The sequence below is a fragment of the Lethenteron reissneri genome, chromosome 19 (genome assembly GCF_015708825.2).
Source record: "Lethenteron reissneri isolate LAM-NWPU_2019-01 chromosome 19, ASM1570882v1, whole genome shotgun sequence".
NCBI classification, from domain to species: Eukaryota; Metazoa; Chordata; class Hyperoartia; order Petromyzontiformes; family Petromyzontidae; genus Lethenteron; species Lethenteron reissneri.
Window position 1 is genome coordinate 13,056,404 of NC_083797.1, and position 72,089 is coordinate 13,128,492.

General features: G+C 44.8%; 2 protein-coding genes and 2 pseudogenes across 5 annotated transcripts; 1 reads left to right on the forward strand and 3 right to left on the reverse strand.

Annotated features, from left to right (window-relative positions):
* LOC133344291 (galactosylgalactosylxylosylprotein 3-beta-glucuronosyltransferase 2-like) overlaps positions 1–2,829 on the forward strand; it is a 15,036-nt pseudogene extending 12,207 nt beyond the window's left edge.
* A 6,714-nt stretch (positions 2,830–9,543) lies between these two features.
* LOC133344042 (uncharacterized) lies at positions 9,544–11,778 on the reverse strand (annotated as a pseudogene).
* Positions 11,779–17,974: 6,196 nt separating this feature from the next.
* Positions 17,975–52,404, reverse strand: LOC133344293 (stromal membrane-associated protein 1-like). Of its 4 annotated transcripts, none has more exons than XM_061554387.1 (11): positions 52,059–52,404; positions 45,554–45,687; positions 44,435–44,520; positions 43,112–43,190; positions 40,311–40,355; positions 38,883–38,951; positions 37,038–37,134; positions 29,751–29,872; positions 23,415–23,583; positions 22,305–22,741; positions 17,975–21,404 (listed from the first exon to the last, which is right to left on the reverse strand). In XM_061554387.1, exons 1-11 carry the CDS (start codon positions 52,174–52,176, stop codon positions 21,267–21,269), a joined length of 1,494 nt encoding a protein of 497 aa, XP_061410371.1. In that variant the 5' UTR covers positions 52,177–52,404; the 3' UTR covers positions 17,975–21,266. The 4 variants fall into 4 exon arrangements, with proteins under 4 accessions (XP_061410371.1, XP_061410370.1, XP_061410373.1 ...); XM_061554386.1 differs by having other exon boundaries at positions 37,038–37,137; XM_061554389.1 differs by lacking the exon at positions 40,311–40,355.
* A 5,501-nt stretch (positions 52,405–57,905) lies between these two features.
* Positions 57,906–65,661, reverse strand: LOC133344294 (chymotrypsin-like elastase family member 2A). The gene is made up of 8 exons (XM_061554390.1): positions 65,519–65,661; positions 64,814–64,908; positions 63,646–63,743; positions 63,230–63,358; positions 62,274–62,410; positions 61,787–61,929; positions 59,998–60,150; positions 57,906–59,412 (listed from the first exon to the last, which is right to left on the reverse strand). Exons 1-8 carry the CDS (start codon positions 65,556–65,558, stop codon positions 59,308–59,310), a joined length of 900 nt encoding a protein of 299 aa, XP_061410374.1. The 5' UTR covers positions 65,559–65,661; the 3' UTR covers positions 57,906–59,307.
* Positions 65,662–72,089: the final 6,428 nt, after the last annotated feature.

Genomic DNA, 72,089 nt, shown 5'->3' on the forward strand with positions numbered 1-72,089 from the left:
CACAAACAATACAAATCAGTGAGCAAACATGGTATGCATGGCAAGTGTCAGGACAAGTATTGCATGGAACATAAATTATCGTCTTATAAATAGAGCAATATGTACTACTCACAAGAGAATAAAAAAAAAACAAATATTCATGGTAAGAGAGCATCTTGCTATGCAACATATAACGAATGGCATCTTGTCAAAGAACAATGAAATTACCAACCCACCGTCAGCCTATCAATTGTTGAAACTGAGATTAAGTATTCTGATGACTATTTACGAGATTGTCCAATGAGGCTGTCCTTGTCTCTTGAGCTCTCATCTGGTTGAACAAAATGCACTTGAATTTTGAATATTGCAACATGCTCATATGATCAGGGAGAAGCATTAGAACAAGCAAAGAACATGTTGGGTTTGTAAAGCATCTAAATGCAAAAGTAGTGCCTTGCCAGCACTGCTTCATTCAGTGAGACTGTGAGAAAAAATGCATACTAAACAATATCACAGCAACAGCCTGCATGGACCATATTTCAACTACTTGTTTTACCAGGTAAAGCACACTGAACCTATATAATCTTCGCATTATCAAATATGGTGGCACTCTTGCTTGCATGGCACATGTAGTGACTGTTACCGTGTGAGAAAATAAATGACAAATATGAAGGAGAGTATAAACTATAAAAACAATAAACTATTTTAATTTGACCAGGTAAGGCCCACTGTGCCTATATAGCTCTGATCAGAAACGACCTGGCCACAAATGTTAGTTCAAAGAAGTGGCTTATCATGTGGAAATTTATAGCAGCCAAATACTTTAAATGCATGTTTGTAAATGTGGATGGAAAAACTGGACTCGGAGGAAAATGCACGCGACCATGGGGAGAACATGCAACTTCAAATGTACAGGCGTCAGGGTCGCGAAAGAACTCACGACCTCCTGTATACCAGGCGAGGTAGTTAACATCTCGCCACCGTGGTGCCTCACATTCCATATACATTTATTATCCCGGACATCCTCGCTGAGTCTCAATACATTTTATTCAGGGGGTCCTGCACTGGGACATTTGATCAATTACATTTTTAACAACCTTTCTCTTCAAGTATATGCACACTGCTTGCAGTGTAACAGTCGGGGCACTGCACTTGCGATCCAGAGTTCGATCTCCTGGCGCGGCAGTTTAAACAATGGGGCAAAGGGTGTCTTAAATCCGCACTCTCCTCCCGCTCCATTCTGTGTTCACCCAACAGTGTAAATGTGTACATCATGGTAGTCAGCAAGCAGGCCGCATTTGGTGCGGTGTATGTATGCTGAACTTCAATCTCACCGTATGTAGCCAAGCGTGATAATTGGAGGTGCTAATCGGGTCTAGTGTGGGTACGTCCACCTAGTCCAAGACATCTGGCCAGCATGGCAGAGTAGGCTAAGATGACCCAAGCAAGGAGCTCTCCTTGTATCGGAGGCCCTTCTGCCATCAGTGGTGTAAGCGAGCAATAGCTCTCTGTTGCCGTTTGCCTGCAGAGGAGGGGGCAATGCAATCGAGGTGCGTGCCCTTGCGGTTCGTCGAGCTCCGAGCGTGTGTCCTTGCGAGCTTTGTTTGCCTGCACCGGTTCACGGGGGTTCACATCACTTCATTTATTGAGGCACGACGAGGTCGCGAGGTCCCGCACTCTGTCGCCCTCATCCTCCCCGCATTTTGCGTTTTCCAATTTCTCTCTCGGGATTGGGCGAATGAATTTCTCTTGCCAATTTTCGCAAACAAGTGCCGCGTCTCTGAAGGTGGTGATTTGGCCAGAACGTCAATGTGCATTCTAACACAATGACTTTATCAGCAAGCGACACTGGCGTTTGCAATTGAAGATACATCTGAAGAACTATACTGTATATATACACCTTTATTGAACAATGTGGCAACCTTCAGGATTGAAATACTCTGTCTAAATATGTGTAATCAATTTTTTGCACGATTTTTGTTTTCATAATACGTTAATTTTTAAGACTCAAGTCGAAGTAGAAAGTGTCTTCTGGCTCAAATTTATGGTGGGACTGTGCTTAAATTTTCAATCGTTTAGCATCAACTTACCATGTCATCATCAATTTCATCATCTTCGATATCGCCATCACCACCACCATCGCTATCACCATCACCATAATCATCATCGTCCCTCCGTAGTTGTTGATATGAGCATCACTAGGGGAGTCTGCACCACTCAGTTTGAACTCAACAGTGCCCAATGGATGGGCTTTAGGAATATATAAAATTTAGCTGCCCCAGTACTGCCGCCAAAAGAGAAGAGGACCTCCAAAGGTTAATCCCGTTCAAATCTTAAACTCTGTCCGGTGCAGTTAAAGTCTATAAAAAAAAACATTGGCTTCTTCCTATTCTTGATACTGTATGAATACCTTTGACTGTTTGCGTTAGAGATTTCAAGCTATTTATATAGGCTATGCATGTGTCACTTGTTACCCAGGACACTTTTGTCATTGAGATATTCCATCTCGAGGGATTAACCATGTAATATTTATTCTTTTTTATTCACTCTCACCCACCGTGTCAGTCTATCCATCTGCTCGTTCACCTGCTCTGCGTCTGTCGTCATCCTCTCTCCATCTCTCCGCAGGTGCTCGTGTGGCATACGCGCACCGAGAAGGTGAATCTGGCCAACGAGCCAAGCGGCCAGGGCGACAGCGTGGAGGTGGAGGTGTGAGCAGCTGCCGCCCTCCCGTGTTTGCAGTGGACATCACCCACGTTGCCCGTGTCTGCACAGTGAGCCCGCACTCCTCGTTGCTATTTCAGTTTACCGAGGACGCCAGGACTTTTCAGTTCAGTTCCTCAAGAAGCTCCCAGCACATGCGAGCGGCATTTCTGGCATCGTGCTGAACAACTCGCAGTACGACTCGAAAACACACGTATTTTTTGGACAATCGCCGATTATATTACAAGTATGCTATTGTCAAGAGGTATTGGACACATCCATTGGAGTGGCGCTCAGACAATGGCAGCCAAGAGAAGCACCTAAAGCCAAATGAGGTTGATGATAATACTATTATAGCCAACCATGGAGGTTGTCTATTGTAATAATATAATAATTTCAACTTGTAATGCACCACATAGTATTTGTTCACTCTCATAGAGAGAGAACGACTCAAAGGGGCGAAGGACCACAGATGAGCAAGAAGGCTGCCACGCGGTGAGCTGGCTCTAAGAATTCTCCAAGCTCTGTGGTCCTCTATAAATGAAGGTGTTATCAACCAATTAATGCACGTTTACATATGGGAGGAAACCGGAGCAAATGAAGAAAACCCATTCGTGGCGAGGGGAAAACACTATCTAATTCAGATGGAGTCGGTGGAGTCCACATTTTTGCTGTACTGCATTCTCGTGGTTGAGCCAGCGAATAGCACCTCCTCAATGACTGCGAGAAGGGAGTTTCACAACATTTGTGCAGTGATCCACCAAACCTCGCCTCCATAGTGCTGGATTATAGGCATGCACCACCGTCACCTGGCTGTCCAACAGCTGAGAAACCTGGCAAAAGGAAAGAAGTGATAACGACTTCTTAGCCTCCAACTTACTTATGCTGTGGAGATACAGCTTTCTGAATGGAGTCAGCAGAACCTTGCATCATGTATCAGAACCGATTAAGTCACATGTTGAGTGTTTTACCAAGCAGAACTTGTTCGGGCTTGTCAATCAGAAATTTTACCTAATAGGAAGTACCTGGCGTTGCCCGGGCGAAAAAGACACACACACACATATCGACTTAGACACATTCAGACATCGACACACACACACAAACACATCGACTTACACACAATAACCGCCATTCGCCGCCTAAGTGGCGGTGACGTCACCACGATGCTTGTGCCAGGCTATGTACACCTTGAGGCCACGTGAAGTGTCGAACGCCCGCTGGCAGGAGGTCAAGGAGCAGACCCAGGTGCCATGGACTGAGACGACTGGCTGATGCACCACCTGTGCCCCCGACTGTGCCAACTTGCTGTGCTTTAGCCACCCGGCGCTCCGCTAGTTGTTGTGAGCGTCGCTCCTCCGCCCTCCGTTGTTGTTGGAGGGCAAATGCCTCCAACTACCCAGAGGCGTCTTTCACGAGCTTCCTCCACAGAGGCTGATCTTGACACCGCTGGTACCAGTCATCGGCAAGTCCACTCAGCTCCACATCCTCCTGCACCACATCACTCCATCTCTCCTCCAACCCATGCTGCACCCATTTAGCCCCCTCTATCTGGCCGAACAAGGCATGTGGTGACTGGGGATGCGGGCTACATGACCCAGCCAACGCAGCCTTGCCTGCCGGAGGAGCGCACCGATGGGACTTTGCCCAGATCTTTCAAGAATTTGTGAGCTCCTCACACAATCCAGCCTGGTTAAACCCAGGATGGATCGTAGGCAGGCCAGCCTAAATGTTTCCAATCGGTGAAGATGCTCCATTAGGGGGGCCCACGTTTCGCAAGCATAGAGAAGGGAGGGAATGACCGCGGCCAAGAAGACTTGAAGCTTCGTGCGGAGCGACAGACCAGGTAGCTTCCACAAAGCGTTATGCAACCGATGAAAATATAATTCCGCTCAACTGATTCTGAGTGAGACCTCTCTCTCCACTCTCTCCACAACTGCCCCATAACCGATTGGGAGTTGTGGGGGTGGAGTGCCTGATGGTACAAAATACCCAGGCAGGTGCTTAGTTTTGGTGGGGCTGATGGTAAGGCCCCACCTCTTAGCGGCATGCTCCAGTTTCAGCAGCAGTGCCTCCAACTCCTCCTCTGAGTGAGCAGCAATTACCAAATCATCGGCATACATAACGTGGTTGACCAATAGGGAGCCATCCCTTGACCGCACCCGGGCATCGATCAGCCTCCCATTGTATCTGTACCAGATGGAAATTCCTCTGGTACAGCCATCAAAGGCTTCACGAACGACGTGGTCGAAAAAGATATTAAATAATGTGGGAGCCAGAGGACATCCCTGTCGCACCCCAAGGTGAACAGGGAATGGCTCCGACTCCTGGCCACATACTTTTATCCCGGGCCTGCTCACCATCATGAAGGTCCTTAATGATCGTGAGCAGAGGGTCAGGGACACCCCGAAAGCACGAAGAACAACCCACAGCCCAGGTCTACTGATGGTATCATAGGCCTTGACCAGGTCAATAAAGCAGATATGTAATTCTTGTTGGAACTCCTTACATCTCTGCTGTAGCAAACGGAAAGAAAATATGGCATCTGTAAAACCACATTGGGGCTCCGCAAGCCTCTCCTCAGCGTGCCTGGCAAGGCGATGTTGAATAATTCTTGCCAGGACCTTTCCCGGCACACTGAGGAGTGAGATGCCCCTGTAGTTGTTACAGTCTGTGTGGTCCCCCTTCTTAAAGAGGGGGACCACAAGGGCATCCTTCCAATCCTGCGGAACCCGTCCAGTGTTCCAAACTGTTGTTATGATGTCATGTAGGGCAGTCTGTGCACATACGCCACCCTCCCTCAGCATTTCGCTTGGGAGATCATCTCTGCCCAGTGCCTTTCCTGGTCTCAGACTCTGGATCGCCTTTAGTACTTCCTCAACAGATGACACCTCAGCCAGCCACTCACAGGGGGTGACTTCTTCCTCCAATATTTGGGGCACCGCAGCCTCAGCAGGGTCATCCCCACTTTTTCCCACGAGGTTTTCCATGTCGAGAGATTTCCCCTCCCCAGGACTACACAGACATGCTCAGCAAATCTGCAAACCTCTTCCTGGGGGTCGCAGATTGGATCACCATTTTTTCCCCTAATGACGGTAATAGATGTGGTGCTGCAGGTTACTTTGTTGATGGAGATAAATAGGGATTTGTGATCACGGGCCATTGAGGCAGACTCCATCTCCTCAGCAACCCGCTACCACCACCCATCCTTGCAGCGCCTCACGGTTCTCCGAACCTCCGAGCGAAGGCTGCGGTAAGCCTGCTCATTCTCTGACGTGGGATGCTATAGACGATTATAGTGGGCCTGTCGCTTTTTCTCAGCCATCCTGAACACCTTCTCTGTTAGCCAGGGTATCTGGGGAGGTCTGGACCACGTACCCAAAGCAGCCATTGCAGCTGCCTGAGTCACAGTCCTAAACTTCGCCCATTTACCCTCGACATCTGGAGGAGTGGGGGACGATGCCAACCCCAGGCGCAAGCGATGATGTAATTCTTGCTTGCCACTTTCATCAGCTAGCTGAGACCAGGCCACCTTAGGTTTGAATGGGGTCCTGGGTGTACACCCACCACCAGAGTGGAAGAATGGCAGGCAAATCTTACAGATGACAAGTTATGGTTAGAGGGCAGATCAGCTCCTCGGTAGGTACTGGTGTCAAGGACATGGGCCCGCATCCGCTGTTCCATCACTATGTAGTCCAGCAGATGTTCTTGCTTGGAGCCGGCATGCATCCATGATGTTGTGTGGATGCGTCGATGCCAGAACAGCGTGTTGGTAATTACAAGCCTATGGGCTGCACAAAAATCTAGTAGCCTCCTACCGTTGTTATTGAGCTGATCTAGCCCATGCCTTCCAATCACTCCAGACCAGGTGACCAACTCGGGAATTTAAGTCACCCAACAAGATGACTCTATCCCGAGGGGCCACTTTACCTAGCACCTGTGACAGGAGGTCACAAAAGGCATCTGACTCATCGGCCTTGCCTGCATCCCTCCACGGATGTTTGTCATCGGTGTGGGCATAAAAAACTACGACCACCACTCCTCGCCTCCGGTTGATGGGAAGGCAAGCACAAAGTAGCCTGGGGCTTACAGCTTCCCACACCTCACCGCCATGCTCCCACGCCCCCTTTATTCTTTTGTTCAGAAGAAGAGCCACCCCCTGTTGTTTGGTAGTCTCCTGCCCCGAGTAGAGGACTGTCCACCCCTCATGGTGGCAGGAGCCATAGCCGGTCCACCGGACCTCCTGAATACCACAAAGATCCAGGCGGTACCATTCCAGCTCCCGACAGAGGAGTGGCAGCCTCTCCTCCGCAGTGAGCTTTCGAACATTTCACGTGGCCATTGGTAGTGGCTTTTTGTGTTTTTTTTAGGAGCCCCGAGGGTAAAGATTAAATCTCCTGGCTCCGCCAAATGGGGTTTGGCCAGGAGACGTCATAGACACCTGTTCCCTCGGGCCCTGGTAATTTATTGAAGGTTGAGGGGTTACCAGCCCCTCGCACCCATCCAGAGCCCCCATTTAGCCGCTGTGGTGGTTACAAATGCACTGAGGGAAAAGGCCAATCGGAATTGCCCCCCCCCCCACAGCACTGTCCACGACAACGTTGCCCGTCCGTCACCACGAGGAGGTAGGGGGTTGTTTTGCCACACACACACATGGACTCAAACACACACATCGACTCACACACGCACACACATAGCGTCTGACACACACACACACACGGACTTACACACACAGACATTGACTTACACACACATATTTGAACTTTTCTATTTACTAACTCAGTTAGTAAAGATTCGTTTTCTATATACGTAATGTTAGGGAAAAAACAATGAAGAGGGAAAATGAAAACAATTGTTAATGCACCTTTGAGGATCAGCACACTGTAATCAAAGGTGAAGGTCATACTTAACTTATATGATATACCTTTGCCTTGTAATGAATGCTATGATTCATAAGTAAATGGTTAATGGTATAAAAAGATCGAAGTATTTGTACTGTAGTCTTTATTACTGTTGTTTTTAATAGTACTGTAGTAAGGCGCTTGAGGAAGCACAGACGGTCTATTATTTGTAATAGATAAATCGCGTAAATGAGAAGGTAGGTAGGGCAGGTCATGGCCATGGCGAAATAAAAACAGCGCACGGGCGATGCCGCAAACAACCGCTGGCAGCCAGACCGCCGATAGGACACTTGGCAGGCATGGAGGCAGGCAGGAGACTTGGGGATGGAGCGATGAGATGTGGGACGACGAGGAAGCCGCGCTGCATGAGCGCCATCACCAACAGTCGCCGGCAGCCAGGCCGCTAAAATGGTGGCCGGCAGGCGTGGGTGCAGGAAGGAGATCCGGGAAGGAAAGCGATATGAAGGCCGCACAGGGCAGCAAGGTGTGGGCGCGGCTCAGTGAGCACCCGCCGACAGCCGAACTGCCCCCCAGCAGGCATGGGGTAAAGCAGCACACGTGGGAGCGGAGTCGCGCTCCCAACCAAAGCAAGAGTCTCTCCAAAGTAGTGAAACACAAAACAGGGCCTCTCCAAAACAAAGAAACTGCCACTTATTGCTGAGCCGCACCCTGCTATCAAAGAGCCTCTTTGTAAACAATGTTTCTGCTCTTGCCTGCTGGCGCAAAGTAATGTAAATATTTATCATTGCCTACACGAGAGCATCCGACATAAAGATGACAATGAGAAAAGCACGGAGTTGACAAATTAAGTCCCACCACTTTTAAAGATTGTCCTTGCGCCTTGTTAATCGACATTGCAAAGCTGATCTGGATGGGGAGAAAGACGTCTTCACCTTTTGAATTGCCTGTAATGATTGTAGCTTCGATAACATTTGAATGTAATTCTTTGACAATTAACCTTATGCCATTGTATAGTCTAGGTGGGTCCAAGTTTCTCAATAGAAAGACAGGTGCCCCAATTTTTAGTAGATAGTTGTGTGGAGGAACACCCAGGAGCAGCAGAGATTTCAAGAATTCAACTCGATAGTGAACAATTTGATCATGGTCCAACACCGAGTCAATAAATTTGTAGGACTTGCTCTCTCCAGGTAATTTGTGCAACAGCATGGAATTGATTCTGTGAACAGCATCATATCTTGGAGCCAAAATGGCCATCTCCCGTAGCCAGATAACATCTTGAAAGTGTTGTTGCATGTTTGGGTACACTTTTTCCTCCAGTTCCTGTTCCGAAGTGGAAAGGATGCCTTTAGACATGGTGATAAGTCTATCTGTGCCATCAGCAACAATACTGCTATTTCCAATGTCAAGAAGAGCTTCAGCAAAGTTCCCTGCCTCTTGGTCTCCATGGAGATATACACGCATGTTTGTAGTTAGTCTCAGTTTTAGCACGTGCCTCCAGAGGAATGATGACTTGATGCAGGAATTTAACTCATCAGCTTTGGTTCCTCGAAGTAGAACAGGTAATGTTTGTTCGAAGTCACCAGCCATGAGAAAAGTTACACCACCCATAATCCTGGAATTGTCGCGGAGGTCCTGCAAAGTTGTGTTGGCAGCCTCAAATGCTCCCTTGTGGGACAAGGTGCATTCATCCCACACTATTAATTCACATTTTCTTGGTTCTTTCGGTAAAGTCACGTAGAAGGGAAGTAATAAAATAATAAAAATATTATGTTATTATATTATTTTATTATATTATTAATATTTTATTATGTTTTATTTTTATTATTTTATTACTTCCCATCTACGTGACTTTACCGAAAGAACCAAGAAGATGAATCCCTGCAGTCACGAAAGCTTTAAATCGAAATTTATTAATTCACACTTAAGCAGGACCTGTGCAAGGGCAGTCCCCTTTAAAATATTGCAAACAGGGTTTTCTTATCGAGATAGATCAAATGGAAGCTTAAATGTGGAATGGGCAGTTCTTCCTCCAGTAAGCAGAGTTGCCGCAATCCCCGATGATGCCACAGCCCTCCTTAGCAAGGAGCAGGTTGAGAACAAAGGTCTTCCCAGTACCACCAGGTGCATCAAGGGAAAATATGCCTCCATTTTTAGTCTCAATGTCTTCCAATATTTTCTTGTAGGCTTCTCTTTGTGCATCCATCAGCTTTGGCTCATTTTCCTCAATAAATTTAAGAAGCTCTAATCCATCATAGGATATTTCACCGAGGATCTCTTGAGCAAGGGCATGCAGGTTGTTCCCGTAGGGTGTTGGTAGTCCGATAGACGTGAGGTCTTTTTCACCAATGGAGTGAAGTTTGTCCTCAAGGAGGATGAGGGCCTGGTTAAAAATGACATCAGAAAAGGTAACGTCGAGGTTTGGATTTTCTCGTTGAGCTCTGTGGAGGATGTCCTCACTCATGCCCTCTTTGTATTTTTTGCCAGAGTCCCATGGGGTTAGATGGGCTACAAACTTGAATAATTATGCAGAAGAGCAATCTCAGTTGAGGTCTTCGAAAGATTTGGGCCCTTTGACAACATGAAGAAGCATTCAGAGAAAATAGCACTCCTGATTGTTGGAATGAACTGTATCAACTTTTCCTAAGGCATCAGATTCACCGTCACCAGCACGTCGCTTCCCTTGTTTTTTAGCAGTCCATGTATAGTAGGAGGGAACTTCATGTTAGAGCAGGTTGGCAGCAAATGGGTCACTTTTGGCACAACCAAAGAACGCCATCAGGGTAGTATCTTTTGGAGCCAGGGCTTGTTGTTGGGAATTTCCTTTGGTGAAGTAGATACGTTGACCATTTTCGAGGTGAACTGCCAAATGGACGATTGTGGGGGAACACTCATGGATGGGGAAGCCAACAATTCTCCAAATGGCCTCATTGCTGCTGATGTATCTTCCTTGAACAAAAAGTTTATCCTCATCCACACTTTGCCCCTCTTTTTGTAAGGCAAAGACAGCCATGTCAGAGCCTTTGTTGATGTATTTGCAAACATATTAGATGGCTTTCACAGATTTAGACTTAAACTTTCGTGACTGCAGGATGTCATATTATTGGTTCTTTCGGTAATGTCACGTAGATAGAAAACAAGCAAAAACATTTTCAAGCAAAAAACCCACGACGTTTCGATTGCAACACAAGCGGTCTTCTCCACCTGAAGAAAACCGCTTGTGTTGCGATCGAAACGTCGTGGGTTGTTGCTTTTAATTTAGATTTTTTTTTTCTATCTACGTGACATAACCGAAAGAAACAAGAGTATAGGCTTTCACAGAATTGCAGAATTACACTTTAATGTGGGCCTCGCAGATCTTGCACAGAAGAGGGCAGTATGGAGCGATCCACTGGTTGTCAACCTTCATTTCAGAGTTAGTGCCAGGTCTGAGCGTTGTTTCAAATCCACCATCCTCAGTATTTCTGCGACGATATAAAGGATAGCCATGATGCCCTGACTGAGTAACTTTCAAGAAGTTTCGTAGATACTTATTGGTGCACTTGTGGTCTTGCATACATGGCGAATTTGGATTTAACTCCCCACATGGGCCATGGACCATTTCCTTGCAGACCACATCAAATAGAGCAGGGTCTTCATGGGGGTCAGGTCGCTCAGCACTGATAAATGTGTCAATGTCACTTGCATACACTTTTTTCCCTCATCCATAGCAAAATGTGAGCATGAGGTAGACCACGTTTTTGCCACTCAATGGTGTGCAAGTTACATCTTGTCTTTGCATACACGTCGCCTTCCTTAGTCGTAATAAGCTTCATGAGTTCATCAACTTTGAGTTTAAAGACCCTTGCAATGATGTCATGTCTGTCTGTTGGCTTTTGGTTTTGATAAAGCTCAACCTGGATCTCCTTCTTTTTAGGATTGCAAGTGTAGGTGACAAAGAGATCGGGCCTGCCATATTGCCTGATGTACGTCATGGCATCCTGAGTCTTCTAATGCATGTATCTTGGTCCACCTGTGAAGGATGAAGGCAAAATAACTAATCTCCCTACATTCTGAGCGTTTGAATCTCCGTCAGTATTGATAGAGTCCCTGAGACGAGCATACCTGTCTACACACAGGCGTTTTTATTCAGTTGAATGTAAAGAAGGTGCTCACTCTCAATTTTGGCATACTAATCAACAACATACTGGTGAAAGAGGTTGGCGCACCGTAATATGTGGTTTCCTCCTTCTCTGTCCATGATCATGAAGGAATATAAGTCTTTAGAGGAGACAGTTTTGTGAGGATGTCTTTGTCCTGTAGCTTTGATAATTTGAGGAATCTGGACATGGTACCCATCTTGGCCTTGCCACAGTGTAATGGGGTATTGTAGGGCATCATATGCTCTGTTTGTCTCAGGAATTCGTTTGATGATGTTGTCTTGGTATCGAAGCACAATGTCTCTCTTACCATGTTCCTCACCCACCATGAGAACAAACTCATAATGGTTCGTGGCGTAAAGTCCTGCTCACAATCGGAAAATTTCTGAGGCAAAAGACACAATGGCTGTACTTTGTTGTCGTAGCGAAATGAAATAGAGCAGTGAGTATGCAGGGGAAGAAAGCGTGTTACATAGTGTATATCTGCTGTAATGAAACATCTTGTTTATAAAATTTGCGGAGAGCGGAAGTGAAAAATAAATTTAAACAAAGTAATAATAGTTTGTGACTTAAAGTCCTGCTCGCAACAGGAAAGTTTGTGGGAAAAAAGATGCATTGGCTGGACTTTGTTGTCTTAAGCAAATTAAATGTAACAGCTAGTACGCAGGTAAAAAAACATGTTACATTGTGTATATTTACTGTCATAAAACATTGGTTAATGTGTACACTGTATTATGAAAAACAGTACTAGAAATTAGAGAAATAACATAGATGTATGTTTGAAGGGAGCTGGAAATTCGTGTGTATTACCTCACTCAGTGTCCACACAAAAGAGAAATGGCCCCTCACCCCCACCGAACGCGTGTGAGTTGGTATGTTCGAGTGTGCTAGCTAATTAATAACCGAAAACAGCACTAAATCGCTAATTAAACTACCTGAAAGGTGAAGGACGCAGAATCAGAATAGTGCTGGCTCAGCACGGGGCTTATGGCATGGTACTTGGCTACTATTTTTGTATGTAAACCCCACGGTTTGCGAGCCAAATCCTTCACAAGTTTGGGCCACACACACAGACAGACAAACAATGACATGTATAGGTTAAAAAGAAGACTAGCGGGAAGTAATAAGCTATTGTGAAAGCCCGGTGGCCCGTTTTTCTGTCCATTTCTCCAACAACAAAATTATGAGAGGCTTGCAGAAGTCCAAAAAGTAATAGAAAGTCGGGGGTAAATAGTTGATATAAAAGGTTTCCGAAAATTGTCGACTCCCCCTTTAAAAAAAAATTGTACCCACGCGTAGGTATATATACGTACACACCCTACATAAAACAAAGTAAGTAGTATTTATTGACTCTGTAGTTGTATCTACTGACTGTACAGTAGTATCTACTGAGCGAATAGTAGCTACTGACTGTATAGTAGAATATACTGACTGTAGCAACTACTGACCGTAGTAGTATCTACTGGCCCTACAGTACTATCTACTGACTGTAGTAGTAACTGCTGACCATAGTAGTATCTACCGACTCGATAGTAGCAACTACTAACTCTATAGTAGTGTAATGACAGTGTGGAGTGATAGCTTACTAATGGACGGGCTAATGATGATTAATGAGACAAGCATTAACAGGGTCACGTGAGGGGGGGCATGGAATCCAATGGCTGGAAAGTGAAATAAGGGCAGTGATCGGCAGGGCCAGGTGCGGTGAGGAGAATTCAGGAATAAGGGCGTGGCCAGACCGGGTGAGGATAAGTAGCAGCGCAAGCGGAGACTTGGGGCTGCTTGGTGTGGGGAACTGCCGTCGTCGTCGCCTTGGATCGGGTCATCTCAATTGTCTGCAAGTTGTCTTGAGACTGGAAGCTATGTTGTCTCAGAATAGAGTTGTGTCGATACCCAAGTGTACGGAGTCACTCACGGTTACGTGTTGAGTTGTCATTAGACTTTATTCTTAATAAATATGTTGTATCGTAGACGGAGGTACTCGGAGACGGAGGTTGAGTTAGGGGCTTCCGCCAGGGTTTATTAACACTTATCACTATCCCTGGTTCCCTCTTTACCCCTTCCACTATCCCCGTTCCTCCAGTGACCCCGCTTACGTTACGGGGTCTCCCTTATATACCCTCGGAGGGGTGATGTCACGTGCACTGCCCAGCGCGTGCGACCCCACGTCCCGTGAGGTCACCGCACCGGACAGCGCACACGACGCCACCACTCTCCTCTACTCCTCTACAAATATACAGAAGACAAGATGGCGTGGTATATAATGACGATAGTAGTAACTACTAACTCTATAGCAGTATCTACTGACTGTATAGTAATTTAGTGTGTTATTATTGAGGCACACACAATATTTTTTTAGGCAACGCGTTTAATAAACGACTACACTAATCACTGAGTTCTACAGTTAAATGTGGCTATACTGTTAATTGACTTCACTGTGTGTGTGAGTTTGCTGAACAAACGGGCCAGCCAGCATATACGCTGCCTGACCCAGGATCCTAAGCTAAGACTCCCCGCGAATGAGGAGCGAAGAGCGATGACCGAAGACCGACGGCCCCTTGAGTTGATCCCCACGAACGAGCCACAAATCCCCGAACGCGATCCCCATTTATCCCTTGGCCCTGGCCCCTCCCCTTGCTGTATCAAGGATGGTGCCCTAGCTTCCGGCCACGTGTCCTTAACTCGTGCAATCGGACACCGCTTCCGGTCACTTGCCCTTAGCTAGTCCAATCGAGGCCCGCTTCCGGTCACATGACCTTAGCTCGTCCAATCGGGGCACCCGGCGCTCCTCCAGCACTGTGGCTGGCGCGACCCACTGAGACATCTGTGTCTCTACACTTACAGTAGTGGCTGTATTCACGACACTACACTAGCGTCTACTGACTGTATAGCAGTATCTACTGATTGTAGTAGTATTTACTGACCGTAGTGGTAAGTACTGACTGTTTTACTATCTACTAAATCTATATAGCAGTATCTACCAACTCTATAGCAGTATTGACTATCACTGCAGCAGTGCATACCGACTGTGGTGGTACCTGCTATCACTACAGCAGTGCATACTGACTGGTGGAACCTGCTATCACTGTAGCTGTGCATACCGACTGTGGTGGAACCTGCTATCACAAACGTAATCATTGAGGGTTAAATGTACGGATCAATGAGGAGAACATCTCCAGGAGTACTGTGTTGACAATTCCAAGCATAAGAGTTCGAATATTAGTGTTATGTTTTTGGTTAGAAATAAAAATTGCTTAACACAGAAGTGTCTGAGTGGTGCCTTTCTAAGTTCATGCATAATAATCTTAATTATGAGAACTGTATCCTGCGGTGAGATTAGAATTTGGAGACCTGACATGAACACACTAAGACATAAGCAGTAAATGTTAAAGCGAGAATCATTGTATTATCCAGATTGATAATACAACCCTAGACAACGAAGCAGAACCTAATTATCATAACTGCATATATTAGTATAATTGCATTCATTTGCGAAACTTAATACAATTACAACTTCATGATTAGCATAATTGATGTGCTTAATTACACAAATTAGCATAAATTCGGATAATTATGCATTTTTCCATTTTCGTTAAATTTTTATTATTTTTATTAATTCTTCAAGACCCGACATATACAACACCCCCCACCATCCCCCTGCTCGCTCTACAATAATACTATCTGAGCGCTATAATATTAGTATCTACCGACCCTATAGTAGTAAGTGCACACACTGGAGTGGGGGCAAGAAGAGGTTTCCCCTTTTTTCTGGCAAAAAAAGAGGGGAAAGCCTATTCTCATATTTTGGTACTACCAAAGGCGGTCCCATGATGTAACTGCTCACCCCGAGCTCTCATTACTCTGATAATGCTTGTCTTTGAGCTGTACGCCTTTTGGCCTCCTCTGGTCTAACACCGTTTTTAGACTAGGCTCAAAAGAAAGCTGTCTCTGGTGTGGACCAATCAGTTTCAAAGACAACGCAGGAGCGTCTCCTCGGCAGAGAGATGCGGGAGCCGCTGCCTCTTGCGGGGCCGCCGAGGCCGGATGCACGCCCAGTGCCTCATCCCTCATCCTCCGAGCCCGAAGCGGCCCCGGCCTCAGAGCTCAAGCTCTGGCAGGACCAGGGTGAGCCGAACCCTGCTGCTGAGCCAGGCGAGACCAAGGCTCCCCAGGGCACCAGGCCGCAGTGCTGGGACTCCACCAAGACCATTGTCACCCCCTAACCCCTCACACACTCATTCCCTTCCCTCACACATTCACCACTCGGGTCGCCTCCTCGCTCGCTATTCACAGCGAGCGAGGAGGAGGCCTGTTTGTTGCCAGAACCCTAACCCTATTCTAATATTTTGGTACTGGCAAAGGAAGTCCCATGATGTAACTGTGTTATTTTAATATTTCTACCCCGTCCGAGCAGAATATCCAGAAATGGTACAGTTCTGTCAGCTCCACTTCCATGATGAACTGGTACCGCCCACGGAGTTTCGCAACATGTGTGATCCACCAACCACTCGTCTCCAGTCCTGGATTATAAGCGCGAGACACCACCGCCTGGATGCACACCAATACGATGTATTTGATTTTGTTTGTTGCCTTATCCATGTTGTTCCTCTTTCTGTCTTCATGTAATTCTGAGCATGCATCTCACCATGCTTTCAAAGCCTTTCAGCTTTTGTTCAATTTTATTGTGAATGTCAATGTTTCTGATCCACTGATTAAATCGGTTCTTCATTCGGCACATTACTAAGTTGCTTTTCATAATTTCAGACCTAAAAAAACACGACAATCTGCTCTCGTTTGCCTTTAATAAATGAAATGTAATCATTTCAACTTGTAACATGCAGGCGCTGATTTCCCAAGCTCAGGTATACTGCCTCCTACCGTCGTATTATATAAACTACTAGCGGGAAGTACCTGGCGTTGCCCGGGTCAAAAAAATATTTCAAACCTACTCTTAAAAATCTAACAGCAGTGCATACTGTGGTGGTACCTGCTATGATTACAGCAGTGCATACCGACTGTGGTGGTACCTGCTATCAATACAGTAGTACATCCCGACTCTATAGCACAAAGTACTCACCTGACAGAGTGGTGAGGCCGAGTCCCATGCAGAGCCTCCGGCCTCGCCTAGATTGTCCAACCGGCTGATGTGGCACCTTTGGAGACTGGGGCGAGGCTGCTACCCCTGACCCCCCCCCCTCCCCAGCCACGATCTCCCCGGCCGCTCTGCAGTAATATGTACAGCCTATAGTAGCATGTCCCGACTGTATAGTAGTAACTGCACGCATCGGGGTGGGGGGGACATCACACAGTGAAGAATTGACCTGAGCGTTTAGTGTATTTTTATAGCACTTTTAACGCTAAAGAAAATGTCCCCCTCACTCCCACCGAAGGCGTGCGACTTGGCATTGGCCGTCCTCCCCACCAAAGGCGCGTGAGTTGGTATGGCCGTGTACGAGTCATAAATAAATAAAGCGCACAGAAATTGCATAAAAACGCTAAACTAATTTAAAGTTGACGGATGTGAAAAAGGAATAGCGCTTGCTCACGGCGGGGCTTACAGCGTGGTACCTGGCTATTTTTATTTTACGTAAATCCCACCATTGGAGACGCAAATCCTTCGCAAGCGCACACACAATCAATGACACAAACCCAAAGACAAATTTTGACTTGTATATATAGATGTAACACGATTTTTGTCCCTGGGTAGTATTATTTTTTAATTGGTTGTGCCAAAAAAGTATATAAAATGGCTATCATTCCCCACAAACTTTGTTTTGTGACCAGGACTTTGTGAAGGAATTACAGAAATGCACACGTTTTCACATTGAAAATAAGTACATTTCAAAATATCACAGTCCTGGTCACAAAAGCAAAGTTTGTGGGTAAAAATAGCCATTTTCTGTACTTTTGAGGCATAAGCAATTAGAAAATAACACTTACTACCCAGGGAATTTGTTTTTGTTACAGTGAATTATTACACTGCAACTGGGTACGATTCAGCATTTCCATCTCTGAACGATCCACCAATTCAATCTCCCAAGTCAGTGTTAAGGGCATGTGCGGCCACCACAAAATATCTGTATCGTAGCAAGATGCCTATACTCACTTAACAAGGTCTAAATAAGCCAGATATTAAGCGAAATTTAGTGAACCATAAAAGACAATTACGTTGAATAAATGAGTCTCAATAGCCAATACCAGAATACATGGCATTCTCTAAATTACCCTAATAACTTAACGAATACAACTGACAATGGCCAAAACCTTCAATAACATTTCATAACAGTCACCAGACGCTCCATCGTAAGGTATTTTATTAGAAACAAAGTCAAGTGCACAATCATACTATTACTCCACGACCATACAATTATTGTGGGTGGTGCTCAACTCGATTTCTGGTCTTAAGCCAGTGACAGAAATTCCACATTCCTACAAGGTCCAGTCTGTTGATTATAACGACCACTGTTGACTTCCTATGAAGTTGTACTCGTATAATATTATTCACCCCGAAGGTATAATGGGAAGAGCTGACACCCCGGTAGCGACTTTTTACTTGCACCAATTCGTTTGCGCGTCAAACTACCATGCCAGAATATTTGTACCTCGATTCGAACAATGTATTTGTTGTACACCATCAAGAACTGGGTTTTAGGCACGTACGTTAAGCCCAGTTCCCAGAGGGCCATCTCCATGCTGTTGTCAATGAGAAATAGTGCAGCCAGCTATTGTAGGAAAAAAATCCAACTGGGGTCATTGAAATCGGTATCAAGCAGGAAGGCTGCACAATATGGTCAATGGAGGTCAACAAGTGGTCATCCTATGGAGAGCCTTGGTTCCCAACCAAGGAATGTCCAATTTCCACCACTGGCTCAGGATTGCCAATGGAAGTAAGGCACCGAACAATGCTGGCTTAAAAGGGACACAAACCGATACTTTTTTTTATTGGTGCAATGCTACCAAATCCCAAGAAACCAAATTACAAATGTGCAAACTTAGCATATGGCTCACACGTTTACATGTTGTCTTGTACACAATTGCTGCCAAGCGTGCACATGCTCTTGGCAGGCAATGTCCCTTTTGACAGCCACTGCTTTGAAGAAGCCCCTCAAGTACCTCCCCCCTCAAAACAATGCAATGGCTAACCATCGCAAATTACAATTTAAATAACTGATTTAAGTGTCTATATATGTAATACACAGGAAGCATATGCTACAAAAACAATATAAAATGAACTTTCTGCTACAGAAATCATACAGATTTATAAAATATGCAATAGGAAATTAGACAAATTTAAATCATTGTATAAGCTTGATTCAGCCATCATGCATCAAGTCTTTACCTCTTAAGCTTATAATTTAGATCTGTTCAGCAAAAATAGTTTCAAGTTTACAAACACAAATGAGTTGGTGTTATGGAAAGGTGCACATAGTGTGTTTGTGTGTACACCCAAGCATACATTATCTGGACAGGTGGTGCTCCAGTTAAGTGCCCAACTTGCAAATTGGTGGGTCGCGACTTCAAATATTGGCCGTGAAATCCACTCAGCCCCTTCATCCCTCTGGGGTCAATAAAATGCCGACCACTCTGGAGAAAAAATAAACAGTGGTCGTGCTGTAAAGGAACTGACCCTTGTCACTGGAATGTGATTCAGGACTGCCAACAGAGATGAGCAGCACCACCCCAATACTTGTACGAACAGGGAGATACTTTGACTTGCCCATACAACAATGTACTATACAAGGACATGCTGTACATAGTACTAATTTTGTTTTAATTTAATTTCTTACCATGATGTCTACACGCTAATGGATAGTACATATACAAGCATGTGCTCAATCGTACGGACATGGGTAATGACACATGCCTAACTATTTTTGCAGAACAAAAATCAATAGCCACTGGCAGATCTCTCATATAACAAACTGATTTCTGTACAAGATCGCAACATTGATCAAAGTGAAGACATTTACTGACCCCCACTTATGTTTTTGTATTTATAATTTCCACATTTAACAATTATCACAGACACGGCAATACATTTTCTTACAATGTCAAACAAGAAAAAAAATCCGTTACATAGCTCAACATGACAATTACCAGCTGGTAGATGTAATAAAAGAACCATAGCTGTTCATACACACAAAAGCCTGTGCTGCTCACACACAATAGCAAGGCTTTGCACAACTGTGCAAAACTCTTGACAATGACAGCCAACCGTAGCTGAGCAGAATGCAGAAAGATATTGTCTAAGGGGGCAACACCAGCAACTCAAGGCCGTGTCTTAATAAAATCAGTCAGCAAACTCACATCTCTGGCTTTTACAAAGCACTTTCAATAAGATTGGTTGTCCATTCTCACATCAGTCTGTTTAAACAGCGATTGTTCGATTAGAAGCCTGGATCATGCAAAATGAACGTGGAATTTTCATGACTGGCTCAGGATTGCCAATGGAGGATGTGTACTACCTAAAGGCTGTTTGAGCAGACTCCGTGACTTTTTAAAGCACACGCTATGTTAAACACACGTCTTTATAATAATTTCACTGTTTCAATTTTAATCCCAACATGCTTTGGTAAAGTTAAGTTTAGAGCGACAACCTAGTCCCCATGTACAAATTCAGAAGGCAGTGGCATCACAGCAAACAAACCTCTCTACAAAGGCTCGCAAAATTCAAAGCTAGACAGAACACATCTTCCACAGTGGAGATTATTTTTGTTACATTAAATGCCTTTGCCTCTTTATTTAACATGTGACTGACAAACTTGGTTGGAACATTATTGGAAAGCACAAAGGACCTCAAAAGGACAGCATGCTGGGCAATGTCACGGACCGTACGATGGGCACGTTTTATAATCCTTGTGCGGTGCACTTCCTCCACAATGCTGCCCGGTACACAAGCAGCGCGCTGTATGTGTCTGTTTTGCTCCGACACATATGTGGGTACGTCTGTCCACAAAAGCCCCCACCCCACTACGCATGCGCAAATTCTGGACGCCCGATAGCCCAAGACCACTAAACAGGGTGTCAGAATGTAGCACACGTGAGAAAGAATTACATGGTGGCATATTTGTCTAAAAATAATATATTGTATATTCATATATAGCATTACTGTACACCTGTGTACATGGGGATAGGATGGCTCTATGTGGTTGCGTTTACCCATAAATTGACTTGCCCAGTGCCTGCAACACTAGCAGCGCCACCATCAGCCCCAGGACGAAAACCAGCACCGACAGCAGGACCTCCAGCACCAGCAACACGATACGTCGATGCCCCAATGATGGAATGTTTTCACAGGATTTCTTCTGCAAACAATTGTGGAATACAAATGTTGTAGGTAGTGTATGAGATACTGCCAGACTGTGTGTTTATCCAAGGTGGTGCGTGGGTGGGTGTGTGTGATTGTCAGGCGTGTGTAATAGTGCAAGGTGGTGCGTGGGTGACAGTGCCCAGGTGGTGAGCACCCGTGTTTCTCAAGACACAGTGAGTCCAGCTGGCCAGCATACTGTACGGGCAAGTCCTTGGCGGGTAAATGATGCTGGTTGGATGAGGGTAAGGAAGGGCTGGTGGTGCGTCGGGGCAGCTTCCGCTATTTCCAGGTATGCGTGGCCAAGGACTGGGTCCCCATTCCGGCGCCCCAGACGCCACCTGCACCACCGCTAGGCTGCGCGTATCCGATGACACCAGCAGGCACACCCACCGCCATTCCCGCCATCTGTTGACTCAGCTGGTTTGGTAAACAAGCGCACGTGCACACACGTATGCAAAAAAACAAGGGAAGTACAAGCGAGGGTCATTTAAGCATGTGAACCGTCCCCACCACTGGGTGATGCACACATACAAACCCCCAAACAAATGCACATACATGGGTGCACACCGAAAAATACAAAGACAAAGAGACAACGTTCCCCTGTAAAGCCTTAAACGACTGTTGGGGCAAGTGCTGTTAGCGAGCATCTATGACGGCTGGCATGACACACAAGAAGGGGGGTGGCCAGTACCACAACCATCCACCTTTGTCTCCCCAGAGGGGATGTTTACACCCCAAACCAGGTACTCATTTTAAGGCTGAGTCGACCTAGGAGAGGCCCAAGACCGGTTCAGATATCGTCACTGGTGTTGATCATGAGCGGGAATCAAACCTGGGCCGCCAGGTTTGTAGCGCAGCGCACTAACCACCGTAAAATACGTACCTTCCCATTAACATTTATATGCATAAACAAAAAGTAAACACACATAGGATATGTTTACATACAAATGTAGAAAATTACATGCAAACGTGCAAAAATTGGCACATAACAGAAAAATCCCCATAGAGCCTGAACAGATCTGTTGGGGCAGTGCTACGAGTAAGCACTTAAGGCCGTCACTGCGCACGTCGTGTTATCGCACCACGCTCGGTCACTGCCGACTCCTAACTTATGATGTTTATCCACTGCACCAGGTAATCATTTAAGGCTTAGTCAACTTAGGCAAAGCTTGCCAACTGACATTTCCCATGGCTGGGAATAAAACTCAGGCTGCTGGACTCACAGCAGTATGCAGGTGACTGGATCACCGTTCCCCACTGCGCACGCAAGCACACACGCTCCACACACACACGCCACGCAAATAAAGTACATCTCACCTGGTTGACATTCCACTGGTGAGCAGCAGCGTTCATCTGTGGGGCCATACCATACACGGGCTGTGCCACCATCCCGTGCTGCCCTCCCACCATGCCAGGCCCCACACTCAGGCCCATCATTGCCGGCGTCACTGCCCCTGCATTAGGGCCGTATCCATTCGGCACGCCCGCCATCACCCCAGCCATCTGCTGCTGCGCCATTACCCCCGCCAGCACCTGCTGCTGGTGCACCTGTTGCTGCTGAGCCATTAGACCAGCCATGGCCTGCTGCTGTGCCATTAGGCCCACCATGGCTTGTTGCTGCTGCTGTTGCTGCATTTGCTGCTGCTGCGTCATGCTGCCGGGAGCTCCGTAACCCACAGGAGGCTGGCCGTACGATGCGGCGAGCTGCGACTGCTGTGCGTATGCAGCGCTGGGGGTCGGAGCGTAGTACATGCCTGCGTTTGGCGGTACAAAGAGTGGGGTTCGAGAAGGATTAAGCAGATGTGTGTGCAAACAGCTGTTCATTTCTGGTCTTACTATAGTGCTTAGACTGTTATCATAATTTGAAAGCCACTGCAATGGTTAGTGGGAGCTGTGTGCAAATGGGAGACGAGGAGTTCTAGTTGCGGCCTTAGACGGACACAGAGCAAACAATTAAGAGTGACGCACCGAAAAAGAAACACAAATAGAAAAACAAAGACATGTTTTGGCACCTGGTCCAAACACGATTCACGTGCATAAAAATAGAACTGATCATCGTCCCTCCTATGTCCATAAAATAACACTACTTATAATTCCAGGAAAGAGCACTGGTTACATAAATAATGTTCATCTTTATGAAGAGACTAAATCCTGGTATTAAAATGTGACACTTCCACCACTGGTTTCAACAAATATCAAGCAATGCCCAACACTCACTCGATAGTGGAGACACTTTGACTTGATATAATTAATAGCCTTGCATTTGTTTGGATGGAAAGATTCCACCAAATGTGAGGAGAGGGTGGAGATCTGTGGTCAAATAAGCAAGGGAAATGTATAAGGGCCAGTCTGCAATGCACAAATGAGCTATGGGAATTGGCCATGACCTGAGCATCAGTTGTACTTTTGCATCAATGATGCCACTACCTTGATTGAGGTTCTGGCTGGGCACTGGGCCGTACAGGGACATGATGGAGTCCTTGGTGAGGGGTTTCTTGGCGGCATCCTCTGCCTTGGCCGCAGCCTCGGAGAAAAGACTCAGGTCGCTGTTACTGCCACTGTCAGCACTTTCTGATGCAGGCATTCCTGTTGAGTCCTACAGAGCGGAGGAAGGCACAGCACACATGCAAATTCAAACACAAGCAAAGACAAATATCCCCCACATAGATGTTGGTGCTATCAGCGAGGACCGACTAAGGCTGTCACAGCACACAAAAGAGATATAAGGCCATGAGAATGACTGGCTGCCTTTGTCTCAAGAATAATGATGTCCACACACAGCATCAGGTATTCAAAAAATATGGGTTGACCTACAGAATGGCCAAGATGGGTGAAGAAATCACTTCCACTGCTTATGCTATTCATGACCGGAAATCACTCAAGCAGCCATCATAATTGCATACTGTGCTAACCAATGGAAGCCTATTCTCCACACACATATACAACAAAGACAAGATCCCACATATAGCCTTTAACAGACTGTTGGTGTAAGTGGTGTTAGCGCTTTTAAAGCCTACATGGTACACGAGGGGGTGGGGGGCGAGAACTATCCCCGGCCGCCTTTGTCTCCCAAATGCCGATGTTTAAACACCGCACCAGATACTCATATAATAACGAGTCGCCCTCAGGAAGGCCCAGGACCGATTCAGGTATTTGTCACCGAAATAGAATTCAGGTTGAAGGATTTGTATCGCAATGCAGTAACCAATATGCTGCAACTCTCCACATATAGATGCAGACAAAATCCCCTGTATAGCCTTAACAGACTGTTTGGGGCAAGTGCTGTTAAGCAAGCACCATTTAAGGCCGGTACAGCACATGAGGGGGTGGGTGGCCAGCACCACGCCTGACTGCCTTTGTCTCCCCAGTGGTGATGTCTTTACACACTGCACCAGGTACTCATTTGCGGCTGAGTCGACCTAGTGGAGGCTCAGAACCGGTTCAGATAATTATCATCACTGGTGTTGGCTGCCGCGAGCGGGAATAGAACTCAGGTCGCCGTGTTCATAGCACAACGCACTAAACGCTAATCTACGCTCCCCACATATACATGCACACTCAAACACACATACGCACAAAATACAAATATGTACACACACACAAACGAAAGCACACACATATACACGTACACAAAAACACATGCAAGTGCACACACATACAATTGCAAAAAATGTCATTTGTCTTTATTTCTAAAGCCTGTAGGTAAACATTTACCTCCACAAGATCCATAACCTCAAGGCCAGCAGCAATAAAAGTGGCACCATATGTTAGCTATTAATGTCGAAACGAACAATTGACATTACATAAGGAAATGTCATATCTTTATGAGGAGAGATCACAAATATCAACTTAATCTCACTTGGTTCGATAATGGAGCACCAACTAAATCGGTCACAGCTTCATTTAATTTACATTGGTTACATTGCCTTGGGTTAACATTCATTTAATCACTGCCAAGTAATCAAGGGGCGGTGGTTGGTTGGCTTCAGCGAGTGTCTGTGGAGTCGCGTCATACATCAGGGTCACATCTGTCAGAAGAACAAAAACTCCCAACCCTGGTTTTACTCATGAGTCAGGCACGCGTGCAGAACTGTGTATGCGCACACACCCTTCGCCACGTCAGCAGCTCTGTCCCAATAAGCATTTTACGCATTGTCACATGGCAATTAAATTTGTAGGACTATTCTACAGTGACCTATTGTATTACTGTACAGTCATATATGTATGTTGAACTTTATTCGCACCATACGTGGCCAACCGTGCTAATCGGAGGTAGTCATACTACGGACATACTGGCTGCACCATTGGAATGTGGAATTTCCATAAATGGCTCTGGGCCATCAAGGAAAATGAGCTTTAGTGCATTGCTTGGGGAATGGAATTGTTTTTGTGGACTTATATATATTTTGCTGCTTTGTGATGTAAATAAGATTAATCAAAGTCAACAAAATAACCATGAGTAACATGAATGACCTGCGCATGTATAAATAACCGTGTCACTTATTTATATACAGATGCCACAATGAGTTTCAAAACACTTTTAAAGGCGCGTTCTACATTGGGATGTTTGGCCAATGCCTTTAAGGGTGTTTTGTATGTAGGATGAAACTGGGAGTACCCGGATAAAGCCCACCGACATGAACACGTAAGTAGCACTGGGTATATTTCTGATATACAGACAATTTGTTCTTTAACATGTAATTAACCTAATGTCCAGAGAAAACCCAAGCATATGAAAGAACAATGCTCAAACTACGCCAGAATCCATAGAAATCCCCCAATACATAGTCATGAATAATCCAGGTTGCGAACGATCAGATTAAACTTGACTTGTCTCGGTATGGGGGCTGAGATGTCAGCAAAGGGAAGTGCAGAAAAATCCACTGTACTGAACTAGTCTCCGTCTACACTCCCCACCTTCACCAACTGACCAGCGTGGTCGAGTTTGGTCAAACAATCCACACGACCCACAGGGCGAGGAAAGGCCTTCATCCGGCAGGGGACTGACAATGAAAGGGCTGCATATGTACATACCATACAGAGCTAAGAAGTATGCAAAGGAACGTATGAGTAAAAACCACAGGAACCCGGGAACTCTGCTCTTGCAGGAATTTACTCAACAACCCCTAAGGCAACGCCACGTTGCACGCGTAACACATTTCCGACTGACATTTTAACAAAACCTGCTGGAACTATGTCAGGTATGATAATGAAAACCAAAAAATACACATACGACACACAGCTCTGCGTGCAAACCACTGTATTGTCCAGTGAGTAGGTGGGGTGTCTCCACCAAAGATTGTCTTATTCACGGTGTTTCTGCAACGCATCAATGGCAACTATGAGATGTGGGCTTGAACCCGTGTGCCACTGGCGTGGAGATATGCTTTCATAAAGACTAGTTTAAACAACTTTACTTGCTGCCTTGTATCTACCTGCTGGAGTTGCATTCCTGTGTACTGAAAACATCACAGGGATTCTGTGAATGTTATTTTACAGCATTACAATAGGTGCTTGAAGTGGTTGATTCAATTTTGGCTCCCCAACGACTCCACTGAATTTTCAATGGACATTCCTATGCCCTCCCAAGACCACAAAACCAAACATAGATGAAACTCCCTATAATACCATCTCAGCTTCTCTGATCATTGATCGGTTCCTTAGGTCTCTACTGCTATCAAGGTTGTTACAACAACTTCTCTCATCGCATGTGTACCACTACTATCATGGTAATTGATCTCAGGAGTTATGTGATTCCATCTCTTATTGCTAGGATGCTGTCTCACACTGGTTGACGCCTCACATCTGCACTGTGTACAGCTGCCCTAATTTCAGGAATATTTCACATCCTGGTTCTCTCATCGTACCGGCTTTGGAACTCCATCCCTTCTTGTCTTTCCAACTTTGTAGAACTCAACTGTTCAGGAAAATTCACACCTTTCTCATTACTGCCACTACTATGGTTCTTGCTGTTGTTGCTGCATCGCGTTATAGGAACAGTAGTATCTTGCCCATCACATTGGATCACCCAGTAGCATTCCCTGAATATGGTATAACCTGTTCTAGTAAAAGTGTGTAGGGTATGAGGCATCTACTATGGTGGACCTGGGTTACTGTCAGAATTTCTACATTCTAATAGCAGGGGCTAGTTTTTCAACAGCAAAAGCACTAACCTGGAAGGTCTATTGGTTGGGAATTTAAAAGTTATTTTAACATTAAACACTTCCCTAATGTGATTCATCGAGGCAGTACTTGGCTATTGTGTTTAGTTAAATACAAGCCTTTTATATTCGCAAAATCCTTTTTTCAGGGTCATGTATAGAACGTTGATTATTTTTTTGGAATGATTACACTGAACACATTTTTTTTTGTTCCTGGGTAGTAAGTATTATTTCCTAATTGCTTACACCTCAAAAGTACAGAAAATGGCTATTATTCCCCACAAACTTTGCTTTTGTGACGAGGACATTTATCTTTTGAAATTTACCGATTTTCCAGAACATTCCAGATAGATTCAGTGCTGGGTAAACTTGGAGTAACTTCTAGAACATTCTAGAACTTTCCAGTAATATAGATAGGAGTATAAATACAGGGCCTTAAGCCCATCCATTCAGTTTAGTTCCAGCACACTACCACAGACGGGACTGGCCACAGCGGACTGAGTTCTCTGCGGGGAGGAACAACGTCAAGTGGAAACCACTGGTGGACCCCCGGAAGGTGCTGATGCCACCACTGCACATCAAATTGGGCCTTATGAAACAATTTGTCAAAGCTGTAGGTAAGGAGTCGGCAGCCTTCAAGTACCTTCAAGACTTCTTCCCTAAGCTGTCTGAGGCAAAGGTCAAAGCCGGTGTCTTCATCGGACCACAGATAATGAAGATCCTGGAGTGCAATGAATTCCCCAAGAAGCTCACTAGTAAGGAGAAAGCGGCTTGGAATAACTTTGTCGCAGTGGTTCGTGGCTTCCTGGGCAATCACAAGGTCGAAAACTATGTGGAGCTGGTTGAGACTCTGGTGAAGAACTACGGCACAATGGGCTGTAGGATGTCCCTCAAAGTCCATATCCTTGATGCTCATCTTCATAAAGTCAAGGAGAACATGGGCGCGTACTCGGAGGAACAAGATGAGCGCTTCCACCAGGATATACTGGACTTTGAACGCCGCTACCAAGGACAGTATAACGAGAACATGATGGGAGACTACATTTGGGGGCTGATTCGTGAAAGTGATTTACAATATAATCGTAAATCTCGAAAAATGACTCACTTCTAAATCTTTTGTAGTAATTTGTATAATTTTATTATAAATACATGTTAATTTTGATTCATGTTGTTTTTTTCTGACTTTATGTGAACGAAAGACACAAATTCGCCCATTTTCTCATTGAAAAGAGGTACATTTCAAAATATAACTGTCCTGGTCACAAAAGTAAAGTTTGTGGGGAATAATAGCCATTTTACGAAATAACACTTACTACCTAGGAACACAAATTGTGTTACATAGTGTTATCATTGAAATTGTTCAAAACAGCATGCAACAACAATTGTTTGGTTTCCAAAAGCTCTGAATCTATGATGTGCAGACGACCAATCCTTACGTGACAAAATCATCTTTATAAGCAATAATTTAAAGGGGGGTGATGTTTTAGTCAAAGGCTTCAAAAACATGCCCCCATAAGTGACACTCATTAAATACAGTTGGTAATGGCAATGAAATCCGCATCAAACACTATCTTTGTACAAAAACCACATGGCTGCTGGTTTTCTCAATAGCCAATTCCTCGAAGAGCATACTTGTGAATCATTAATTATATATACAACACCAATTCTGCCTGTTTTATTCTCCACCACCTTCAGTAATAACTGATTTCAAATGCAATGCAACAATGTAGGTTTTTATCCTAGATCAAGTGATTGCAAATAGGAAGGAATTCAAAACACTTCCAAACCAACATTGCAATTTCAATATATATATATTTTTTAGCACATTGAGATTAATTATCTGTACTGCATATTCGGCTCCAGTAACCAATTTTCTTTTAGTGAAATTGAAACAATTAGCATTTTGGTCTGATCCCAGCATGCATTGCGTTTTTCTGTGTTGTCACATGATACGCTTCCGTAATAATGATGTAATTTATTTCACCAGAAAAGTCTTTGTGGAATGTCAATATTTTTTTAAGGCGGATCCGTCATTGAGATTGTTAGCCAATTTCCATTTTAATGAGGTTTTTTTTGCAATGAAACCAGAGTACTCAAAGACAATTCACGCATTCAGTGGGCAGGGCAACAATGACAGGCAGGTTCACAGACCCACCACCTTCTCTGCGATTATCCATTAGCCATCTGATAGCCCAGTGGGCCGAGTTTGATATACTTCAAAAGCAATGGATCGCACATGTATTCCACTATGCCTGGATATGAATCGTTTCCCAAACGTAAAAAAACGGGAATGTATCTTCCTATACTCAACTGAACCTTGGACAGGCTCATCTCAGCCAACAGCCCATAGTGGGGGATATTCTAGATTCCTTTGGTAGAAACTGGTGTCTACATCGGACAACTACTGCAACAGCAGTCAAACGTCAATAAGTGGTGGTAACGTTACCATAGTGCTTGTGACAGGATAGGTGCCATTGAAAACATGTGGAGTTGCAAAAACTTGCCAAGATGACACGGAACTGGCTCTGGTGACATGGAAAGCATATTGTAAATGTCAAAATAACACATGCCAAAATATATATCCTCATTCCAATTAGCATACCTGACTGGTGGACACTGGCAGGGGGTTGGAAACCATGGGACCAAAAATATCCAGGTCACTTCCCATTCCACCACCCGTCCCATTGGGCACAGCGGATCCTTCGCTGTGCCACCCTTGTGCATCTGAAACGAGAAGCAGCATCTTTGGTTGATTGGTTTACACACAAGAGGGATGCACTGAGGCGGATTGGTTTACACACAACAAGGGAGAAGCGCTTACATCATCACATGCCTGACACCTACGGTGCTTGTATGCAAAAGTATTCTATTGTTTCGTGTGATTCACCATTACAGCAGTGCGTGTCCTATGGTTGGTGAATTGGCTTAAGCAAATGTATTCGCGCACATATTTTAGAAAATAGTACACAGGCAAGCAGGGAAGTTCCTCTTAAATACAATGAAGGTGAAACAGGCTCAAGATTTGCCTTGTTTATACAAGCCCAGGTTGAATACACACATACAAAAAACCAATACAGAAGATATGCTCTTTGATGTGACATCACCCCTACTGTGACTCATGGACTGCTTTTCTAGTTTGGCCACTAAATGGTAGTATAGTCTTGGATTTCATTGTCCCAGGTTTACCTTGTACTGGGTCCGTGATGGCCCGGGTTCTAAGCAGTCACAAAACAGAGCACTGACTTTTGTAAACCAGTGTTGGGAAGTTACTCTTTGCATTAAAGAAGATCCTGTAATATTGTATTGTTTCTAGTGTGCAATTCAATTACTATTACATTAACCAGTTGATTATTTTTCATGATCAACCTGATATTGATAAAAGATGATTACAAAACAATTATATGTTATCAACATTTTGGGTTCATGCAATAATATTAGCAGCAACTGTATACATCACTAATATTAAGCCTGATATTTTAGACATTAAACCAATCCAATATTCTGCATATTAAATTCAAGTACTTGGAAAGGTAATTAATTAGATTGTTACTGTGAAAAAATGAGTATATACTATATTACTTTTCAAGTTGCCCTCCAAACATTGGCGATATGATATATTATATTGATTAACTGGTTATCCCCCCCCCACCAAAATCGTATCCCAAATGTTGTGCTGCTGCAGAATCTCGTGAAATTAAGAATCCGTTAGGAAATCTCAAACAGGAGTGCAACCTCCCACGTTAAAGAATGGCCCTTAGAAGTGGACATCACAAAACTACTTCTGCAATGCCAGTAGTGGATTGAAAAGTGGCAGAATTTTTTTGTTATACTTAACACAATATTCATAAAATAAAGAATGTTCATATCATGATAATCTATGCCAGATGTTTATTGTTGCGAAATTAACATCAGCACCAATAAAGACCAAAAACAAATACACAACTGTGTTTTTAATTTTAGTTAAAAATTACGATTGATGTTGATCTGTACGATGGCATGTTTCTGTGCAATTCTGCTGCCAAATGAATGCTTTCTAGTATACTAACAACTTTCCAATATTGTGTTTCCTTGGAACCTCTAAGAGAATGTTTTAATTGAAAGACATTCTAAGCGAGAAACGTGCGGCATATGGGAGGCTGGTTTTGTGCTGTGTGTAAATGAAACCTACAAATGTCACAACACAAGCAGTGACTCAGCCACTGGAAAGGAAATGTCTCAGATGTGCATCACAGATTGTCTGACTGCAGGATTATGCACCTAATCTCATGCACTCAGAGTATCTGGAATCACAGGATGTGCCTATTTTTTTTCAATTTATCAGTGTGTTACCAACACTGCTACATATGCAGCCTCTAGTGTCGATAAAATCATTACAACTTTGCAGAAACTTCAACAGTGGTTTATGCAACGTACAAACCGGCTCCCATCATAGGAATGTGGAATTTTCATCACTGGCTCAGGACCGTCAATGAAAATGAGCACTGCCCAATGCTAGTTTGGAATAAGGAACAGTTATGCTTTGGCCTTTGACAACAAAAAACATTTCGCATTATTCAGTTGAATTGAGTATGTTATTTGATCAAAGAGATTTAATTGTAATTTAATTGTGAAATACTCAGTTGGTTAAGCAGTAGACCTCAAGTCAAAACTCCTCCAAGGTCAATTCAGCTTGACCATAATCATGATTCCATCACCCCCACCACCCAACTATGTAGGATGCTATGTGATAAAAAAAAAGTATGGGGGGATTCTTGTCGCAGGAATGTGAAATTTCCCCCAAATAGCAAGATGAGCGTGGTTCCAAAAAACACACATTTGTAAAGAAATTATGTAGCGATCTCTGTTTATATTATAAAAGGTACTACAACCAAGCACATTAAGAGGGCTGTCATTGATGGCACTGTGGGAGATTTGAGGACATGGCACCAACAATTCCAGTAAAGCCACACTGGCTCACGAGCTCAAATATCTGTAAGAGAAGTCCAATTACACCGTGACACTAACCCAACACGGGCCACAAAGGGGACATGGTGACATAGAGAAGCACAGGGATGACGCTTTCATAATGCATAGACAAAAGCAGCCCATTGAACAAACCCGCGCTGTGTAATTTGTAAAACGCATAGGAAACATGGTAGTCATGGTAAAGTTTGTGTAGATTTTTACACGATTAAATTATCTTTAATTGTCATCTCCTTGTGCTCTGATTATTTTTGATAGAGGTAATTTGCCGTGAAGATTAGTCTAAGCCAGTGGTGGAAATTCCATAACTACTGACGCAGAGGCAAGTATATGCTTTTAAAAAACTATGAATAGTGGCGTTCGTGTCTAATTGCTATCCCACGATACATATACAATGACCACTTAACGTTACACAGAAAAAAGCATAATAAAATTATAAACAAGATACATAGACTGAAAGCTTTCGTGACTGCAGGAATTCATATTCTTTGGGTGTTTCGGTAAAGTCACATAGATAGGTTCAAAGAAAATAACAAAAAACTACAATGTTTCGATCGCAACACAAGCGGTCGTCATGAGTTGCGATCGAAACGTCGTAGTTTTTGTTATTTTCTTTGAACCTATCTACGTGACTTTACCGAAAGACCCAAAAAATAAGAATCATAAAGTTTAGCACTCAATCAAGAGACAATACATGACACTTAATATACGTATATTCTTGGTTCTTTCTGTGAAGTTACGTGAATAGAAAACAAAAAAATCTAAAAATGTAAAATAAAAATAAAATACAAGTAATACATTGAAAATAATAAAAGCAAAAAAAAAACAGTAAAATAAAAATAGTAAAATACAATTTAAAATAAATTGAAAAAAATAAAAGCAAAATACCCACGACGTTTCTATCGCAACAGAAGCGGTCTTCATCTGCCTGTTGAATTCCTGTCATCATGGACAACACCACATACAATTAACAATATTCAGGACCTATTTAATGATGGTAGCTATACCAAAATCAATAGAGATCCCACCAACCGCCTGGTTACAAAAACCAACAATATCATCACTGATTCGACATCTTTAATCGAACCAACCAAGCGGTCTTCCTTAAAACCCTCTGTTGCTAGACTACCCAGATTGTATGGCTTACCAAAAATCCATAAAGAAGACACACAACTTCATCCTATCGTCTCCAACATTGACTCACCCACCTACAAACTGGTCTGATTTCTGTCTGAGACCTTACAACCATTCACTAGTAAAACCACCTCAGCTGTACTTAACTCAGCTCACTTGGTATCGTTAATTAAGGACATCTCACTATCTCCAGGTGATTTGCTCATTAGTTTTGATGTAGTATCTTTGTTCCTCTGCCTGACACCATTGCAATCATTGAAGATTTGGTCCAACAAGGACTGAATGCTGATCTACCGGCCCTGGTTAGACACTGCCACAACAACACTTACTTCACCTGGAATGGAACATTCTACAAACATGTTGAAGGTACCTCAATTGGTTCTCCCTTATCTCCAGTTGTCGCCAATGTTTTCATAAATTTTTTTTAGACATATGCCATCCAGGCATCCACTCTAAGTCCGTCCTTGTGGAAGAGGTAACATAGATGACACGTTCGTCATCTGGCCACAGCCTACCAGCTCTGAACCAATTCCTCAACCACATAAATTCCATACACCCAGCCATCAAATTCACCATGGAGGTGGAACAGGATGGCAAGTTACCATTCTTGGATGTTTTAATCGAAGAGACCAGATGGCTCCATGAGAAACTGTCTACAGGAAAGCCACCCATACGGATGCCTACCTAAAACCTGACTCCCACCACCATCCATCCCAGAAGAATTCCCTCATCAAAACTCTACACCATAGAGCTTGTTGTATTTCTGACCATTACCACCGAGCCAGTGAACTGGAACACGTACACCAAGCCCTCTAGATGAATGGATATGCAGACTACACAATCCGTAAAGCTATCACCCCAACCATTGAGAAAGAACCATCTGAGGACCAAATCAAAACCATCACTGTGCCATACATAGCAGGGGTCACCAAAAATATTTCCAAAATTATGAGCAAACATAAGATCCAGGTTCGATTTAACACAGTACATAAAATTCGTGATTTGATCCCATCTGCGAAAGATGTGATCCCTGACATACAATACCCCGGCATCTACAAACTAAGTTGTGCCTGCGGCAGTAGTTACATTGGGAAAACTAAGCAACACGACTCGGACGGTGTTCGTGAACATAAGGCGCATCTGAAACATGGTAGGACCAATACCTCTGCCGTTGCTGATCATTGTTTTAACGCTGTGGGCTCGCACGAAATAGATTTTTCCAAGATGGAGGTACTCTGCAAACCTACCGGCTACCTTCAGAGATTTGTTCATGAAGCCATCCAGATATATAAACAGACACAACTTCAACCAAGAAGATGGGTACAAACTGAGCAATCATTGGAAGGACGTTATTAACCAGGTAAAGTATTTACTGACTGTGATGTTTCCATCCTGCCTGCCTATGTCAGCTGTTATTTCCAACTCTGCGTCTCTCTCTATTGTCATCTTAGATCTCTCATGTCCTTTGGATTGCACTCTCATGCTCACATGTCCTTTGGATTGCACCTCTCATGCTCACATGTCCTTTGGATTGCACTCTCCTGCTCACATGTCCTTTGAATTGCAATCTCAGGGTGCTAATCTCTCATTAACAATGCTGTTATGTGCATATGCGGGCATGATACTCTCTCCCTCATTAACACAAATGAGGTGCTTGCATCCGGGGGTGGAATTCCTTTCCAGATCAGACCCCGCTTGCTTGCCCATCGCCACATATATAACCTTGTTGTAACCGCACTCTCGCTGGTTCAGCAGTTCCACTGCTGGATTATATTTTTTCTGCCTGAGGACGACCGCTTGTGTTGTGATCGAAACGTCGTGATTTATTTTATTTTATACCTATGTGACTTTACCGAAAGAACCAAGGAGTATGCTAATCTCTCTCACTTAACATCACCAGCCCCGCTCACTTCGTTTACACAACCGCCATTTACATTGACATGCTTATCTCTTACATTGACATGCTAATCTCTCTCACTTTAACATTACTAGCCCCGCCCACTTCGTTTAGGACCCTTGCACTACACCATTTCAAACCTTTAAAACAGCCTGCCTCAGCAGCTTTCCCCCCTTCTTTTTTCACCTGATGACGATTGCCTGTGTTGCGATCGAAACATTGTGATATTTTTATTATTTTTAATTAATTTTATTTTAATTTTTATTTTGTATTATTTTATTGTTCTATCTACGTGACATTACCGAAAGACCAAAATAATATTTCTTATTTTTATTTTATTTAAATTCTTTAGATTTTTTTTTCTATTTCCATGACTTCACCGAAATAACCAAGAATATGAATTCCTGCAGTCACGAAAGTTTTAAGTCAAAACTTAATATATGTTTAAAGTTGAGTAATTTACTATAAAACGTTGCTAATATTCCCTACCGACACACTATTGACCTCAATGAGAGAAATGCAACCGAATGGTCTTATCGGAGGCTGGGTGGCCACTTGCCTGAGCCAAGTTGCAAAAGATCAAAAGTTAAATTCCCAATAATGTATACAAGCGTATTTTAAATTTTGATTTAAAGCTTTCGTGACTGCAGGGATTCATCTTCTTGGTTCTTTCGGTAAAGTCACGTAGAAGAGAAGTAATAAAATAATAAAAATAAAACATAATAAAATTATTCTCACGACGTTTCGGCCACAACGCAAGCAGCCGTCCTCAGGTGAAAACCAGGTCCGTCGAGGCGACAGAGTCTAAATGAAACAGCACACGAGCTTGGAGCATATATATAAGCTGGGCGCATTGACAAAGGAATTTGCATATATGCTAAATTCCTCTTGATATGCAAATTCCTTTGTCAATGCGCCCAGCTTATATATATGCTCCAAGCTCGTGTGCTGTTTCATTTAGACTCTGTCGCCTCGACGGACCTGGTTTTCACCTGAGGACGGCTGCTTGCGTTGTGGCCGAAACGTCGTGAGAATAATTTTATTATGTTTTATTTTTATTATTTTATTACTTCTCTTCTACGTGACTTTACCGAAAGAACCAAGAAGACAAGCGTATTTTTTTACTGCATTCTGCAAAGTGGGTAATAAAATCCTTAAGACATTAATCCCAAATCATAATAATGTACAATCTGTACAATCTGTACATTATTTAGGAATAACATTCAACTGCAAATAACATCACGATGTAAACACTCATTGTGATGCAGCAGATTATTCTGGGTAAATAAATACAGACTTGCATCCTATATCTCCACGAAAAAACTATTATTCGTCTATTGTATTTCTACACTTATATCAACCAGCAGCATTTGTTTAAGAAAACATTCTCCTGGTAAAAATAAGCAATCAAATTCTAAGCATTTGATTGAACCAAAGGGCAATTAAATGCTGTTTCATGGAAGTCTGGAAAGGTCAATAAGCTAACAGATTAAGACGCATTTTATTTTATATATAGGAACACAAAAAACATCTATTTATTTTATTTACTTCCAAATTGATTGATGAAGCCTATGGAAGTGTAGAGGTCATGCAGGGACATGCCAGGATTTAATGTAGGGGTCACGAAAGGGGTGTGAAAGAGGGGATAGGCGATTGGTGGGGGGCAACCCAAAACAATCAGATTGGTGGGCAAGAGGAAGAGAGGATTTATAAAAAGATGTGGCACCAAGGCTAGGGGCTTTGGGAAGAAAAGGCTGAAGTCAACGAGCACTCATACCCTGCAAGCATCCGCGCTGTGCCTGCCCTACCCTACGAGTATTCATGTTGATCGAAACGGCAAAGAACCCTTGCCAGGACAACTCACGTGGACTCCCTTTCAGAAGTTACAATACTTACCCAAGCCGAGAAGGTCCACAGGAGGCTCAGCTGGCTTTGGTGGAGCTGCCGCCTTTGGTAAAGGAATTGGTGGCCGCTGCTGCTGCTGCTCAGGAGACTTCTGAACCCGGAAGTGACAGCACAAGGAGAAACGGCCACTGATTAACACCAGCCCTAGCGGATACAACCAGCAATGCCAATTCTTTACCCACAAAGTTCTCGCCGAGTCTCAATACTTTTTTCAGAGGACTTGATTTAGATATTTTGTCATCACTAATAAGGTGTTTGGGAGCCATCCATTTAGGGGGGGTTAACCCAAATGCGTACACTTGCGTATGGTGGGTCTACTGACAATGTACGTACACATAGGAAACGGGGGGGGGGGGGGTGTGAAGCCTCAATAATAATTTGTCTATATTGGCCTTCAAATTAGTTATTAATCCTTGATCGTTTCTGCGTGGATTAAATATCGGCCGTTCTATAGAATTCGGGGGGGGGGGGGGAGGTGCGTCAAGCGTATGTACGCAGGTGGGGGGGGGGGGGTAAAAAGTAACGTGCATACAGGGAGTTTTGCCAGAATTTTGAAGAACGTACTAAATGGATGGCCCCTTAGCTTGCAGAAGGAAATCAGAGAACCAGGAGAAAATCCGTGCGTACTAGGAGTAACACACCGTCTGCCAGTCATAGGGGTTGTTTGACCATACTCCACCTCATTGGTCATTGCGGGTTGATGAGAGATATATTATTATAGATATTGCTCCCCACTCACGTTAGCAGTGGCTAGGAATCAAACTCAGGCCTCAGGGTTTGTAGCGTAGAAAAAACGATTGTGGTACTGTTCTCCTGGGAAACTCATTGTTGTCCGAACACACTCCAAAAACATGGTAAGTGTTAAATAATATACGGTATTCTCAATTTTTATTACACCCAAGTCGGTGGCCTGAGCCGGCAAAGCTGAGATCTTGGGTTTCACATCCCAGACCGAAATGTCAAATCTTGCGTGCGTGGTGGTGCCAACCCGGCCACCAATGACAGCACAATGCACAAGGTAAAGAGTTAATCACAGCCACTGCTGCCAATCCTACCAAAGACTGTCATCGCTTCCTGCCTTCTGCTAGATTTTTGAGCCACTGCAGTCGACACATAACCACCAATATCTGCTATTTTAGTTTCATCAACACCATCTGGATTAAGGTCTTCCTCTTGGTCACCCCCCCCCCACCTCTGGCTGCCTTCCCGATTAAATCTATTACTCTCACTTTGCACTAACAGACCTAGATATAATGTTTTTCTTTTATAAAATCTCTTGGTGTGTTTTCAACAGAGAGGACAAAGAGTGAAGCACTCACGTGTCTACACAGAATACAGCATACACCAGCACTTGAGATATAAGACATTCATGAACGAGATGTATTGGGTTATGGCCTGTGAAATAACTTCCCAGTCAAACAATGAAACACGTGTCTCTGTAGTGACAACCATAATGAAGGCCAAGTGTTATGCTCATTGTGTAACACAATACGCTGAGTGCAAAAACAAAACTGCATATCCACACAAACTTCCACATGTGGCCACTTGCATTGTGTAGACTCTTACGCGCACACACAATGGTGCACGGTTGTGTGTAAATGATAAAGAAAACTGTACAATGGCAAAACAACACGTGTAAACAAGTGGGCACACAAATGCTATATCAGCTGCAGTTTGCTTTACCTGATTTCATCACTACTGCAAGTTCCTGTTCAGCCACTAGCACCAGCACAATGTAAACCACAGCAATGCCTTTGCCTCTCGAGCTTGTAACAACCTCTACAGTACATATCTCATCTCTAAGGTAACTGCTTTAACAGTGTCCCCCAGACTCACGGCTTTGGGTTTGCTGAGGGGAACTGGCTTCTCCTTTTTCTTCTCCTCCACCCGTTTGTCCTTCTCCTTCTGTAGGAAATAAGGGAAGTGTCACGTAAGCCACTGGAGCTATGCAGTTTTAAATCTAGATTGAAAACGAATTTCTTTAAAACTGCTTTTTGTGTTCAGTTATCCTTCTCCCGCACGTACAATTAGCACAGTTGGCTACGTATGGTGCAAAATAATTTCAACATACATACATATGTAAGATGCACACAATACATATATGTATGCGAAGCAACGGCAATTACAAGTCGCTGACCATTCCTTAAGCCACTGGTATACGAGTGACCACAAAAGAACACTTAATTTGGACTGCTATATTTAATCTGCGGTGAATCACACAAAACACTTAATCAGCTTCAGTAAGTGTAATGATAGTCAAATGTAGATCGACAAAGTTGCTTTACATGTTGCTTTCTTAGCATGTTTATATGTTGTGAAAAAGAGGGGCATATAAATCAGGGAAAAAATGCAAATCAGAGACAGCAGCCAACTGTTGGGAAAATGTAACCGAAAAAACAATTCGTTCTAAGCTTGTATGGATGGGCAAAGGATCTGTGTAATATGTAAAGTTTTAGCTTTGTTAATGATAATCAAAATACTTTAAAAATTATGATCAAGCAAGGGACCATACCGTGGCATATGGACATCTGTGATGTCACCAGAGTGCTCTAATGTTATCATATTTCTTATCATTAAGGAAACCTGTAACTTTTATTGGAGACAGCAGGACACACAGCATATGTAGGCATCGACAAGCATTTGCTTTTGAGTTACATCTCATCTGAAGAAAAGTATGTGAGCTTCAACGACACATCGATAGACGGAATGATGACCTACAGACAATAGTGGATTTAGAACGGCAGCCAAAGGAGAGAATGCACTCAAAAGGATGAACAAAGATGAGATCAGTTCATGTGCATGAGTAAAATGGATTGTGGCAACACATTTGGGATGGCAAATAGGGTGGGGGATGGCCTTAATCCAGCAGTGGTTAAACAATGGCTGGTGATGATGATATGCTACAAGTGGCATTATTTAAACATTATGATCTGTGGAATTGTGGTCAGAGCTCTTGAATCGCAATTGGAAGTCAGATGTTGTCTCATATCCTTTGACGGACCACAGCTAGTTGTGGAAATCCCACATTTATAGCGGAGGCCAGTCTAGAGGGAAAACATGGTTGACTTCCTTTAGCAGGACTGATTCTTTTTTTTTCACCCTGGGAGATATAATGCAAGCATAGCTAGCATGAAAAAAACCTAATCCAAATACGTTTTTTTCATGTTTCTAAAACAAATAAATGTATGAATTCCCGGCCGTTTACATAGCAGGACATGCACCGTTCAGTTTTCCAGTGGCTTAAATAGGGAAGGGTGACAATACCTCCACTCGGCTCTCTCCTGATAGTGACGCCGAGGAAGCTGAGGACTGTTTGCGAGAGAAAGGCGCACATTTGTCACGCATGGCGCATGGCGCACGTAGTGAACACTAAACATGCACAAGGCTACCAAAAGTCCCAGTTTGACTGGGACTGCCCCTATTAGTCGGAAGGCTGTTCGAGTGTCCCCAATCTTTTGAGAAAAATCATGTTTTCGCCTATACTAAATATTTTTGGGCTTCATGCTCGACTGCCAATCGAGGGCAAACGACGGATCTACTTGAGCAGTGATTAGGATTTACAGAGACGTAGACAGGGCTCATCATGCATCCCGGTCAAGCTTCCCGGAAAATTTGGAAGCTTTAACGACAAAGGCAGCCATATAAAGCAGAAAAGTACTGGTAGTGTTGAGTGCTATGCTAATGCAACAGGATGGGTCTCACTGTGGTTAGACTCACAATTGAAAGTGTCTCCCGTTAAACGATGGTACTCGAGCCAGTGGGGTAAATAATGGTGGTGGCCCGTTTGAACAGGGAAAGTTTGACATTTTTGAAGCAATTAATCACAAAAGTAATTTTAAAATAAAATTACATTATTTTGAAAACATTCGGCTATGTTACACAAAAAAGCTTAAAAAGTAAACCATAATGAGAGACTGGTAACTTTTCAAAAGTAGCCTTCTCTCAGCACAAGTGTAATGACAGGCAACAGAGCCAACAGATTTGGTAATAGGTTCCAATTACCCAGACATAGAACTGAAAAAGGAATTTAAACACATCTCTTCACATCGTACCTGTCACACCAGGGCACAGTTTTAATCAAGCAAGTCCAGTTGAGCACCACAACATTTATGTTTATAGCAACCGCTGAGAGCTGCGCAGGTGCCGGCCTAGCGTGACGCTGCTGGCAGCCAATGTTCTCAATTCAATTGGAATGTTTTATTTACCGAGTCCACCAAGATTCAATATTTTTCCAAAATTATACAGCTTGGCACCCAAAATTAAATAGGTAGTTGCATTAATATACAGTATTAGGTGTAGACACTGACCTACCACCACAGGAATGTGGAATTTCCATCAAAGGCTCAAGGCTAAGAACGGAGTTGAACAATGCCCAAAACTCGCTTGAGTTTGGAAAGACACTCTTAGCATTATCTTCAAATAAACTTCAGCGAGGAAACGGACCTTCACATGGTTATAACACTAGAAATCATCTGCAAGTTTTTCCGGGCGGCTGTGGCAGAAATCGAACCATCAAACGTGTTTACTCTGGCTCAGTGGTAAGTACTGTACACTTATGACACACAGCTGCCTGGTAGGGTGGTATTCATGCTTACATGGGGAAAAAGCAGACAATGACATTACAGCACTGGCAGAAAACGAAATCGCCGGTTTATGTCAGTCCTTCAAGGCAATTACTTTATCTATCACTATGTTCAGAACAGCAATCACGATGGTTGCTTTAGTTTTTTTTATATTTACTGCTATAACCACATAGCTATTAAGGGAAAATATATATTTACATTAAGGATTCAGAAGACAGCGAAGTTTTATGGTGAAAAACGATAGATTGGAAGGAATTATCATTTTAAAAAGGAACAATCCACTGCAAGGTGGCAGAGGTTGTTCGCAGACAGTTTGTGTTTATGCTAAGTAGTACTTTGCTGTTGAAACAACTTCACAGATGTGCCAACATCCCATTACAGGTACAATATACACAAGTATTCATGTTTTGACTTACAACTTTCGTGACTGCAGGAATACATATTCTATAGTTCTTTCGGTAAAGTCACGTAGATAAAAAAATAACAATAAAATAATAAAAATAAAGTGAATAAAAAATACATCTTTATTCACTTTATTTTCATTTTTATTAAATGAAGTGAATAAAAAAAAATTTCACTTTAATTTCATTTTTATCATTTTATCGTTATTATTTTTCTATCTACATGACTTTACCTAAAGAACCATAGAATATGTATTCATGTGTTTGTCGCGCTAAAGCTTAGCTGGCTCATTACGTCAATGCATTCTATATTCCCCATTCCAGTGCACTCCTCGAGTGCCTCAAGAGCACCCGTGTGACCTTGTACAGCATGCCACGTCCCCAGCAAACATGCTTTCATGTGCCTTTCTCAATCACAGAGATACGTGGAGGATGAACAGCGTTCAGCTTAACACGGATTACTGGATTTGAACTGAAAATAATTTGGACTTATAACTCACAAATCTTATCAACAATTGAAAGTTTAAACAATCCAATTCAAAGTCTAGATATTGCTCTGATCAAATGAGCAATGGGGCAGCACCCATGTCATTGGCAGCCCAGAATCAGTGGTGGAAATACTATATTCCCATGTGAGGAGCCAAAATCACCTTCGAACAACCACTGCTATTATGTCTGGGGAAAGTCAAAAGCACAGCCACCATGCAGTGCGTTGTCAGACTTCCCTTGAAGTGGCAGCATCGTTGCACCCCATGAGTCCTCTACTGTAGCCTGCTTGCCAGTACTCATTACCATTGCACTGTTTGCCTAACAAACAAGTGACCAAGCTTGGCCATATTGACCCAGTGATTATGAGAGCTTGATAAACACACAAAAATGCAGAGCCTCAAGTATTCTGCTTGTGTGTAAACTCCCACAAGAACTTTGAAACTGCACAGGAGTGAAGTTATTGCTTGTACGCTCTTCAGTTTACAGTAATTATTGTCTGGGCGACCAAAAAAATATCGATTCTGTCGATCTGTATGCCAAGGACAAGTAGGTTGAGAATAAATGGGATTTTTGCGATCTTACTATTACTGACCTTAAGAGCGTTAATGTCCAAACTTTTGTCCATGTACTTTTTCTTTTCATACTTGTCTCGGATGAAAATTTCGACGGCACTAAATTGTAGGTTAGCGGTTAAGGGTTGCCACAATAGACACTGCCAGTGTGTAAATACTTTTACAAAACAGTAATTCCAACACAGAACAGTAAACACAAAACATTTGTAAATTATTCAGAAAACAAGAATATCTTCTTATATTTAAAACCATCTTTTAAATATTTAATGTAGAACATGCCTAAATGTGAACGGTGACTTCATTTGCTAAATGACACGAAAGGTGCTGAACAGGCACTCGTGCGTGTATGCCTGCATTCGTGAGCGTATGCAATTAACAGGCAATGCATTCACGCAGTGGTAAAGCGCATTCTCTATGAACCCCAATGGCCAGAGTTCGATACCCTGCCATTGCTAACATCAGTGGCGAGTAATATCCGAACCAGTCCTGGCTACCCCACCACATAACTGACCGTCATGGTTAAGTATGGTCAAACAACCCCCGTGACTGACATGACACAGGGAAGCCTTCATCCAGAAGCACATGGACCAATAACTATCAATTAATATTTAATTTCATTGACTAAATATAAAAAAATCGCACCATATATTACCGTGCTTAGAGTGATAGACTCGTATTTGGAGGTCACACATTCAAAATTCAGATCAGGGAACAATTCAACTCATCATCCCCCTCAAGGATGCATAATGAGAATCACTTTTTAGTCCTCAGCATAAAAATGTGCATTCTCAGCAAATGGTTCAGGGCCAACAAAGGAGATGAGCACCACCCCATTGCTCGTTTGAGCAGCTAGACACAAATGTGTGCCTACTTTATTGACCATCATGCAGAGATGAGCTGAGACGGCATCTGTCCTCAACTCAACATTTTCCAATTGTGAGTCCAGAACTCTACTCAGTGTAACGTTGCATAATCCGAGGATTTTTATCTATGAGGTTTAAAAGCTTCAAATCAAGATTGAGGTTTAAGAGCTTGACTTGCTAGGAAAATGCCTTAGGAGTGTGTACTCCTACAAAATGCTGCCATGCATTATTATTATCATCATTCGTAATAACAAAATATCAGGACTAAAGCATTGGTGTCCAGCGTCTAGGGAAACAAGCACTGAGCATGCCGAATACGATTAACGTTGCAGGCATTTGTGCCCAAACGCATAGTGAAAGGTGGCGGGGGCTAGGAAGGCAGGGCTCGCGTCAACCGGTAATCCTGTAGGGACAATGCGAGAGCTTAGTCAGTACATAAACAGCAGCAACATTTCTTCAGCCGGGCCGGGCAAAGGATACTGGTCGGACTGCGGCCTCCTGAAGCTGTCTGGCAGGTTGGCCTCGTACAGACGTCGTGCTTTCCTGTTGCCCATCTCTTGAATGTTCTACCGTGCATGCGGAACACACAGCGCACCAGTTATAATGCATCGCACATCCTCTTGGGACAGTGAGTGATTGGCAATCCTCTCCCGGAATTTGTGAAAGTCGATGACTGGAGGCTCATCTGCAGGCATGTGATGAGTCATCCAATTACATTTATGGAGCTGTCACAAATTCGAGACATGACTCGAGTGAAGAATAACATGTTTATTTTACGTTGTCTACAGTCTCATGCATTATCTGCTTCATATTCTCTCTCATTTCCTCTATTCACATACGATTTGTTTTATTAGCACAAATGCATAATTTAAAAATAATCAATTCTTATGCACACAATTCAATGCATGCATTGTGAATGGAAGAGTCAATGTTAAATTATGAATAAACGAATATTTTTGTGCAAGTTGTGATGTCATATTTTGTGTCATTTAACACCAAAACCAAAATTATATATATTTTTCTGTATTATGTACTGTATACAAACAATAACCGCCATTCACCACTAAGTGATTGTGCCAGGCCTTATGCACTTTACACAAAAAACACAATATGATACACATTAGCAAGCACGTACCAAAGAGCAAATTAAAGCACCTTTGAGATTGTTAGGGTTCAATATTAACACTCAGATCAAAGCACTTTCAGGATTCTTAGAGAACATGAATGTCTGAAGCTCACGAGGCCAAACCAATGCATCTTCAGGACCCTCAGAATTCCATTCTAATGCTGGTGGCTCGGCTAAATAATGAAAATATTTACGATTTTTTGGGGTTCATTGTGAGAGAGATAGAATAAGACCCTTAGCATTCGGTTCAAAAAGCCAAATGAAGGCCTTCAATATATTTACTAATGATGAATACCTGTGGCTCAGGAGCCAGTGTGAAGCATATTATTAGCCGCGGGGAGGCAGTGAGTGAAACATGGCTGAGCGTGTTTCTGTGGTTCGGACAGCATTTGTCGCTCCAGTCTCTCCCCCCTCCCCCCAACACCGAGCATATGCAGCAGACACCGTGGTTGCAGCAGCTTGGAGGCACCTACCTGGATCTGCTCGGGCGTCCACTGGTCGAGATTGACAGACTTCACGCGCGAAATGTGCACGCCCAGGTTGCGGTGGATGCCCGCACAACGGATGCACATGAACACGCCGAGGTTCCACGATGCCCACCTGGGACCTGGGCAACCGGAGAACGCTCCCGGTCAGGGTGGCCACACACACCACGGTGGTCACACACCTCGTGCTCAACTCAAAGTGAATGCGAGATCTGCCACAGTTGCGAGACGTTAACTACCATGCCTGGTATACAGGTCGTGGGTTTGATCCAGACCCTCGTGCCTGTATATTTGGCGTGTTCTCCCCATGGTTGCGTGGTTTTCCCTCCACATTTAAAAACATGCGTTTAGATTATTTGGCTGCTATGAATTTCAGGTCACATTTGGAAAAAAATGCTATATAGCTCAGTCGGCCTTACACCTGCTAAAATATATTTGTTTTTGTTTTAATGCGTACCTTACATACAGTTTGGGTGTAAAAAAGCATAAATTCGTTCATGAAGTTCAATTCTTGAGAGGCGGCTGGGTGGCTTATGTTAAGAGAGATGAATCGTCACTGTGATATCCTGAGATGGAATCGGAGTTTCAGATGCCTGTGGTTAAATTACATTCTCAAGTATCGTGAGTTTGTAGTATTAGTCGAGTCACCAAAAACTGCACAAACATCTATCTAATTAAATTGTATTTGCCACTTAGTTTGACTACATTTCAGCTCTACAGAATTTTAAATGTCCACTTGACTGCCATGCGACTCAGTCATCTGTGGTAGGGAAAGTGGGACAGTACTGTCCCCTAGCACGGATAAGGTAACTTGAAGGGATCTCAGTAGTTCTGCAAAAATCTGCTTCAACATGCCATTCCGTTACAAAGGGTGATATTCTACTTATGAGAGTTCAAAGTGGGGTCAATTCTGGACGTGTTTAGAAGCTCAGAGATTAGAGTGCTAAGCAGAGACTCTAAGATGCTAGATTATAAATCCAGGAAGCCACCTGTGATTAAACGGGGTTCTGAACTTTCCATAGGTTGATGGTCTTGGTAGCCATCTTAAAGTAGAAGACTAGGTCGTAATTTAATTTAACAGAAACACATTACTCAGGGCAGCAAGTTGAACGTTTGCCAAATAAAATAATAATGAGGTCTTGGTGGAAAGTTCCCACTGCATTGTTTCTCCTTGTCGAGGCACCACAGTAAAACTTAGCAAAATAACGAGTTTATTATGTTCGCTACTTGCCCCTACAAGAAATTGAGAAAATATTCACACATAACACCTTCAATGTGCCATACCTTCTAAACTGCAGGTTCAGTTATACTGTACTAGCTTTACCGCCCGGCTTCGCCCGGGACATGGATTCTTGTCTTGGATTAATACACGGCCTACGCGGAGGGTGGAGGGGAGATGCGTGACGTCAGCAGGCACACTGCGTGACGCTGCCGCATGCGGGTGACATCACAAATGTGACGTCACCGCTCACTTGCTGTGCAAAATCTATCCATTATTGCACCTCCCCCCCCAAAATACAAAAGTCAATTTTATACATGTTGCATTGTGTACACTCTGGAAGCTACCCACATGCCACATTTCAAGTTTGTTGCATGTCGAGAAGTATGCTAAACATTTCGAACAGACACACATTCACAAATTTTCCTCTTATATATATAAGATAGTATAAAAGTTTAAAGATTACACACAGGACGTATTATTTAACTGTACACATACTCGCCATATACATATACAGTACTCCATTAATTCATTATGATTCAATGTTTGGAGTTGGAAACTTCACCTTCCCATAGCAATGATAATTTATTGTAATGACACTACAATTGCAAAACAAAGCATTGCCTTGCTATAAACTTGCATGACAAAAGCAAGTTTCGGCCCACACCACCCACCACTGATTTGTAATTCTGGTCTTAGCAGCTGCTTGCTAAAAGTAGTTCAAATTAGCCATCAACACTTCACATGTCCTCGAAGTGCACCTAGTTTGGCATAAACGCCGTGGTGACGTCAACTGACACTTAATGGTGAATGGCAGCTGTTGTATGTATATGCTCCTGTACATTTCCTGTGCAATGGTGCCAAAATATGCGTGTCCATATCCAGTGGGATTCTGCCCTCCAATATATATTGCACACGTCCTGTGCCACATGAGCATGGGAGCAAGCTTTATAAGTGTGTGGGTGTTCGGGGAACGTTGCTGTGGTGGTTATCGCACTGTACAATAACCTCAACAACCCAGGTTTGATTACTATCTATAAATACCAATCAATATCTGAATCTATTTTTGGCTTTAACTACATTATGTAGTATGGTTAATATCAGAATAATTATATTAAGGTGGCTGGGCATGCCCAGGTGCTAGTTGCTGGACAAAAGGAAAGCTGAAAGTTTAACTATTGGTTGCTGGCCAACTGAGCCCAATTGTCATGAAAATGAACACTCCATTTCTAGGAATTCAACAGTAGCAATCCTATGAGGTACTGTAACCAATTTCCACAAAAGGAAATTAGGAATTTTTAACGCTGGCTTAGGACATCCAACGTGCCTCCCCCCTCCAATTTTTCTTTTGAACAGGGTCTTTAATGTGAAGAGCACGCGTCCTCACCAGGCTACAAAGGGATATTTTGCCTTTGTGCACTGAGGGAAGAAGCATGAAGCCCCCCCAGGCAGTGTCAACGCAAGTTAAAGGCGCGTCAGCTGTTTTGCGAAATGACTGCTTGGCAAGCAGAAATGCGTGCGCGCAACATGCCGCGTCAACTGCAGCGGTGGCACTCTGGAGGCACGTCACGCAACACGCCGCATAAGACAGTGGACGTCCATCATCGCCGCCCAGCCACACAATGCATCTTGTCATGCTAGACTTTGTCTTGCACAAATTAGTTCAGGATGCAGAGATCACCACAACCAATTATGTCGATACGCCAAGCTTCCCACCTTGTCAGATCGCACGGCTGTTTCAGTCACGATCCAACCCTCCTAGGGTAGTTTTTGTATAAACCCCATAAACATTTACAATCTGAATGTTGTTGATTTACTCAACACACCGGAGTGCTGTACTAGCAACGCATTGGCATGTTCTGTTTACGTGACAAAGCTTACTAATTTGCTGTGTCGGGTGTTGGCGGTTTTAATGACATTTATATTTATGCGATATAACCCAAAAAACCTGTATTATGGATATTGGTGGCGCAAGCCTACGTGTTAAACTGGCAACCTTTTGTTGGCACCCTAATATCCATTTAAGTAACCTGTTTTCATAATAAATACAGCACGTGTTCCTCCTACATCACAACCACCTCTTCCCGAATAAGTCCATAAGACCTTCCTCAACTCTCCATTCTGAGCTTTCAAGTTACTTACTCGATCATAAAAAATATATATCTGAAAGGCGTATCTGTAACTTGCCGCGGGAAGAGCCCACTGTGATATATACGCAACTCTAATAAGGGAAATGTTTTCCTTCTAAGAGTCTCAGGATGGATTTATAATGCTTAACTTAAAACTTAAATAATGACGGTTGTGTCATAGGGATTGTTCAACCAAGCACGGGATAGTCGTAACCATCTCCACTGTTGGCTCTAAGCCAGTGGTTGAAATTCACCATTACTATAACTGGGGCTAGCGTCCCTAAAAGTGTGATACTCATTCCATAAAGGGATGATAAGCCGAGGCAACTCCCAACCAGGACTTTAACCTGACAGGTCTTCTAGTTGTGATGTCTTCTGCCACCACACTTAAGTACTTCGAAATGTTCACGTTGTATTGTTGTTAGCAAATGTGATTAAGACACAGTATTTTACTTTCTATTGTGTTCCCCTTTTGTGTTTGGTTTGGATTATGTTACTACCCGTGCCCTTTTACTTTTGTCTCCTCGATTCCATTATTTAGGTCTCACAACAGATGTGCATGTCAGTGGACTCTCTCCTGGTTAAATAAAGATCTTAATATTCTGTAGTGGATCTGCCTTAGGTAACCTAGTTTCACTAAGTGCACAGGTGATACAATTTGATGACACTGAATAACTCCCACTGGAATTTGTTAAAATAACTGTGTGCACTAACATACTTGCATTGGCATTATTACATTGATTATGCGTGTAAATCACATTTGCTGAGCACACATCAAATTTCCCAAAACGAAAAACGGCCAGGGAATGTACTGTCATGCACCAAGCTAGCAGGACACAGCATGGATGAGGGTAAAAGTTAATCTAGCACGACGAGTCTTAGACGCCAGTGGAGATATCAGGGTGCATGTGCGTTTAATCTCAACTTGAGCTGTCTCTAGCATGGTAAGAAGACACCTCTGGGGATGGACAGGGTCCACTGCCCACCTCAGGCTAACATCTAGATGCAATAACAGAAAATGTCAAAACTCGGAAAAGCAACATGATGTAATCATACATAATCAAACGGAAATTTGTGAATATGTCTGTTCGAAATGTTTAGCATACTTCCCGACATGCAACAAACTTGAAATTTGGCATGTGGCCAGCTTCCAGACTGTATACAATGCAAAACGTATAAAAATAGACTTTTGTATTTTGGGGGGGGGGGGGGGCGCAATAATGGATATATTTTGCAAGGTAAGTGAGCGGTGACGTCACATCTGTGATGTCACCCGCATGCGGCAGCGTCACGCAGTGTGCCTGCTGACGTCAGGCACCCCCCCCCACCCTCCGCGAAGGCCGTGTATTTATCCAAGACAAGAATCGAAGTCTCGGGCGAAGCCGGGTTGTAAAGCTATTTATACATAATTTCCGCCTCCGCGTTAGTGTTTTTACAATCACAGTTTTAACCTTACCGCGCTATTGGTGTCACATGAGATGAGATAAAAGTTTCATTTGGAACTGTCACAGAGCAGTGCAAACCCACTACGTTTGAGAATGGACCAAAGAAGCGGATGTCACAGAACTACCTCTGAGCGATATCTCTGAACAGTAAATCATAATTGGGATGTGATCATCAACTCAACACAGTTTAAAATGCAGTTTAATCACAGGTGGCTGTCTAGATTTTGACAAAGGTTCTCAAAAGTGCCAACTCAGCATTCGGTCCTCTGAGGCACTCAGACACCTCACCCTCCCCCCCTTATATGTCAGCTCCTTCTTACTCAACAACATTGCCAGTGCACGTTACGTTCTTATTCCACTACATACGCGGCTGATGTGAACAGCTTAAGGGTATTGAGCGGAGGCTAACCTTAGCTATCACGCTTACCCCAGCCATAACCCCTATTCCCAGTTCATCCTGTCATGTTACTAATAAAAATAAAACATCCGACAAGGTTACAAAAACTGATAAAAAATGCGTTAAACATAAAGAAAAATACAGAATAATGCAGTGAGATTGCTGTTTCAGACATCTCTTTACAATGATGTAATTCTAGCCTCTCGATTGAATGCAGAACTGGTCCAGTTTAGCGCAGCACAATGGGTTCCGTATGTTTGAACACAGGACATCGCATGCAGGCATGAGATACACCACGAGTTCTGCTTTGTGGAGATAACAATTACTGTACTCTGCATTCGTGCCCAATACATTGGTACGATGGGGGACCAGTCTCCCTAAAGGACAATCACTGTCCAGAGCGAAGGACTTTCATTTTAGAACCTGGTTCCCAGGTTAAAGGTAAAGGATTTTTTTTTTTATTCATAGGTTCTGTTTCGAATTGGTCTTGGGTTTGATCCCTGTGCCGAGAATTAGGGTGTTAACCCATTGGGTAACTCGGGTCAGCTCTTTAAATCTTGGTTCAACGGTTGAGTTTGTGGGTGACCTATGGATCTTGGAATCGTTTCATTCCTGGGTTTGGGGTTTATCATTTGAGTAAAGCTCGCTCTCCCTATCTCGATTTGATCTTGATTTGAAGCTTTCGTGACCGCAGGAATCCATACTCTTTGGTTCTTTCGGTACAGTCGCTCTCCCAATTAATAAGCCTCCATCTCAGCCAGTCTCTTGTTTCCGTCTCTCTCTTCCCGTCCCCAATCCCCCCTCCTCCCTCGGTGACTTGTGTCTCACCATATCCGCATCCCCTACCCCTCTGTCTATAGAGTTCTACTTTCCTCTGCCCTCTCGTGCCACGCCAGTTTAATTACCTTTAATGTCCCAGTCTCCCTGTCCCTTTACCCTGTCTCGTCTCACATAATCATATTATCCCGTCTCACGGTCACGCTTTTTCGTCACTCCATCAGCAATCACCCTACCTCAGTCATTCGGGCTCTTTTAGTTCATGTTCTCTCGTTTCCCTCCGCTCTGTCCGCCCAGCTCTCGTCTGCCCTTCCTTCTAGTTACCTGTTATCCCAAATCGTTGTCCTTCTGTCCCGTAATCTTAGCATCTCCCTATCCCCAATCTCCCTACACTGGTTGTTTCCTGCCTCCCCCGTACCCCTACTACATCCTCTCTCCCTAAGTATCCACCCTGTCTCTTTTCTCCCTGCCACCAAACCTATCACCGATGTCCCCTAGGCCCCGGGTGTGTCCCCGTGTCCCGCACCTTTCGCCTCGCAGTCGGCGCAGTACTTATTGTCCTCTTCTCGCAGCATCCCCACGAGCAGAGCCTGGTGCTGTTCATTCTGCTTGAGCGCCTTCTCGCGCTCCGAGCGCGTCGTCATCTTGCCCTTGGAACGGCGTTTACCGCGACCTCAGCTTAAATCGGCGATAACTCGCGATTGCGACGACGGGGCCCCGGAACAACGAGGGCTGTCCGCTGTGTTCTCGACGTGGTGGTGGTGTTGGTGGAGGGGGAAGAGATGCGGCGGCGGCGGCAGCAACTTGAGGCTGCGTCGGGCGGAGCCGGCGAGGACGTGAATATGGTGCGGCCGTCGATTGCATTTCCCACAGCCGATGGGCGCGGACTGTTTAAAAGAGGGGGGCGGGGCGGGGAGCGCGCGCGGCGCCATGTTGGGTAGGGTCGGGGCAGGCGACACAGCAGGCCGCCGTGATGACGTCAGGGGGAAGGGAGGGGACTCTGTTTAAGATGCGAACGCCCATCGGGGGTTGGGGAGGGGGCGAGGGGCCTTCCCTTTCCAACATGGCGGAAACCGCTTCAGTATCGCGCGCGTGTTTATGACGCGCATAAACGAGGCATAGGGAGGGGGGAGTTTTTTTTTTACAGATTCGCGCTGTGATTGGTTAAGCGCGCGCGCATGACGCGCCGCGGACCAATCGCGTTGCAAGACGGGGCGAGGTTGGCGCCTCGTCCGCGTGGGTAAAATGTAAGAGTGACGTTGGTGTTTTTTGTCGTCGATCCCGGTTCCTCGTGGATCCGCCGCGGACGTCAGAGGCGACGCTGCCCCAAACCGAATCGCCGTTGACGGTCGATGACTCGACAAAGGCCTTTGACGAAGAGGAACAATTGAACCGCTTCGACTGCGGGTGTCGCGTGCGTGACGTCATGTCGCCATTTCCGCGCATTGTCGCGGAAGTGATCCGTGGCGTCACTTGGAATGTAATTGCCCTATGGCATCACCACGCACACAACTGGCAATTACGTCATATAGTGGCCAGCTGGTAATTTACGTCACACGTGGCCACTATATAGTGACGCAAAATTAGTGATAATTGTGTCTGGTATCACCAGTGTCAGACGAGAGAACGCCAAAAGACAATGATGCACTAACAGATTATTTATAGCTCTGGGTTCGCTACAAAAAGGGACCTTTTTGCCGGTATGAAAATATAACAATAGGTTGTATCCTTTCTGGCAATAGGGGCCGTCCATAAATGACGTCACGCGATTTTGGACGATTTTTGATCCCCCCCCCCCCTTCGTCACACGTCACAAAAAGTCAGACCCCCCCTCCCCTCAAATATGACGTCACAAAGCTCTGCCCCCCCCCTCCCCCAAAATAAACCATGCTTCAAATCGCTTTAAACTATTGCCATTGTAGTGCGTACTTAATGTGGCGCTGCACTGATGTTGTAGGAGAAAACATTTATTAAAAAGTCTTTCATTAAGTAGAACGTGTTGTCTATATTTATTTAAAGTTGCGAGTTTTGATGTGACGGTCACATTTCTCACCCCCCCCCCCCTTCGTCACACATCGTCACAAATGTCTGACCCCCCCCCCCCCCTAGATGCGTGACGTCATTTATGGACGCCCCCTTATGGATGGTATTGGTCGCGAAAGCCAACTTGTTAAACTGACTGTGGGCTTCATCTTCTTGGTTCTTTCGGTAAAGTCACGTAGAACGGAAGTAATAAAATTATATATATAAAATCGCAAATCTGTCTGTCTGTGTGTGTGTCTGTCTGTTTGTGTGTGTGTCTGTCTGTGTGTCGCCGGACCATACGCAGTTTCATTGGACGAAATGTGAGGGATTTGCGAGACACGATTGGTCCGTTTGGTTTTCCACGGCGGTTGCCCCTGGCAACGGGTAGCGACGCATTCGCTGCGGGGTGGACGCCATTTTTAATTCCCGTTAAAAATATGCGCACGCATTAACACGCGACTCTGAGGTAAATTCATCAAAGTTTCACGTCCTCTTCACTCCCCCCCCCACCCCAATGTGTGCAATTACTATTATAGGGTCGGTAGATAATAAAATTATAGCGATTAGACAGTATTATTGTAGCACAGGGGGGGGGGGGGGGGTAACGGCCCCAGTACCCAGCCTCAGCCGGGTGGGCAATTTAGGCGAGGCCGGAGGCTCTGCACGGTACTAGGCCTCGACACTCCACCACACTATAGGCCGTACATATTACTGCACAGCGGCCGAGGAGATCGTGGCTGGGGGGGGGGGGGGGGGGGGCAGGGGTAGCAGCCCATCTGTGTATATATGTAAGGTTATTAAGAAATATATTTTTCACCCGGGCAACGCCGGGAACTTTCTACAAGCAAACTGAGGGCACCCCAATGGGCTCCCCCCTATCTCCGGTTGTAGCCAACGTTTTCATGGAAACATTTGAGACTGACGCCATCCAGACTGCCACTCTACGCCCGACCTTATGGAAGAGGTACGTAGATGACACTTTTGTCATCTGGCCACATGGCCGGCCAGCTCTAGGCCAATTTCTCAACCACATCAATTCCATACACCCAGCCATCAGATTCACCATGGAAGTCGAAAAAGATGGCAAGCTACCCTTTTTGGATGTCCTAATTAAAAGGAGACCTGATGGTTCAATGAGCCACTCTGTCTACAGGAAAGCCACCCATACGGATGCTTACCTAAAACCGGAGTCCCACCACCATCCATCCCAGAAAAATTCCCTCATCAAGACTCTATACCATAGAGCCCAATGCATATCCGACCAGGAACACATTGCCAGTGAACTCAAACACGTACGCCAAGCTCTTATGGCTAATGGTTACTCTGACTACACAATCCGCAAAGCCATCACTCCAACCATCAAGAAGGATCCTGTTGAGGAGCCTTTCAAGACCATCACCTTACCCTACATTGCTGGGGTCACAAAAAAGATCTCCAAAATCCAGATAAAACACAAGATCTAGGTTTGATTCAACACAATACATAAAATCCGTGATCTGGTCCCGTCTGTAAAAGATGTGGATCCAGACATACAGTACCCTGGCGTCTACAAACTAAGTTGCCTCTGTGGTAGCAGTTACATTGGAGAAACCAAACGACATGTCTCGGACCGCATCCGTGAACATAAAGCAGACTTGAAACACGGTAGGACAAACACCTCAGCCGTGGCAGATCACTGTTACAATTCAGTGGGCTCACATGATATTGACTTCTCCAAGACAGAGGTTCTCTGCAAGCCATCTGGCTACCATGAGAGATTCGTTCATGAGGCGATCCACATATACAAACACGGAGACAATTTCAACCGAGAAGATGGATTCTGGCTTAGCAATCATTGGAAGGACGTAATAAACCATTTCGGATCTTAACTGATTGTGTTCACGTTTACGGTGACTTTCAGACCGCGTTCCACTCACTGGCATTGTATTCTCCGCAGGGAATGGATTCTTTGCTCCGCTGCAAGTTTCCTTCCCCTACTCTCCCATTGACATATTTCGTTGCTTCCTCTTAGTATCTTTCACATGACGGTCAATGGTACAGTGTATAATAACAAATAGTATAACATGCGTATGCTTAATACAATGTACAAAGTAATATATAGTATCGTAATTGTATGGTGAATATACAGCAGTGTGATATACATTAGGGTGGGTAGAATAATACATAGTGTAATATTACAATGTATAAGGTTTAGGGTGGTTTATAGCAATACAGTATATAATTAAATGTTGGGTTTGTCTATGGCAGTATATAGTACGATGTAGACTCGTGTGATGTAAGAGAATAAAGTTTAGATGGAAGCATATTATATTTTTTACGACGTAGAATTGTAATGTATTACTTACTGTTAGTAACTCAGCTTATTGTAGAGTATATTTAGTATACTGATGATACTATGTAGTTTATACTTTAGTTGTTTACGTGGTGGTTTTAGTTACTGCAGCTATATACTATTAACACTTCTTCCCTTTATTAATGCTACCCCTATCCCCTCCCTTTGATGCTGCTAATCCTGCATAATGCACGGGCATAAGTAGTACTAATCACATACCTGCATTTCCCATATCCCCTCCCTTTGATGCTGCTAATCCTGCATAATGCACGGGCATAAGTAGTACTAATCACATACCTGCATTTTTCATATCCCCTCCCTTTGATGCTGCTAATCCTGCATAATGCACGGGCATAAGTAGTACTAATCACATACCTGCATTTCCCATAAATATGCTAAATTTCTCTTGATATGCAAATTATTTTGTCAAGGCGCCCTTTCCCTCTATTCCAACCCAGCTTATATACATGCTCCAAGCACGTGTGCTGTTTCATTCAGACGCTGTCGCCTCGACAGACCTGGTTTTCATCTGAGGACGGCTGCTTGCGTTGTGGCCGAAACGTCGTGAGAATTGTTTTATTATGTTTTATTTTGTATTATTTTATTACTTCCCTTCTACGTGACTTTACCGAAAGAACCAAGAAGATGAATCCCTGCAGTCACGAAAGCATTAAATCGAAATTTGACTGTGGGCTCTACCGCCGTCTCCTGGTATGCCGGAGTATGGCACCTCGACGCACATTGGAAGGAAGTTTCGCAACATTTATGTGGGCCACCAATCTATCCTAAAAAAATGTCAGCGAGTACGTGATGCATTGTTATAATCAGTAATGAGTGGTGAGTGACGAGGATTAGGTGAGTCATTCGGGTTCAGTCGTGTTTGGTGAGTGGAAATTGGAAGTGGAAGGAAGCTTGCCTTCACGTGGCCCACTCTGTTAAGTGAGAAATAACAACGAATGCCATCAACGCGGCGACCGAACGAGCTCTCAGTCTCCAGAGCAACGACACAAGCCACGCCAATGGCCCTGTTCATGGCCAAACAACGTGCCAGATAGGCCCTGGGACAGGTTTCCTCAAACTGAACATTGAGGGACGTGCGAGTATCTCGCGAACACAATGAACAAACATTACATTAATGTCCTGGCACTCCAAGAAACCCATGTCTTGGCTGCCCGACATATCACCACTAGTAAGTAGTGAGTGGGATATATAGCGCAGTGGTTAGTGCACTGCACTCTGTGTGTATGTTTAACCTTTTTCGTACCGTACGTAGCCAACAAAGCTAATCAAAGGGGCTCTGTATCCGGCGAAGCTCGTTCTATTCCCGCTCACGACCAATATCAGTGGCGAATATCTGAACCGGCCCAGGGCCGCGCATAGGTCGACGCAGCCTCAAGTGATTACTTACCAGAGGTGGGACAAAGTCATTGTTATGCAAGTCCAAGTCGAGTCTGAAGTCATCAAATTCATGACTCGAGTCTGACTCGAGTCCAAGTCACATGACTCGAGTCCACACCTCAGAGGTGGGACAAAGTCATTGTTATGCAAGTCCAAGTCGAGTCTGAAGTCATCAAATTCATGACTCGAGTCTGACTCGAGTCCAAGTCACATGACTCGAGTCCACACCTCTGTTACTTACTGCCTTGTGGAAACATTGTCATTAGGGAGACAAAGGCAGCCAGGCGTGTTTGCTAGCCCCATCAACCCCTCGAGTGCCTTCAGAGGTACATGCTTACAGCACTTGCCCCAACAGACTAAAGCTACATGGGCGATCATTGGTCAGTGGTGAGTCTAATGAATGTAGGTTTTGGGTGATTGGAGGATGAGTGGTGAGTGCTGAGTAACGAGTGTTTGATGGTGTCAGATGATTAGCACAGTTCGCTATGTATGGTGTTCGAAATAAGTTCAACATACGTACATGCATATACGTAAAGCAAGTTGTGAGTGCCTGTAAGTTATGACTGCCAGGTGAGTGGTGTGTGGTAAATGTACCAGGCAATGAAACAAACCAGATACTTTATTTTGTACTTTAAATGTTTATTTTACACCAACCCTAACATTCACGAATAACATTATCAATCTACAGTACAGTACTGTTAATTCATGAACCAAATCGGACACATTAAGCTTTATAAATCTAGTCTTCATCACCCTTCATTAACCTGCTTCCCACAATACACCACGGTACCGCGTGACCCAAACACTACTAAATTGTAATGGACGGAATTGCACAAATGCTTAATTGGCCTGACCCTAATATTCAAATTAAATTAACAATATTAAAGTAATATAATGGCCTGTATAATGCTAAACTGTACACGTGTAACAATGGAATTTTTTTTGGTAGTCCAAAGATGCATGCCTTTAAAGGTCGTCCCATGAGCTTATTTTTTCCAATCATTGCTCGTAGAACAGATGCGAAGAATTACCTGGATGAATTGTCACCAAAATGTCAGTCTCTGAATAGATAGTTCAGAGGTAGCTTTGATCTGCAGGATCAGTCTCAAATGATTGTGTTTAGTCCTCCCCCACTGTCTAATAGCTTCGCCCTACTGTGCAATTTAGCCATCAGCCATGTCTCCGTTATGCTGAAATATCCGACGTAAATTATCACATGTTTGTAAGTATAACATCTTAACAAACATTGTTGTTGCTATATTAGCGTCATTTTTACTTAAGAAAAAAAGAATTTTGTTTAAAAAAATTTTTTCATAAAAAGTACAATTAATAGTGTACTGTATGTCCATTTTTATAGGAGAGTGATGCTTTGAATATGGCGTGGAGGCTAAAACATTTTTTTAAAATTAACTCCACCAGCCAATTGAGCTCTGTTTCTGGATCCTTTTTGTAATGCACACACAACCAGATTATGCATGAGTCGGGGGCCTGAACACAACGTGGAACATCACACGGCCCCAGGTAATATTTGCCTGGTAGAGCATTAGCAGATCCGGTACACTTGAGATTACATTATTTGGAAATCGAGTCGATAATTTGCTAATTATGGATTTGTAATCAGTCGTACCATACTATATATGCAATATTGTTTAAACTTATGTCTTCACAAAGGGAGAACATTTTTAACTTACTATGAAAATGGCAGTTCTATTATGGAACCTTACTTTAAAAATGTTTTCAAATTGTATATTTAGCACTGGCGGTACAGTATGCATGCTGGTATGACAAAAATGTATTTTTTGTCAAATTTGAAAGCTCATTGTTTAACATCTAATATAAATGGCAAATTGTTACAGTTTCATTAACACTGGTAATGTCTGGCATGGCCACACAAACTCACTGCATCAAACCACCCATCCTATGCTCACGTGCCCAGTCCCACATTAAAAAAGGCAATACCCATAACAAGAAACTGTGATTCTAGTATTAGTGGGAGCATTGATGTAAAGAGCATGATGCTTTAAGCCTGCGACTTCTTGAATGCGGCAATTGTGGCATTGACTCCACTGTTGACGCTCTGCTCTCCCTCGGCGATCTTCGGAGCTTCACGGTACACGCTCATGACCTGCGGGAGAAACGGGGAATGGGTGGTGTTTGAACCTCAGTACCTATAGATAAACGAACATGATAGCAATCATACCTGGCCGATACCAGCCACACCGATGACTCATGAAAATCCCACCTTTGTATTGTGATCGATATAGAATAAGGACATCACACTTTGCCATCACTTATACTAGTGCACAGTCAACACTTGAGCGCCAAGGTTCACGAGTCTTATCACCATCTTGTGGTTTTCACATTTGGTTTCTGACCACTGAATTCCACTTTCAACACCTGCCTTGGTAACATGTCCATTTCAATCCTCCACATATGCCCCATCCATAAAACGTTTCCCTGATTAAGTACAAGGTTCAAGGTAAAGTGGCACCTACATTGATATTGACAACAATATCAACATTGACAATGATAATGACACTTATAAGAGCAATAACAATAATCACATTGACAGTGACGTGTTATTGAAAATGCTTTTTACTGTACCATTTGTATGATAATGACAATGGCATTGCTACAGTAAGAGCATCAATATTGACATTGACAGCGAGATCATGGTAAGAACGTCGACATTGACAGCATTGGCACTCACATTGCTGATCCAACTGTTGTAGGCTGATACACGGGTGAACACGGTGGGCTTGCGGATTGTGTTGCAGCCCAGAGATGAGACGTAGCTGGTGATTCCCTGCACCACCCAGGCATTGTCTGACTGCTGGCAGTTCAGTGGGCCACCTCCATCACCCTGTGATGCATAGAAGAGGATAGATATGCATCCACGTTAACTGGGTAAAGCATGAACGGGATATGGTGGCGGGTGCTGGTAAGGGTAAGTACAGGAGCTTGCAAACTTTTCAAATACGCTTTATGACCGTGTTGCTAAGTAATGGAGTAAAATCACGTAACCCTAAGGCCTGATTCAATATGCACCCTGTTTGCTCTGGCATTAATTTAGTCAATATTTGTATTCCTTCTGTTATTTATTGATTGAATGTAGTCATGCAAAAACTTAGTCTGAAGAATTTTAGTCAAATCTAAGTGTCACCGGATTTCATTTGGTCAATCTGTTAGTCTAGGCGACTAAAGCAGTCACACTATTTGTCCATCTTCTTGGTTCTTTCGGTAAAGTCACGTAGAAGGGAAGTAATAAAATAATAAAAATAAAACATAATAAAATAATTCTCACGACGTTTCGGCCACAACGCAAGCAGCCGTCCTCAGTTGAAGAACATGTCTGTCGATAAGACAGAGTCTAAATGACACGTCTTAGGCTTGGAGTGTCTATTTAAGCTGTGAGGGAGGAGGAAGAGAGCCTTGACAAAAGAATTTGCATTTGAAGAGGAATTTAGCATATTTATGGGAAATGCAGGAATGCGAATAGTGCTAATTGTGAAATGCTTGGGAGGTGGGCGGAGGGTTTTCAAAGTCATATTATGCCCGTGCATTATGCAGGATTAGCAGCATCAAAAGGAGGGGGCAGGGGCAGGGGCAGCACCAACAAAAGGGAGGGAATGTGAATAGTATGCAGCTGCAGCAACCAAACAACCACGTAAAAAAACTAAGTATAAACTTCATAGTATCATCAGTATACTAAATATACTCTCCAATAAGCTGAGCTGTGATATACATTAGAATGGGTAGAATAATACATAGTGTAATATAACAATGTATAAGGTTTAGGGTGGATTATAGCAATACAGTATATAATTTAATGTTGGGTTTGTCTATGGCAGCATATAGTACGGGGAAGACCTGTTTGATGTAAGGGAAAAAGTTTAGCTGGAAGCGTATTATATTTTTGCGACATAGAATTGTAATGTATTACTTACTGTTAGTAGCTCAGCTTATTGGAGATAATATTTAGTATACTGATGATACCCACCTCCCACGCATTTCACAAATAGCACTATTCGCATTCCTGCATTTCTCATATACAAATTATTTTGTCAAGGCGCTCTTCCTCCTCCCTCCCAGCTTAAATAGACGTTCCAAGCCTAGGACGTGTCATTCAGACTCTGTCTTATCGACAGACATGTTCTTCACCTGAGGACGGCTGCTTGCGTTGTGGCCGATACGTCGTGAGAATTGTTGTATTATGTTTTATTTTTATTATTTTATTACTTCCCTACTACGTGACTTTACCGAAAGAACCAAGAAGATGAATCCCTGCAGTCACGGAAGCTTTAAATCGAAAATTACCAGGTCAGCCAATCAGTGATCTCAGTGGTCACAGTCATCGCCATGCTTGGTGATTGTTGTCCACTCATAGTCACTGTTGACTAAATTCATATTTAAAATAAACATTGTGTTGATAACTATTCTCATTAGTAATTTCATCAAATAATTGAGGCGGGTTGCCTCGCGTTGAACTCCATACGCACAGAGCACGCAGAGCGGGTGCTGCCCCCTGCACAGATGACGCTGCTCCTCAGGCTGCTCCCCCACCAGCTGGGCTGGCTGCACGTCGCGTAGTCCACCACGGGCAGGCTGGCCTGCTGCAGCGCGCTGGGGAAGGAGCCGCTGGCTGTTCACGCGCACAGACAATGTGGAAACGGAGAGCATTGGTGAAAGCATCGGGGTTGTGTGGCGTTCACAGGTGCTCCCCAAGCGAACCATTGGTGTCTCTATGTTCAATGTGCCAACGGCACATAGCATCACAGCCCACCTACTCGCAGCCTATTGACTCCATACAGAGTTGTGTTCATTTTGACGACAGAAAGATGAAGGGCTGAGTCAACCCTCTACTGTGATTTGTGACAGTTTCTCAGCCAGAATCATCTCGTAAAACTGGAGGGGCAATTGACGCATTGGGCTTAAATCACTTCCCATAACTGTGCCTCCGATGGACACTGAGTGAACGGTACTCACTGTCGAGAGAACCCCATCCCGTGACGTAGCACGGGTAGTTGTTGGGCAGGATCTGGTTGGCGGTGGGGAGGCAGGCGAGGCGCACCTTGCTTGTGAGAGTCACGGGCGATGCAATCTTGAACATGGCGATGTCGTACCTGTGGGGGATCGAGATGGGCAGCGTGATGCAAGGCTCAACACCAGTGACGGACTGGGACAAAAAATCGGCCCAGGCATTTGTAAACAAATCTGCCCAAATGATGGCTTTGGACAATAATTTTTTTTAATGGACTGTGGGACAAACTATGTACGAGTAGCTAGATTTGCGATGTGACGTATTCGTGTGATTTTGCCGTGCAATCTCATTGGCCCATTTGGGCAGATACAAAAAACAAATGGGCTGGTGAAGAATACTATTTTTGGCTGCCGAATATAGCATTTAATGCCAACTAAGCAATGGAGCTTAGACATTAGAGGTAAGAACATTTTTTTATTTTTATTTTTACTCTGATCACATTTGCTATTTCTCCACACAGACCGGCTCACCGGCCCTCGGAATGGACCGGCCCACTGAGCATTTGCCCGGAATGCTGCCCTATGGCCAGTCTGGGCCTAATCCACATCCAACATACCCCATGCAATGGGGGTTCAGCGCTTTGCAGATAACTCTCCCCTAAACGTGGTGATGTGGGGGACCAATATCGCAGGTGATATAATCTGCTATTTTACTCCTATTATTTATAGGAATAAAATTGCAGATAATCATGTATAATCGGAAGAATAGGGCCACGGATAATAGGAGTTTTTGCAGACCCTACAGTTCCTGTCTGTATGTCTGTATGCATGTCTGTTTGTCTATTTATAGTGTTTATATTTTGTCTGTTTGTCTAAATGACACTTTATGTTTGTATTTTTGTCTCTCCATGGCAATTCTGTCACGGTGTCACAAAAACCAGTGTGCCTGTTTGCGTTCTCACCCATTTGCTGGGATGCTGGGATTCCAGTAGGTATGCCAGACGGCCAGGCTCAATGGAGGGGTGATCTCCCCCGGCTCTGTTGTGGACACACTGTGCTTTCCCAACACCACCCTGTAGCTGTAGCCATTCCTGCACGTTGTGGTGGATGTGGGGAGATAACAGAGCAATGGGTGGTCTTAAGCACTTAAATCTGTAAACATTTCAGTGAGGAAGTACTAAATAGAAATGTTGCGATTCACTGCCACGTGGCATCGTGTGAAGGTAATTGATAGATGCCGCCTCCTTGTTGCCAAGATCGACTGCTCCATCCTTGGTGGCCACAATGTGGTACAGCAAAATACTGTACAGTACCTGGGCCACGGTGCAGTTGCACCGCCTGCACACACACTCGCGACTCCATTGGTGCCATGACTCACGTGAAGCAGCTCGCAGAGGTGAGCACCCATTGACGATCAATGAGGGTTCCTCCACAGTAGTTGACCCATCTTCCTCCAGAGTACCTCTGCACGAGCGCCTGCAATGCAATCACAGCGAGATTGGTGGCGGTTACTGTTATTTGTCCAGGACTCCAATTACTATATCGAATAATACAGTCCTAACTTAGCCCTTGAGTCAATGCACAATGCTGGTTAGAGCTGGTTGCGAAGGGGTGTAATCCAGGACTGGTTCAGATATCACACGCCACAGTTGCTGGAAATATAACCCATGTAGCCCGGTTCGTAGTGCAGTACGTAAACCACTGTGCCTCCGCTCTCCCAAAGTACAATTTAATGAAATCTGTGTTGTCCTGGTGTGTTCTGGGACTGTTTTGCTGTTGTTTTACTGCCTTTCCCAAGCTTGGGAATTTAAGTACAAATGCAATATGAACTTCGAAACTTTATTAAAAATAATATTTATATATGAGGGACCCGACAGTGATGTGATGGTATATTCCTCTCTGGTATGCGGGAGGTCAGGGATTCAAACCCAACCCTCACACCTGTACATTTGGAGTATGCATGTTCTCCCTGTGGTCGTGTGGATTTTATCCCTGGGTGCTCATGGTTATCCCTCCATATTTAAAAACTTGCATCAATATTATTTTTCCTGATGTAAATTTTCACATGATGGGCCACTTTGGTGAGCTATCATTTGTGGTCAGGAAGTATCTAAAAAAGAAATAGCTCAGTGGGCTTCATCAGGTAAGATAAAACATATATTTTCGTTTAATTTGTACATATTTTTTAAAGTGATTTGTTTACCTTTCCTATACTTTGCACTCTTGTTGTGTTTTTGAGTTGTGTGTTGTTGTAACGTTCTGACCTGCCCCTACTGGACATCTGTGAAAAAGAGCTTTAAAGCGAATCGGATTTCTCCAATATAAAAACATTCTGATTCACATTCGGAATACAGTGACTGATTCAATGTCATTGGGAAGAGTGGAAGATCTGAAAATTTCGTGTTGCACACATGCAGCCTTTTTGTCAATGCACTGCTGGATGAGGGCATCCACGTGGCATGTACAACAATGGATGCTGCTGCATATTGATCGACTGACAATGCATTGGGTGGCTGTGATGGCTGTTATTCAGCCTCTGCCGTTACCTGCCAAGGCCAGGAGTTGGCGCGAGCCTCCACGCCGTTCACCACGCGGATCTGGGGATACGCTGCGATCCCACAGCTCTGAGCCGACACCTCAGCTGTGAGGAACAAAAGCACACACACGCATAAATGTACTCAGGGGTGCAGCTCTGGGGAATGCAGCGTATGCGTCCCATAGGGGCCCAGTCGGTCACAAGGAGTCCCGAATAAACAGACGAACAAGTATAACATGTTAGGAACAATTTTTTTGTTTTTTTTTACCTGCGGTCTACCATGGACCGAGCCCGATTCACGCTATCGTATCAATGGAGCATTCAGATGCGCGATCCACCACCTTTGAGGAAATCTTAGAGACCTATACCGATGGGCCAGCATGAAAACAAGATTCATAACGCAACTGAAATCATATCGAAACAGTGATAGCCTGCGTATTTTTGCATGCGGGTTAAAAACATCAGTAGCTGTTCCAGTGAGAGTGGGGAGAAAAGAGGGGGGTGTCCACCAGTCGATTCTTGCATACCCCCGTTGAAAGAGGTAGTTGCGTCGGAATACAATGAAAGCGGACTGAAATAAAAGCGGAATTGCTATACGAGCATCTTCTAGAACTAAGTCTAGTTCCTGAAGATGCTCGAACGGTCGCTCCACTAAATGAAATGCGTGCATTGCAATCACTCAGCAGCTCAATGTGTCAGCAAGAGCAACACTCACCCGCAACCAGCAGAGCAGCACAGACGAGAAAGGCGAGCATGGTTGATCGATGACTTGGAGCTTCTTGAATGCTTGCAGTTTCTTGATCACTGCCGTGTCTCACTGCTGGGACCTCTTGGCTTTTATACAGAATCTGTTGCCCATGTGAGTCCTCTAGGGGCAAACAGAATAGGGAAGTCCAACTCTCAACCAAAACAGCATGCAAATATAAAATTATTTACGTTTCAAATTAAGGCGTGCCATCGTGTCTGATATTTAGGTGGGTGTCAGCAGGAGAGAAGTGGTGGAATTTAAAGTATTTTTTAGGCGTATTAAACTTTTATAAATGATGCAGCATGTGCAAAAAGTTATATTTTAATGCAATACACACGCTATGGGAGGATCACAACCTCTAATCCTGGTTGGTAGTTTTATAGGCAGATACCCCACACCATAGTAATGGGAATATCCATCACTGGCTTAGGCCTACCAGGAGAAGTGAACACTGCCAAACACTGGTTGAACAGGGAGACACTTTTCTGTGGCTTTTAGTGATTTGAAATGTAATGCATTCATTTATTTTCCTTATTTTAAGCCCATTTTTTACATTATTAACCTTACTCTTTGGTTCTTTCGGTAAAGTCACGTAGGTAGGAAAAAAATATATATTACGACGTTTCGATCACAACACAAGCGATCGTCCTCAGGTGGAAAAATATTATCCAGAAGTAGAACTGCTGAACCAAGTAGAACACAGTGAGAGAGCTTCTACAACAAGAGGTTATATATGTTGGCCAAGGGCAAGCAGACGGGGTCCGAGCTGGGAAGGAGTCCCATCCCCTGCACAGCAAGCACATCAGTTGTGTTAATGGGGAGATTAGGGAGAGAGATTAGGGAGAGAGATAAGCATGTCAAAGTAAATGAGCTTCCGTCGCCACATAAGAGAACCACCGCAACGGTGGTTGCGCCAGTGAGACACACAACCCACCACACAGCCAGAACCATCGATACATCGAGGCTAATCGAGCAAAGGTGGCCATGTTAGTGAGACAACAGTCCCATTAATTCAGAGGCACCCAAAAGGGCAATGCAACTCAGAGTCGGAGATAACAGCCAAACGGCAGGAAGGATGGAAGCACTGTAGAAAGTTACGACTTTACTTGGTTAATAACGTCATTCCAATTATTGCTCAGCTTATTTCCATCTTCTCGGTTGAAATTATCTCTGTGTTTATATATCTGGACTAGCTGTACTACCCGGCTTCGCCCGGGACTTGTATCCACCACGGCCGGCCGCCTTTGTCTCCCCAGTGGCGATGTTAATACGCCACACCAGTTACTCGTTTGAGGCTGAGTCGACCTAGGGGAGGTTCAAATAATCTTGACCGGTGGTGGCCATGAGCGGGAATCGAACTGGGTTCGCCGGGTTGGTAGTGCAGCGTAGCGTTAACCACTACATCCACCGCTCCTCACACACACAGACGCACAGACACACACACAGACACACACACAGACACACGCAGACACACACAGACAGACACAGACAGACACACAGACACACAGACAGCACGCTAACCACTACACTACCGCTCCCCACACACCACACACGCACACAAACAGACACACACACAGACACCCACACACAGACACACACACAGACACACACACAGGCAGCACGCTAAGCACTACACTACCGTTCCCCCTACACACCACACACGCACACACACAGACACACACACACAGACACACAGACAGACACACACACACAGACACACAGACAGCACGCTAACCACTACACTACCGCTCCCCACACACCACACACGCACACACACAGACACACACACAGACACACACACACACACAGGCAGCACGCTAAGCACTACACTACCGTTCCCCCTACACAACACATGCGCACACACACAGACACACACACAGACACACACACACAGACACACAGACAGACACACACACAGACACACACAGACACACACACAGACACACACACACAGACACACACACACAGACACACACACAGACACACACACAGACACACACACACAGACACACACACACAGACACACACACACAGACACACACACACAGACACACACACACAGACACACAGACAGCACGCTAACCACTACACTACCGCTCCCCATACACCACACACGCACACACACAGACACACACACAGACACACACACACAGACACACACACAGACAGCACGCTAACCACTACACTACCGCTCCCCACACGCCACGCACACACACACAGACACACACACACAGACACACACACAGGCAGCACGCTAAGCACTACACTACCGTTCCCCCTACACAACACACGCGCACACACACAGACACACACACAGACACACACACACAGACACACACAGACACACACACAGGCAGCACGCTAAGCACTACACTACCGTTCCCCCTACACACCACACACGCACACACACAGACACACACACAGACACACACACACAGACACACAGACAGACACACACACACAGACACACAGACAGCACGCTAACCACTACACTACCGCTCCCCACACACCACACACGCACACACACAGACACACACACACACAGGCAGCACGCTAAGCACTACACTACCGTTCCCCCTACACAACACACGCGCACACACACAGACACACACACAGACACACACACACAGACACACACACAGACACACACACACAGACACACACACACAGACACACAGACAGCACGCTAACCACTACACTACCGCTCCCCATACACCACACACGCACACACACAGACACACACACAGACACACACACACAGACACACACACAGAGACACAGACAGCACGCTAACCACTACACTACCGCTCCCCACACACCACACACACACACACAGACACACACACACAGACACACACACACAGACACACACACACAGACACACACACACAGACACACAGACAGCACGCTAACCACTACACTACCGCTCCCCACACACCACACACGCACACACACAGACACACACACAGACACACACACACACACAGGCAGCACGCTAAGCACTACACTACCGTTCCCCCTACACAACACACGCGCACACACACAGACACACACACAATACACAACAACAACAACAACCGCCATTCGCCACTAAGTGGCGGTGACGTCACCACGATGCTTGTGCCAGGCCAAGTGCACCTTGAGGCCACGTGAAGTGTCGAAAGCCCGCTGGCAGGAGGTCACGGGGCAGACCCAGGTGCCACTGGTCGACTGACCGAGATGACCGAGATGACTGGCTGATGCACCACCTGTGCCCCCTACTGTGCCAACTTGCTGTGCTTTAGCCACCCGGCGCTCCGCTCGTTGTTGTGAGCGTCGCTCCTCCGCCCTCCGTTGTTGTTGGAGGGCGACTGCCTCCAACTGCCCAGTAGCGTCCTTCACGAGCCTCCTCCACTGAGGCCGATCTTGACACCGCTGGTACCAGTCATCGGCAAGTCCACTCAGCTCCACGTCCTCCTGTACCACATCACTCCATCTCTTCTCCAGCCCGTGCCGCGCCCGTCTAGCCCCCTCGATCCGGCCGAACAAAAGCTGTTTAGGCATGCGGTGGCTGGGCATGCGGGCTACATGACCCAGCCAACGCAGCCTTGCCTGCCGGAGGAGCTCACTGATGGGACTTTGCCCAGATCTTTCAAGGATTTGTGAGCTCCTCACACAATCCAGCCTGGTTAAACCCAGGATGGATCGTAGGCAGGCCAGCCTAAATGTTTCCAACCGGCGAAGATGCTCCACCAGGGGGGTCCACGTCTCGCAAGCGTAGAGAAGGGAGGGAATGACCGTGGCCGAGAAGACCTGAAGCTTCGTGCGGAGCGACAGACCAGGTAGCTTCCACACAGCGTTACGCAACCGATGAAAAGATATTGCCGCTCGACTGATTCGGAGTGAGACCTCTGCTGATAGACTGGAGCCGGTCATAAGCACACTGCCCAGGTATGGGAAACTCTCCACTCTCTCCACAACTGCCCCATCACCAATTGGGAGTTGTGGGGGTGGAGTGTCCGATGGTACAAAATACCCAGGCAGGTGCTTGGTTTTGGTGGGGCTGATGGTAAGGCCCCACCTCTTAGTGGCACGCTCCAGTCTCAGCAGCAGCGCCTCCAACTCCTCTTCTGAATGAGCAGCTATTACCAAATCATCGGCATACATAACGTGGTTGACCAATAGGGAGCCATCCCTTGATCGCACCCGGGCGTCGATCAGCCTCCCATTATATCTGTACCAAACGGAAATTCCCCCGGTACAGCTATTGAAGGCTTCACGAACTACGCGGTCAAAATAGATGTTAAATAATGTGGGAGCCAGAGGACATCCCTGTCGCACCCCAAGGTGTACAGGGAAAGGCTCCGACTCCCGGCCACGTAGTTTTACCCGGGCCCGCTCACCATCATGAAGGTCCTTAATGATCGTGAGCAGAGGGTCAGGGACTCCGAAAGCACGAAGAACAACCCAGAGTCCAGTCCTACTGATGGTATCATAGGCCTTGACCAGGTCAATAAAGCAGAGATGTAGGTCTTTTTGGAATTCCCTACACCTCTGCTGTAGCAGACGGACAGAAAATATGGCATCTGTGCAGGACCGCCCTTTCCTGAAACCGCATTGGGGCTCCGCAAGCCCCTCCTCAGCGTGCCTAGCAAGGCGATGTTGAATAATCCTTGCCAGGACCTTACCCGGCACACTGAGGAGTGAGATGCCCCTGTAGTTGTTACAGTCTGTGCGGTCCCCCTTCTTAAAGAGGGGGACCACCAGGGCATCCTTCCAGTCCTGCGGAACCCGTCCAGTGGTCCAGACTGTTGTTATGATGTCATATAGGGCAGTCTGTGCACAAACGCCACCCTCCCTCAGCATTTCGCTTGGGAGATCATCTCTGCCCGGTGCCTTCCCTGGTCTCAGACTCCGGATCGCCCTCAGTACTTCCTCAACAGCTGGAACCTCAGCCAGCCACTCACAGGGGGTGACCTCTTCCAATATTTGAGGCACCGCAGCCTCAGCAGGGTTATCCCCACTTTGTGCCATGATGTTTTCCTGGCTGAGAGAATTTCCCTCCCCCAGGACCTCACAGAAATGCTCAGCAAATCTGCAAACCTGTTCCTGGGGGTCGGAGATTGGATCACCGTTTTTTCCTCTAATGATGGTAATAGGTGTGGCGCTGCAGGTTACTTTTTTGATGGAGTTAAATAGTGATTTGTGATCACGGGCCACTGAGGCAGACTCCATCTCCTCAGCAACCCGCGACCACCACCCATCCTTACAACGCCTTACGGCTCTCCGAACTTCCGAGCGAAGGCTGCGGTAAACCTCCTCATTCTCTGACGTGGGATGCTGTAGGCGATGAGAGTGGGCCTGTCGCTTTTTCTCAATTAACCTGAACACCTCCTCTGTCAGCCAGGGTTTCTGGGGAGGTCTGGACCGCGTACCCAAAGCAGCCATTGCAGCTGCATGAGTCACAGTCTTAAACCTCGCCCATTTACCCTCGACATCAGGTGGAGTGGGGGACGATGCCAACCCCAGCTGCAAGCGATGATGAAATTCTCGCTTGCAACTTTCATCAGCTAACTGAGACCAGGCCACTTTTGGTTGGAATGGGATCCTGGGTGTACACCCACCACCGGAGTGGAAGAAAGGCAGGCGCATCTTACAGATGACTAGTCGATGGTCAGAGGACAGATCAGCTCCACGGTAGGTCCTGGTGTCAAGGACATGGGTTCGCATCCGCTGGTCCGTCACTATGTAGTCCAGCAGATGTTCTTGCTTGGACCCGGCATGTATCCATGATGTTGTGTGGATGCGCCGATGCCGGAAGAGCGTGTTGGTAATTACAAGCCCATGGGCTGCACAAAAATCTAGCAGCCTCCTACCGTTATTATTGAGCTGATCTGGCCCATGCCTTCCAATCACTCCAGACCAGGTGTCAGCATCATGACCAACTCGGGCATTGAAGTCACCCAACAAGATGACTCTGTCCCGAGTGGCCACTTTAGCCAGCACCTGTGACAGGAGGTCATAGAAAGCGTCTGACTCATCGGCTTTGCTTGCATCCCTCCACGGATGTTCGTCTTCGGTGGGGGCATAAGTAACCACGACCACCACTCCTCGCCTCTGGTTGATGGGAAGGCGAGCCCAAAGTATCCTGGGGCTTACAGCTTCCCACACCTCACCGCCACGCTCCCACGCCCCCTTCATTCTTTTGTTCAGAAGAAGAGCCACACCCTGTTGTTTGGCAGTCTCCTGCCCCGAGTAGAGGACTGTCCACCCCTCATGGTGGCAGGAGCCAGAACCGGTCCACCGGACCTCCTGAATGCCACAGAGATCCAGGCGGTACCGGTCCAGCTCCCGACAGAGGAGTGGCAGCCTCTCCTCCGCAGTGAGCGTTCGAACATTCCACGTGGCCATCCGCAATGGTTTTTTGTTGTTTCTGGAGGAGCCCCGAGGGTGAAAATTCAATCTCCTGGCTCCGCCAAATGGGGTTTGGCCAGGAGACGTCATAAAAGCCTGACCCCCCGGGGCCTCCGGCACAAGCTTATTTGTTACACACACATAC

Excerpts from the sequence above, each read along its gene's own strand:
- LOC133344294 (XM_061554390.1), bottom strand. The coding sequence starts at position 65,558 with ATGCTCGCCTTTCTCGTCTGTGCTGCTCTGCTGGTTGCGG. Across the intron at positions 63,744-64,813 it reads CCAACTCCTGGCCTTGGCAG|GCGCTCGTGCAGAGGTACTC; the intron begins GTAACGGCAGAG and ends ATTGCATTGCAG. Across the intron at positions 61,930-62,273 it reads GGGATGGGGTTCTCTCGACA|CCAGCGGCTCCTTCCCCAGC; the intron begins GTGAGTACCGTT and ends GCGCGTGAACAG.
- LOC133344293 (XM_061554386.1), bottom strand. The coding sequence starts at position 52,176 with ATGACGACGCGCTCGGAGCGCGAGAAGGCGCTCAAGCAGAATGAACAG. Across the intron at positions 43,191-44,434 it reads AGGAGGCCGCAGTCCGACCA|TGCCGTCGAAATTTTCATCC; the intron begins GTATCCTTTGCC and ends CCTACAATTTAG. Across the intron at positions 22,742-23,414 it reads CAGCCAGAACCTCAATCAAG|GCATGTACTACGCTCCGACC; the intron begins GTAGTGGCATCA and ends CGCCAAACGCAG.